This window comes from Delphinus delphis, chromosome 21 (assembly GCF_949987515.2).
Source record: "Delphinus delphis chromosome 21, mDelDel1.2, whole genome shotgun sequence".
Lineage (NCBI taxonomy): Eukaryota > Metazoa > Chordata > Mammalia > Artiodactyla > Delphinidae > Delphinus > Delphinus delphis.
This window is the reverse complement of record NC_082703.1, coordinates 30,175,845-30,247,933: the sequence shown is the minus strand read 5'-3', so window position 1 is coordinate 30,247,933 and position 72,089 is coordinate 30,175,845.

The window sequence follows — 72,089 nt, the reverse complement described above, 5'->3', positions numbered from 1 at the left end:
GTAGCAGTTATGTTCACCTTGAATAGAGAACATAAATCTTCCTTTTTCTTTTACTCTTCGGCTTTCATTTACCAATTCCCTCGACCAAATTCCTTCCTCATTCTCTGCTCCTAGCACTCTTCTATTTCAATCTTATGGAAACCATTGTACTGGAGGAAAGGGACGAAAAATGTAGATTCATTCAAGGAACCGTAACAATTATAACAAGACTGTAGGTATTAATTCACACTCTTTGCTTTGTCTAGGTTTCCACATTAACATTGCTAGATAATATAAAACATTAATAATTTAAGAAAAATAGCCACATATATAACAAAAATAATGAAATTATTCCCAATGTTATGATACAGTAATTAATACATTTAAAATACTGAGACTGAGTTAAATGTTTTAATAGTTTTCTCAGTTACTATGGAAGTTATGAAATGGATTCTCAACAGATCAGGAAAATCTATTCTTATCTTTAATCTATTTTAGTCAGTTTTTTTTTAACATTAGGCTCACTAAGAAATTGACATATTCACTTTAGTTTCATTCAGAATTCTTCACTTTAATTCTGCATAGACTTATTTTTCTTAATTGAAATTTTTATTCAGAGCTTAGCTTTTAGGAAGAATGAATATAAAATGCACTGTGCTCTTCTATCTAAGGTATTCCAGAAATCTCTGCATATCCTTATATTTCATCACCAGAAAATCACGTTAATATTTCCCTTAAATTAGTATTACGCTTGTTTATTTTCTAGGAAATGGTCTCCTGTGAAGATAGTAAAGAAAGACCATATTCCAGAAATAACACAAGTCACCTTTTTTTCATTAAGACTATATTTTTAGAGCATTTTTAGGATCACAGCAAAGCGGACAGGAAGGTACAGAGATTTCCCAAACGCCCTGCCTCCTACATGCCCAGTCTCCCCACAAGATGGTCCATTTGTTACAACTGATAAACCTACTGACACATCATCATCACCCAGGGTCCACAGATTATCGTAGACTCCACTCTCGATATTATACATTCTGTGTTTGGAAATATGCAAAATGACATGTATCCATCATAACAGTATCATACAGAGTATTTTCACTGCCCTAAAAATGCTCTGTGTTTTGCAGACATCCATCTTCCGCCCCCACTTCCTTCCAACCCCTGGCAACCACTGATCTTCTTCTGTCTCCATAGTGTTGCATTTTCCAGATTGTCATAGAGTTGGAATCCTACAGTATGTAGCCTTTCCAGATTGGCTTCCTTCACTTAGTAATAAGCGTTCATGGTTCCTCCATGTCTTTCATTTCATTTATTCAGTCATGCGAAAAATTGTAATATTTTTCTATAATTTCATCTCTTTTGAGGCAATATGTGTCTGATGACAAAAAGAAATAAACATTGGCCAGCGACGGAAGAACCCTCATCCCAGATTTCCATTCAACCAGATAGCCTCTTAGCTGTGACATGATACCTTGGCTTTGGGAGAGAGCACCTATAGCTGGATACTGACGTCTGTTCACACGGAACCCTCTGTGAGTTACTGCGCTTTACAGTCCTCGGATGTAGTCAGCCAGGAACACCAGCACATGCTGAGATGCCTGCCTTCCTGGATTCTCCGTTGGTCTGTGTGACCTACGTCTTCCTTTACTTGACCCTGAGGGACCTCATTTCCAACCACCCCTAGCCTTTTGGGGGACTTGGAGAAACACAGAGATGGTTTTCAAACCTCCAGAGGCAAATGAATCTTATCCAGGCTTTTCTGTCTCAAGAAGTCTTGCTGCCATTTCTACACTTCTGCTACTGTGACAGGTGGGCACACATCAGGAAAACCCCACCCCCTGCTTGCTCACTTTCTCGAGGAAGCTGAAAGCATGCCTCTGTGCCACATTTTCTCAACTCGAGGCTCAACCTCCAAAGGCTACTCTGGAGATGGAGTAGGGGAATACCTGGTCCCTACACAGATACACCCCCTGGGTTCCTCTTCTCTCTCCAGTTTTTCCTCCTTTTCCAGCCCATGGAATCTTAAATATGATCTAGGTGGTTGAGGGGAGAAAACCCAGCTCCTACTGCATATTCTTTGCTTATTGTTTAGATAGGAAACCTCGGCTCTTGCTATTCAAAGGATAGAGATTAAAACTCCAAAAAGGCCTTTTCTCAATGACATGTACTCTGCCTTGAGGTTCCAAAGTCTATTGAAAACAACAACCACCAAAAAAGCTCATCAGATTGCTTGTATCACTACTGCAAGAATCTCTACCTGAGGGCAGTAATATAAATCACCATTTCCCCACTGCTCCCTGAATTTGAGAAGGAGATGGGGAAGGATAGAGATAGCTGGGTGTGCCACAGCTGAAGAACACAGGAAGCCTTTATAATTTCACTCTGCCACCCGTGTAAAGTACTCGGAACAGTGCCAACTATATAAGCGCTGATATATTTCACATCCGTAGGAGACTAGCAGAGCATATATTGCAAGTTTACAAGATAAGGAAATTGAAACACAAAGGTTTACTTAATGCCTAACAGTCTCAGGCAAGTGCGAGAGGCTAAAACAGCTTCCCTGATCCTTTTCTGTTTTCCTTCCAGGATACTGTGTGGCCTCAGGGAGTTACTTAAACGTAAGAGATACTAGATTAATTTGTTCTTCATGTGCGCCAAGGCAGCAGTTCACAAATCTGTCTTCTTTTAAATAAAAATTCAACAGGTCTAAGATCAAAATGCCACTTTTGAGATATTTTGCAAGTTAGAAGCCTTTCCCTAATGCTATGTCAATCTTTTGAAAATGGATTTCTCTGCTAATAGAACGTGTACAAGAAGGTACAAGAGCCTGAAATCTGTCAGTGTCTCAGTAGGCTGCACCAGAGTAACACTTGGGGAATCTTTTGCACGTATTTCATATATATTTCTATATAACTCCATATGTCTAAGAAAACAAGGCTTGAGAGGGGTATAAGTTTGGTTAAGTGTGTGAATGTGAAACAGAAAGAGTGTGCCTTCACCCCCAAATCAACTTTCAGGATGAGAAATAAAGTAACTAAAGCAACAGTGTGATAATATTTTTGCTAGGCAAAATTGTGAGGCCAAATTTTAGACATTTTGTTAGCTCTGTGGACTTCCCTGATATTATTTATAAAGGGCCAAGAAAAAATATAATAAGTGAGGATGACAAGTAGATTTCAAACTCACACTGATTTCTGTAGAGCATAAAGGAATCTTCGATTCAACTGGAGCAGAGTAGATGGGAAAAAACCTCAAGTTCCCAACTTCCCAGAAACCTGGTCAATATATATGATACGCTTCTACAATTCATTTTCATAAAGAGGGCTGAAAAACGTCAGTGGTGAAAAAAATGGAGAACTAATTTAATGATGTACTTTTGTGTAAAAAAATACCACCCAACTCATCTCTTTTTCTCTACATCCCATCTCACTGTTACTGGAATGACTTCTTATTTTGTGAAAAGAGAGAGAGAGGCAGGGGGTAGGGGGCAACTTACTTAAGGAACTAAATATTAAATATTTTCTTCTATAATATATTTAATGTAACTGTCATTACTGATTAATAAGAGATCTCCATAGACACACAAGTGTAAGATAATCATTTTCTCTGTGGTTGCATTAAAACGGCTGAATACTAAGACGTTCTGAGATTGCTACTCTGTCAGCGTCCATGAGAAAATCTTGCATTGAATACTGAGCAAATAGTGTATCATAACCTGTTAGATGTTCCACAACAGCTTGAGAAGCCACAACATAAAATTTTGTACGTGGTGACCTTATAAGGAAAGGCTTCACGTAAACTCTGGAGACATGCTGATGATTCAGGAGGAAATGCATTTCTCATCTAAGCCATTTTGTTCTGTTTCATCTTATGTGGCTTTCACTTAATATGCTTTTTTCCTTCTTTTTTTTTTCTTTGAGAAAAAAATATAATATTTTTGGACTTGATTTATGCGTAATAGTGACTTTAGGCATATGTATATGTGGTGTGACTACTGAAACTGTGTTTGGGAACCAAATCTAAGAATTCTTTGCTTAGTGCTAGATTCCCAAAGACTTTCTCCATTTTTTCTAAAAAGTTGTATAGTTTTATCTTTTACATTAAATCCTTGTTTCATTTTGAGTTAATTTTGTACAGAGTATGAGGTTTGGATAGAGGTTCATTTTTTTCCTATTGCTCCAGCACATCTGTCAAGAAGTCTATCCTTCCTCTACTGAATTGCTTTTGTAACTTTGTCAGAAGTCAGTTGGGCTTATTTGTTTGGATTTATTTCTGGGATTGCTCTTCTGTTCCATTGATCTTTGTATCTGTGATTCCACCAATTCAACACAGTCTTGATTACTATAACTATATAGTGCATCTTGAAATTGGGTAGTGTAATCCCATCCAAGTTATTATTTGTATCTTTTGCTATATATTAAATGTTTTCAACTATGATTTGTTCAAGTACTTTTCAGCCCCATCCTCTTTCTCCTGTCCTTCTAAGACTTCTACGACACAAATATTAGATATTTTGTTATACTCTCAAGGATCCCTTAGCCACCATTCGTCTTTTTCCAAGTCTATTTTCTCTCTGATTTTCAGATTGGCTAATTTCTCTTGTTCTGTTTTCCAGTTCACTGGTTTTTCCTCCTCTCTATTCTGCACTTAATCCTATCTGCTGGACCCTTTATTTCACTTTGAATACATTCAGTTCCAAAATTTCTATTTGGTTTTTCTTCATATCTTCTATTTGTTGATACTTTGTATTTTGTGGTGAGGGTTTTTCATTTATTTCAAACGTGTTCATAGTTATTCACTGAAGCATTTCTATGGTGGCTGCATTAAAATGTTTGTCAGATTATTCTAACATCTCTGCTCTCTTGGTGGTAGAGCCTATTTACTGTTTTTTATTTTAATTCAAATTGTAGTTTTCCTGGATCTTGGTATGATAAGTGATTTTCAGTCAAAACCTGAATGATTTGTGTATTAAGTTATGAGACTCTGGATCTTATTTAAATCTTCTATGTTAGCTGTTTTGGGGAAGTGGGGATTGCTGCCTTGTTACTTGTAGCCAGGTTGGGGTAGAAATCTACTTGGCTTTTGTTGACGACGGGGGCAATAAGGAGAAGGGAGGAGGGAGGTTGCTTTTTACTCTTGGGTTGGTGGAACTTCTATCTTCCCTCTGGGTCTCCACTGACACCACTCTGGATGGGAGGGGTGGGAATTCCTTCGTTACTGCTCCCCGCTTGTCTTCCACTGACACCACGGCATAGGTCTCGTGGCCACCAGGCTGGGGTGAAAATCCACTGACAAAACTTCAGCAGGAAGTGGGAGGGATACGTCATTACTGACTGATGGGATTGGAATCCCTGGATCCTCAAACTTCTTCCCCTACACTGAGTGGGGAAGGGGTGCAACACTACCACCTGGCAGAGATGAAAGTTCCAGCTCCTAACTTGACCTTCTCTGACATCACCTTGGCAGGTGGGCTGGGGTCCCTCTTTACAGTCTGACGGGAGTGGAGGTCTAGGCTACTCACTCACCATTTACTGACATGGGTGGGGTGGGAGTGAGGCCACAATACTTTCTGTGGCTTTTGACTGGAGTAGAGTGGCTATTGTCTAAAACTTTTCTTTCTAAAGTGCCCTCTCCCTGTCTTTTGACTAGAGCGAGGAGGTTTTTGTTGGGGCTTTTTTTGTCTGCACCTGTTGGTGGGTCTGGATCACTTCATCTCCAAGTCTGGGATATATGAGGGCAAAAGAAAAACAGGGGAATGCACCCCTGTTTTAATCCTTGGGTCCCGAGTTTCCCAGCTAGTCCTCTTTCTTCTCTTCACTTTTAGAGTTTGTTATGTATATAACGGTTGTGGTTTTTAGTTGTCCTTAGAGGGAAAAGTATGTCTACTCCTTCTTCCCAGAAGCAAAGTCTTCTGGTGCAATTTTTAAACAGTGCTGTCTCAAAGGCATAAGTGAAAAAATTCACATTATCAGTGATTTTACAAAACGCCATTAGCCTCAAGTTGAAACTACCATTGGAGGACTTTCATGAGGAACTACTATAGGGAACCTACACATAGAAAATACTCTTAAAGAGTATTCTTGTGATTAAAGGCATGTTAACATAAATAGTAATCCCATATGTCAGTGTATTTCCAGTTACCTAAAATTTACTTAAGAACAGAACATTGTTGGCAGACGACTCCAAAATGATAATGCTCTCTCATATTTTTGATGGGAAAGAGGAAACCATATAACATGAGAAATGCCTTTGCATCATCAGCCTGAACCGAATGACTTTTCCCACAGTTTGTTCAGTTTGTGAATATCATTTTCATCTGACTTCACCAACCCAGTTATCAAGGTGAAAACCATCCAGAAAACTGCCTTCAGGGAATACAGATGCTGAGCAGACCACTGAGGCCCGAAAAGAACAACTCGCATCCCAGATGAGGAAATAATTTTCATCCATGTTATTTTCACTTAGGAGGTTATCACCCCATAAAAACAATAGATGCGAAAAACTAAATGAGAACTGGCCACAGAATACAAATGCTCTGAGTGGTGAGAAGAGCAGTTCATTGCAGAGGCTCTGGTATTTAGTATAAGAAGTCCGAAAAGGCGTACTCTGTCTAAAAGTCACTTTTTGTGTAATATTTACTTGAGGCCAAGATTCTGAATGAAAAATAGCTATACAATCAATCAGGTAGGTGTTTCTAACTATCATGATTTTGACTTTATATAAGCATGGTCTTGCGTTCAGCATCAATTTTGGTATGTAATACGCTAGGCATAAACACGCATACTGAAGAGGAGACTAAGGACGGGTGAGGGGAAGGGACAATATTAAAATAGCGCAAATGTTTTCTAAAACTATGACTTAGAATCTAACATTTGGTGAGGATTGTATATGCTTTGGACTATATGGTTTCAACTATGAACAGGGTCATTCTCATGCTTTTTCACCCTCTGTTTGCAGTCATAAATCCAATTGTGAGGAAAATTCTACTCTATGACATCTTTGTGTTAATTGATTTGTGCCCGTTTTTGCAGTAGTTGGACATTTCAGGGTCACTAAAAGGGGTAATTTAATCAAGATGTAGGGTTCTTTCATTCTAGATACAAAGAGATGCAATGATGGTGTTTTGGTGATGTTGACATGCTACAAATCTACCTCAGTTTACATAGTAACTCACTTAGAAACTGTCCCCCTAATGACTTAATTTGCTTAATAAACAGCATTTCCAAGTTTCTTTTAATAAAGGCTCACTGTGGATTCTTCCCCCAAATATGCTGATTGTGTACACAGCCCTTAATATAGCATCAACATTACCTGCTGTCTGAAGCCTTTCTTGATATATTAAAATAAAGTTTACTGATCTGTCCTCTGTGCTCTCAAGCTTTCCTACACATACTGGAGGTGATTTTGTCCCCCAAGGAACATCTGGCAACGTGTGGAGACATTATCAGTTGTCACAAGTGAGGGAGTGCTCCGGGAAGCAAAACGTTTCAATCGTGACAAGATGGAGAAACCATGATCTAGATTAAGTCACCTTGATGGCCACACCTGACCCTGGATTTTCAGTGAACGAGGACGTGGAATTTATGTCCCATTCCACCCTATCTGCCCCACACTGTAACAGCCACTTCACCGCTCGCCTCCTGCCACGCCAGCTGAGTCCAGAGGAACCTCAGGGGTTCTGCTTCCGATCCCAGAAAATTTAATATGTTTTCTTAACTCACGTCTTAGGTGGGGTTCCTTTCTCAGGTTGTGACTACAGCACGTGTCCATTTATAAACAAGAGTGAGCAAGGGAATGACTGTCAAAGATGCCCTAGCAGATGACCTAGGTATCACAGACAGTCTTTTCTGCCCACATGGCATGACAGTAGCCTTAACTCCTCCTGATGGACAGGGTCCATCGCCGGAGCCGGGATGGTGACTCTTCTTCCCGCTCACCTCTGGCATGAGAAACTCAAAAGTCACCAACAAATAGTCATAACACAGTTAAATCCTTGGGCTTGTAATTGTCTGCTTTTTACTGCTCTGTGGATGCAGGAGGTGAAGGTCTCTTTATCTGCAGCCAAAGAGACCCTCTGACTTTCACACTTCCATTCCAATTGGTGATTACTTCCCTTCAGTCTTTTATTTCCTTTCTCTAGTTCATCCATGGTACTCACGAGAAGCCATCCGATTCCACTGTTCTTATATCACCTTCCAGTCTTCCAAACACCTGTGGTATTGCACTGCTATGTGTCCCAGAGCATTCCTTTCCACCCACATCCCATCACAGTTCACCAGGAATGAAAGTCTTAACAACTGAAATGCCGCAACAGGCGATTAGCACTCCACCTACTAACTGGATGGAGTACTCATTGCCTACAACCAGTTGGTAGGAGTAATCGAGTACCAAATCTCATGTTAGAGTCTGCTCCTTCTACTAGAGTGCGGAGCTAGCTACACCACAGCACAAGAAGCGATTGGACACATCTTTTCCCAACTCTGCATTCAGTCAGATCTTCCAAGGTGGGTGTATTTACACCATGGAAATTGGCGAGAACCACAAATCATGGCGTATTTTTTCCCAGAGAGCCAGTGTTTTAACATGTACCTGCACACCACTGGTTTCCTCTCCAGTCCCCTCTGGCACCTACTGTCTTAGGTTGTTTTCCTGGAAAACAGATTTTGAGACGAAGATTTGTCTGCAGGAAGTTTATTGGGCTATTAAGAACAGTACCTGTAAGGAAGTAAAGGAACCAGCATAGGCAATAGGGAGAAGTTAAAGTATAATGCAGTCTTGTAAAAGGTTTCAGACAATCCCAGGAGCTCGAGTTGGGATTCCCCAACAGAGTGGCTCAGAATTGAAACAGGGAGCTGGACCTTTGTGTGCCTAAACTGATGAGTCAGAGGATGCTGGCTGCTCCCAGCAGGGTGTGTGACCTTAGGGAGCCAGTTCCCTTCAGCTGAGGACAGTTCCTGGGGGGGTCACAGCTGTGAGCCATAAGTGGCCAAAAAGCATTCCTGAAACATCTGGGGCAGTGAGTGTTTTGGTCCTCAAAGTGGGATGTTGAACAATTGTGTCCATCCTTCTGTCAATAAATATTCATTTCACTTTATTTCTTAAGTACATCATTTACTTAAGAATCTTATAAGATTCTCTACAGAACTTGCTTGTAGATAAATATTTGTATACATTGATATTTATTTTAATGGAAAAGTCCTAAGAAATATGGTTTTCAAATGGGTTGTGTTAACTTATGGTTCCATCAGCCGAGAGCCCTTTCCTTGCACTTTCCCCAACAGTAGTTATTATTAATATTTGCAAAATATAACAGCCGAAGAGTGCATTTCATATTTGGTTAAACTGGCACTATTTTATTGCTAATGCAACTAGACACATCTCATATACTTAGTGACTATTGTATTTCTAAAATTGTAGACTATCTTCTCATGTTCTACCCCCGTTTTCCACTCTGAATATTTTTCCTTATTGATTTGAAAGGGCTTTTAAAAATATTCTTAGGATTCTAGCTCTTTTTCAGTGTTACACATTGAGAATATTTTCACCAATGGCTTTATTAATTTTTTTTGCTATTGGAAGTTGGTTTTATTGCATCATCAAAACTTTCAATATACTCTCTTGCACATTACTACTGTTATCACTATCAATATGGCTAAATGTATTGAATTCTTACTATAAAGTGGGCACTATTCTAAGTGCTTTGAATTATTAAGTCACAAATCTTTATGAACCTTATGAAGTATGTGTACTACTGTTCACATTTTATCAGATGAAGAAACTGGAGAATGGAAAAGTAATTTGCCAAAGCTCACACAGCTGTGACTGACAAAACCAATAGTTTGACCCAGGGAATCTAAGTCCAAAGCCTGTATCCAGAATAAATTATATATATATAAATTATCCCTAATAATCTCACATCAGATACACTTAGTGAGCTAAGCTTATGCCACTGCTATATTGCAGTGCCTATCGGTAGAATTTAATATAATTGGACTCGGGTTTATGTTTCATGATAAAATTACAGTGTGTTGGTGTTGGGTTGGAATTTAGGACATTTTACTTTCCTACTATAACTTATCTACACTTTCTAGGAATTCTAGAATATCCTTTTCCATTACCAAATCGTTCTAGATGATTTGGTAATGGAAAAGGAATAAAATAACATTTGGTTTGGAGTGAAAAGGGGGAAAATATAGCATTCATCAAGTGACCAATCTTTAACATTTAAATCAGCTCAAATTCTGAAAAGGAAAGGAAGAGGAAGAGGTTTTTTTCTAGCCCTTTTCTTTTGTTGTTCCGCTCCTTACAAAAAAACTTTAAAAACCACAATGATTTATAGCACTTATGAAGATAGTTCACAAATTTGTTTTAATAATAATTCCAATAATGTTACCATTTTAGAGAGACCCACTGAATCCTGAAGATTATTTATACTTAATTGTTTTTGTGTGCTACCTTGATCACTTCTTAATTATATGTTTAAATCGCTGAAATGAGGGTGTTAGGAAAGTTTAGTGAGTTACTAGGACTGACAGTTTGGAGTTCATTAACAAAATGAGCAGTGCATTGTTATTGAAAGAAATATCAATTTAAGTGACTGTCAAATTATAGGGCCTTCTTCCAGACCTGGAAGCAATTGAGTCCTGTACATTCCACACTTCTGAGGAATCTTCTTTTGCATAATCACTTAACAATTTTGAGTGGGCAGCAGTACAGCTTTTAGATCTTTGCTTGTTTCTTTTTCATATGCACTCAAATCTAATTGTAATGCGTATCCTTGAAGACAAGGAGTCATCTTTCAGAAACTCCATCATCTTGGCAAGACATATTTGATTACTAGTTGCCTGCCCCGTGTCAGGCAGGACTCTCTCTGTGCTTTGTGTTGGACATCACATCACCCTCAGGCTCTTCAGAGGAAACCAGGCCTTTCTATTCTTCTGCAGATGACTGCATGCAAGGCACGTATTCCCAAAGAGCATCTCAACAGGTTTGAAGCCTCTTCGACCATTTTCTGCAGTAACTCCATTTGGTGGTTTCTTCAGCTTCAGAACAATTCCAATGCAGACACTCCCAGCCCTGATGCTGTAATTTTAAATGACCTTGCCTGGGTTTTCTGTGTGACAGTGCCACAAGGGAATGACGCAGTGGTCATTCAGTCATTTTGAGAGAGCCTGGGCTATCCCTGGGGAGCTGTTAGAAACAATCAGCCCCTCCTTCAGGAAATGAAAGGAAATGCCAACCCAGTGGAAATTTATTTATTACCTGTTTGAAAGCTGCTGAAATAACAAAACACCCTTAACAGACCAACCAGGGCTACACAAAGAAACTGAGGATATTCTCACCCTGGGGCCGTGAACGTCATTCAGGCAAGTGAGTGGAGTATTCTGATAGCGGCACTCCCAAAGAAGGGAGAAGGCAACGTGGTCATATAAAGTGAATTAAAAATAAATTAAGCATCAGTGAGAAACTTTCCTGGACCTGACTCATGGCAGGAAATCTTCTCAAAGCAAGCCTTGGGGCCAACCAGGTCAACAGCTCCTGTGTCAGAGCAGACGTCCTGTCACACCTCCACTGAGCTGGGAACGCACCACACTCGAGTTCAAGGAGGTAAAAGCAGCCCTGCCCCGGGAGCAGCTACTGTCCAAATCACTTCTCGAGCCCGTGGGAACCCTCGGGACTGAAAGTCATAACTGTCTTCTTTCCCTTCCCAAGGCTCAGCTCTGCATCTTAGAGACTCTGTGCGTGGGCCCTGGGCTGAGGCAGGCCAGCCTTCACCTACACTGTGCTTTCAGAGTGAGGTCAAGAGGGAGCACTTGTCTCTTCCTTTGATCTTTCTGAGTTACACTGCAGGTGATCCCTCTGCGTTGTAAACCTCTGTTGACGCCTGAAAAGGAGGTTTTCTCCCTATTACTCTGCCTATACTCTCTTGTGACAGTGTGTATTCTTGGTCCTCTTGAGAAAGTCTGCCTTGTCTCCAGTATACAGAAGTAAAATGATACAGGAAAACATAGGAAGAAGGAATTCAACCTCAAAGACTGTAACCTAGAAATATGGCCTGAGCTGCCACCCTGCCTGGCCTGCCCTACACATTTCAGACTCAAGATTGCAAAATCACCTCTCATCTAGACGTCCAGCCTGTGCATCTGCGCTACGGATTTCGGACTTGCCAGCCCCTATAATCATCATTGACTCCAAGCCATGGGCTGATGGTCCCCCACGAGGATGTGAGCAACAGGCCTTCGGTTCTGGGGACCCCTCCCAGCAGCTCTGCTGGCCCAGGCACCTTTACCCCTCGGACTCTGAACCCAACGCCCTGCGGTCTGGGTGCTGGAACGCCCTGGGAGAGGTGCATCCTTGCGTTGCTGTGCAAGCTCCTCTCCGCTGGGCGGACCACATCCTCCTTTCCTGGGCCTCCTTTCCTGTCAGCAGTGGGAAGAGCCAGCGCCACCAGGAAACACCCCCAGTGCAGGTTTGCGACTAGAGATGCCAGTAAGCATGTTCCCTCCAGAGGAGAAACCAGGGAGTGAATCCTGCCCAAAGACGCAGAAGCCGTTTTCTGACCCAGAGAACGCAGACAGAGAGAGTCTTGGAAGTAGTCCTGGGGCCAGCCTCTCATGGCAGAGGCCCAGGTGACTGGCAAGGAGGCTCTGAGCCTCAATCTGAGATTTTTTTTTTTTTTTTTTGCGGTATGCGGGCCTCTCACTGTTGTGGCCTCTCCCGTTGCAGAGCACAGGCTCCAAACGCGCAGGCTCAGCGGCCATGGCTCACGGGCCCAGCCGCTCCGCGGCATGTGGGATCTTCCCAGACCGGGGCAGTTCGCCTCCCGAACCCGCGTCCCCTGCATCGGCAGGCGGACTCTCAACCACTGCGCCACCAGGGAAGCCCCTGGAGAGTGAGATTTGAAGAAATGAAAGTTGGCAAATGTAGCCCAAAGAAGGAGTCCCTCTCTCTGCAGAGGCACACTTCTGAGATGACTCGGTGGACTGGAGACAATCCCCAGGGCCACCTTGGGAGGCACGTGCTGAAGATGGCAAAGCCACGTGAAGGAGGGAGCCCGAGTCACTGAGTCACAGCCTGAGCCCCAGAGGAACGTCACCCCTTCTAGGAACACTGGGATTGAACGGGGACACACTAGCTCCACGGAAAACCTGTGAAATGTCAAGACCTTGCCAGTTTCAACTGATTTCACCTGAGTTCTTGCAAGTGCAATCGAAGTCTCTCATTTTGATGACACCCTTGAGTCCCCTGCCCCTGCCTGCCTGAGTGACCAACACAAAGGAGAGCAGGTGCCTGCAGGGGACGGAGATCCCTGTGACCCTTGCAGGGAGAAGCAGCATTCCCTGCTGCAGAAGGAAACTCTAAACCAAGGGACTCAGCCTCACCCAGGGACGTGATGTCAGCAGCCCTCACGGCAGCCCCTCCGTTGTGACGGGGCACCCACGTCGGAGGGCGGGAAGCGGACGGCGCGGCAGGACTTTGATCCTCCATGTTTGCCGTAAGGCCCGAGTTCCAGGCTGGTCTCTGGCTGCAATCGGCTCTTTCCACCGCCTTCAGCGCACCGACTAGCGATGCCATTCTCCCGGGTGTGCAGCCAGCAGCAGAGCGAGAACTTCACCGTTTTCCAGAACGTGGCCACCCTCCCCTCTGCCAGCCCAACCGATGCTCGTCCTGCTGGCCAGGCACTTGTTTTCTCCAGGGACAGAACAGTCCTCAGGGCTCTGCGCAGTCAGTTGTGCCCACGGGATCCCGGCCGTCAGCGGAGAACCCGGGGCCCTCTGGAGCCAGGGAAGGCCTGCTGACCTCGCAGGAATGCCTGCCCTGCCGGCCCCGGGCAGCTATGGGGTCTCTGCTCGCGCCGTCCAGTTGCTTGAGGCCAGGCCCGGGTCTCCCTGGGTGTCCCCGGGCGATCCTGGTCACACAGTCCCGTGGTCGTTTCCACAGTGCACAGCCCACGCGCTTTAAGGAGAGAAAAAGAGTCACAGCCAGAAGATCGTCTGCCGAGTCAGGACCGTCCCACAGCCCACGGCACAAGCCTACGCAATCCTCAAGTCTCCAGGGGTGGAAGCCGGTCCTCCCGGTGACAAACCCCAGCGACTGGCAGCGCGTAATAAAAATGGAACAGGGCTTCACTTGAAGGCACAGTACACGTTCTCAAGACAGAACAGAAAGGGGAGCCCCCAGCTGCCCCCAGCAGGCGCTGTCACCACCTCCACAGGCCACCGCGACCTGGCCTCGCGTCACCCAGAGAGCCTGAGCACCGCAAAGACGCCCCACGTGCCGCCACCCGTGTCCCCCGCAGCTGCAGGGACGAGACGCCGTCCACCCTGCCTGCCACCCTGGCCCGCCGGCCTCAAGCTCGGACCCCAAGCACTGCCCCGAGCAGGCCCGGCTGACCGAGGCCTCGCGCACCCCAACTCCGGCCCCGCCGTCCCCAAAGCCCAGGGACTGGCGGGGGCACCAGGTGAGCTCAGTGAAAAGGGAGGTCGGCGCCCCTTGTCCAGAAAGTCCCTGGCTCCCCAAGGGGCCGCTCTAGGCCCATCCGGGTGGGTGGGCGCTCCGCCCGGCGCCCCGCGCGGCGCCGGGTCTACCTGGCGCGTCTACCTGCCGCGGGCGGATGACGGCGAGTTCGAGCGCTCACGCGCGCTCCGCTCGTCCCTGGCAGGACCAGCTCAGGGTGCCGGGCACGCGGGCCGGGCTGGAGGCTGCCGGCCGGCAAGCGGGGCAGGACCGCGACCGCCAGGGAACCCTGACCCCCGCCTCCACCCAGGGCGACGCGTGCGTGGCAGCAGCGGAGGCGCGGCCGGCACCGGGCGCCGGGCATCGGGTGATGGACAGCGAGAGCGCCGTGTCCGTGCAGGGCGCCCGTGCAGGGTGTGGTTCCACCCGGCCTCTACACCCACCCTCTCGTGCCAGAGTCTGCCACCGTCCTGGGATTCACCTGTGTCAGAAATTAGCCAGCTACTCTGCTTGGCCAGAAAAGTAAATAATTCATCGACTGGTGATGATGACTCCCCTTCGGGAGCAGACACAGCCGCTCCAAGAGGCATCAGCGTCCTTCTAATCTGCTAACGCAAAAAAACAGCTTAGCATCTCAGGAGAACGCAGAACGACTTCAGGAGAAAACAGTGCATGCTTTGAATGAAAATATCCTCAGGAAAGTCTAAAAACTGCTTGCCTAAGAAACTGCAGCATGAAGTACCTGCAAGCCGAAGGAACAGAAAAACGTGCTTGAAAACTCAAACACACAAACGAAACAGGTTGTGAACGATAAAGAGAGCCAGTTAAAATCTCCACCTGAAACTGTACTGAAGGTTGTAAATTTGCCTGATCTCTTTAGAGAAGATTATAGGATGACAGCATCTTGGAATTCGAGAAAAAGTGTGCATTAGAAATGGGAGATCAACTACTCTATCAGTCAGAAGTTGATCTGAAAAAACTCACGGATGTTGTTATATGTAGATGTTTCTTTTAAAAGACTTGAAGGAGAAAAATAAATATTCAAAAAATTATCTGAAGACGACATGCGAATTAAGAATTTACAGGACAAGTAAAAAAAACAAAAACCTTCAAACTGAGTGAACATTTTTGCAGACTGAAAATTCGGAGCTTGAAAGAGATTCAGAAACTTCCGCCGAAACTTCAAACACTGCCTACATTATGTTGAGAACGTATAATGCAACTTCAGGGAACATTGCTAGCGGGAATGTGTTGCTCACAAATAGAGACCAAGCTCCCCAAAGTGTACGGAAACATAAACTACACAAATCAGAACTCAGCCTCTCCAGGGAGGGATGAAGATGTGGACAAAGAATTGGAAAGAATCACTTTCTTCTATCAAAACCAGATTCTCCTCTGTGGGAAAAGAGCTCATGAAAGTTGAATGGCAGCCCTGCCAACCTAGAGAACGCCCAATGAGCTAAGAAAATGACCGCAACAGACAAATAGTGGCTAAAATACAGTTCAAATTCCAGCCTTCCCTGCGGGAGCCCTTCAGTTCCTGCTGTTCCACCTGCAGCCACAAAGGCCTGCAAGTATCAGGGGGTCCCCCTGGATCATAAGATCCCCAAGGAAGGAGGAGGTTTCGGCTGGGAGGGCTCAGAAATTCTGAGTCACGTGCAGGCTTGATTCAACTTTCACAGCAGCAAACCCCTGAACTTCCACAGCCACAGCGCAACAGTTGCCAATGTTTTCTCTCTTTATAAGTAATTTTGATTGAGCTCTTTTTAGTTTAACTGCTGATACTTAATTGATGCTACAATATTTCCTACTGTAGTTTGATAGCATTTTAATTTGAGGACAGTATTTTTCAAATGCGGATTTGTTTAATGTAACTCTCATGAGTATATATTTCCACTTCATTGGACCCTCTAGAATTAGATTGTATACGTATGACATATTGTATTTTGATTTTATATAAAAAGGCCACTATTACTTAAACCACCTTTGAAGCTTAATATGAATAGAGATGTTTCAAACAATAGAGACCATTTCTGTATGCTAAAAAATACAGTCTACATTTTACACAAAATGTGGTTGAAGTTTCAATACATCTGGTCTACTTCTACCTTCAAAAATATTTGAATCTTCTGAGCTTTGGATCACAACACTTAATTAAATTTTATTTTGAGAAAAGGAGAGGTATTACTAGAATTCTTCTCTACTGAGAGAAATATTCAACTGCAGAAGGAATAAGAAGAGGACCACTTTTATTCTCGAAGCAGGTTAAGCACATGGTAATTGCTTTTAACCCGTCCACTTGTTGCACACACACTGATTGAGAACCTATGGCTGTCAGACCCCCGGCTGGGGATGCCGGGCTCACGGCAGCACCGCCCTCAGTCCACGTGCTCTGGACGGTTCGGGGAGCAGAGAGAGGCCGAGAAGGCAGTGCTGGGGAATGTCAGGAAGCAAACGCTTCCTAAAACGGAGAAGTCACTACCTGAGGGAGAGCAGAAACTGGTCAGGGAGACAGAGGGAAGAGCATGCTAACTGGAGGAACGAGGGAGAGCAAACGCCAGAACAAGAGCGATCAGGGCAGTCAGGGTAAGACAGCAACTTACCGTCCATGTGGGCGGGGAGCAGGTGTGAAGCTGGTCCGATTATAAAAGGTCTTACCTATCATCCTAAGGCACTTGGCGTTATCCTACACTTTGATGAAAGGGTCTGAGCAGGGCGTGCTGCAGAGTTTCACATTGGAGAGAAGATGACGGCCGCTCTTTAGAATGCAAGCTAGCATCAGAAACGGGCAGCTAGCAGAGAGGTCGCCTCCTGACCTGGAGGTGGAGAAGGATGAATGACCTCGGCAGACATCTAGAAGGTAGAACGCACAGGACACAGGACAGACAGGAGGGAGAGGGAGATGGAGAGACAGAAAAGTGTAAAGTTGGTTTGTTTTGTTTTGTTAAGACTTTCCAAAGAGGGATGCCTTTAACTCCGATAAGGTGCACAGAAATATGGACAAGTGGGTCAGGAAAAACACATTGCCTTTCTGGCTCTGGTCCCCAACACACCCCAGATAACCAGATACACTTAGAAAGAAACCTTTGCCTAGTGTTGCAAAAAAAGGCTTTTTGATCAACTGTTGTGTGTTCTCTCCCTATGTCTCTTTACTTGAGCGCTTAAATCGGGTTTATCGTATTGATGTATGCAAGGCCCCTTTTCCCTCTCTCCTTCTTTTTTCTTCTTCCCTTCTCCCTAATAATGTAAGCAGCACCTGCAGATCCCTACCATGCACATCGAGCTCAGATAAGGACAGTCATCTGCATCCAACATTGTGGTTCCTCCGTCTCCATCCTGTCACTGCCCCCGGGCAGCCTAACATAATCACCATCCGGAATCCCTTACTTCTGTTTTTATGTGGCTTCATGGTCTATACATCCCTAAAATGGAAATGTAAACGTTTTACCTCTTTTTAACTTTTTACTTTAACATGATATTGCCACTGGTGTCACACGCCGCTCAGTGCCTGTCTGTGCTGTATTATTCTCTTTTATGTGAACATCCTCTCGTTCATTTATCCACTCTCCTGCTGAAGCACATCGGGTGGTTTCTGAGCCTTTTGTACACTTTGGCACGTGTTTCTTTTCCAGCGTCCAGAACGCTGCTAACACGTTGGAGTTCCTCGTGTTTTTCAGAAGAGGAGGAATGCCGTGAACTCTCTTTACACATGTTCTTCCCACACAGGCTTAAAAAACACTTATTTCAATCTAAGTGATCTGTCTTTTCACACTGACTATTGATCCTCAATCCACGAATAGTCTCTTTTTACGTCACACCAAACGGACAAGCCCCGCTGCTGAATTCAGGCTACTGGTTAACGCAGCGGAAAATAAATCCGTCACACGAGTTACTTGAACTAACCAGCCCAACGAGCGCAAACAGGGCACACGGAAGCCCCATAAATCCTCAGCACTGGAGGGTTGCTTGTTTCCTCTAACTGGCAGGTAAAACGTTGGAGTGAAAGGTACTGCTAACCCTTAAGACTCTTGCTCTTAATCGGAGCGGAGACGGGTCCCCAGGCCTATAGGCAGCCAGAGACTGATTCAAAGACACACCAAGGGGCAGAGAGAAATGTTTCAAGCTCTGAGGAGAAGTAGCAGCGCCGCTTCGCTGTCAGGGCTGCTCCTCCCTCGTGCCTCCCCAAGCCCTAAGCAGCGGACCCCACCTGTACCCCGCAGCTCCCCTGGCCTGGACGTGTCAGGAGTAGATATAACTGCGCAGGACAGAAAGGGGGACTTCAGTGCTTCCAACGAGGTCCCACCTTCTAGGCTAACATCCCACCTCTGGTGCAGCATCAAAGGCTCTTTCACTATTAAGACATTTATATTTTGGCCTGACTTTCCCACCTAACATTTCTAGAACTTCTGTCTCAACCAAGTTTGAACCGCATATTCAAAGAGTTTCTTGCTCTCTACTTTTTTTCATTTCCTCTAATTTCTCTGGAAGTTGGGACTTTTTTTCTCCTTCCTAGCAGAGTATATATAGTACTTGCTCATTTCCTTCACTCATTCAACAAATATGTGTTGAGTTAGGACTGTGAGCCATAGACTCTGCTAGAGCCCAGAGATGTAATGCTGAAAACAAGAGAAAAATTACCCCTCGAGAATTTTAGTTAATCACACTGTGACCCACCATGAAAATTACAACAAGGAGGCGGTGATGGTCCCTAATCTATTCCGGCAGCCCTTGAGTGAAAAAGCCTTCTTAAGGGAGTGAAGTTGGGTGAAGGTGGAGACGAGCCAGGATCTGGAAAAAATGCACTTCCTGCCGCTGCTTCTCTCCCTGCCCCTCCGGCCTCCGCTCTCATCCAGGAGGCAGCATCCCCCAGCCGACCACCACACCACCCAGCTAGGATACCGACCTTCCCACTTCCGTCCTGCCCACCCACCCCTCCCAACCTCCCCACTACCTGCTTTCTGACCTCACCTCCTGCTGTTTCCACCGAGTCCACAATGACTCACGAGAACTCTCCCTTTCCACTTCCTCAGAAGGTCGACATCCCCCAGCTGGGTTTTCAAGAGGCTCTCTGTCTGGAATTCCCCTCCTCTTGTCACTTATATGATTAAAACTTTCTCATCTTTCAGATCTCAGCCTAGCTGACATCTCCTCAGAAGAACAGAACCTGTAAAAATCATAAATTTGGTTTGGTTACTTCCACGTCGTTTCTCTCCAGTACCAGTCTACCCTCTCCTCAAGGGTGAGAACCATTTTCCCGCTTATGTACCAGCAACTAGCACAGGGCCTGGTACATAATACACCCTAAAGGCAATTTTGCTGAACAAATGAATGGATGGTGTTAGATACACATTTCTATTTTTTCTGTCAAATAAAATCTTTGTTAGAAAGATTAATTCCACAGGCAAGAAACAAAAATTAATTGGAAAAAAATTAAACATTAAATGAAACTGTTCAATTCTGTATTATGTTACTCAGGGTTCTCCAGAAAAACAGACTCAATAAAGTATACATGTACATAAATAAAATGTACCTATACATATATACATAACTGACTCACGCAGTTATGCAGGCTGACAAGTCCCAGGGTCTTCAAGGTGAGTCAGCAAGCTGGACCCAGGAGAACTGATGGTTTAGTTCAAGTCCAAAGGCCATGACCCAGGAGAGCCAATGGTATAGTTCTAGTCGGAAGGCCCACGGTCTCAAGACCTCAAGACCCAGGAAAAGCCAGTGTTTCAGTTTGAGCCCAAAGGCAAGAAAAAACCCAATGCCCCAGTTTGAAAGCAGTCAGGCAGGAGGAATTTCCTCTTAAGAGTCCTTTCTGTTCTATTCACGCCTTCAACTGATTGAGGAGGTCCACCCACCTTAGGGAGAGCAATCTGCTTTGCTCGGTCTACTGAATCAAATTTTAATCTCACCCAGAAACACCCACAGACACACCCAGAATAATGTTTGACCAAATGTCTGAGCACCTCATGGCCCATTCAACTTGACACATAAAATTAACCACCACAGTCTCCCCGTAACATCACAATTGCGTTTCCTCTGCATATTGTTGACCTTCAGGGTATCCAGTTGAGCTCAAGTTCATGGTGCAGGGGGGCTCCAGAATACACTATGTGTGATTCCAAGATAGAGGACCTAGTGACTCCTGTCTGCTGCTAGACCAGTTGTCCCTCTCAAGCTGGGATGCTACACTACAGGTGAATGCAAGAGAAGGTAACTAGAGTCAAAGCAAGAGCCCCAAACAGCAAAGTTATCATCACCATCAAGTGACAGAAGAGGAGAAATGGAATTTATAATGCTTATTTATAATAATAAATATTTGTCATTATTATTGAATAAGTGTCATTTGCTTACTGCTTGCCAAATACACTTTACATACAATAACTCATTTAATCATCATAACAACCCTAGTTATTACTATTACTCCTCTTATACAGGAGAGCAAACCGTAGCACAGAGAGGTCAAGTCACTCATCTAAGGACAGAGATGATGAGGCAGATCAAGGATCCATACCCAGGCATTTCTGCTCTAGAATCTGCACTCTTAGCAAGTGCACTTGACCGCCCCTCAGAGACCTAATTGTGCACCAGCTGTTTATACACGTTACCTCTTTAATCCTAAGTTAACTCTGCAGGTTAAAACTATTGCGTGAGGAAAATGAGAAAACAAAGACTAATCACAGTAAAGGAACTGAGGCTGCAATACAAGTTAGTGGAAGAAACTATCTTTCAAACTATATCTGTTTGACCCCCAAAACCAAGTCTCTTTCCAATATTCCTCACCTACCTCCTCTCTGTGGATTGAATCCAAGTGGGTTCATTCATCTCCAAAGCCAAGTTTCCAATCACACATGAAACATAATCTCATATTCATAGCATAATCAGGATCACAGAATTTTAGTCAGGTCACTTTTTTTTCTATGCAAATTGTATATATGCAGTGAAACTGAGTTAAGTATCACTTTTATGCAGAAATCATTTTATATTTCTGACTTCCCTTTGCTTTATTTTTTTATCTTTATTTTTTTTATCTTTTTGCGGTATGTGGGCCTCTTACTGTTGTGGCCTCTCCCGTTGCAGAGCACAGGCTCCGGACGCGCAGGCTCAGCGGCCACGGCTCACGGGCCCAGCCGCTCCGCGGCATGTGGGATCTTCCCGAACCGGGGCACGAACCCGTGTCCCCTGCATCGGCAGGCGGACTCTCAACCACTGCGCCACCAGGGAAGCCCCATGCTTTGATTTTTGATGGTAAAAATTCATCAGTTGGAATGAGTAATGCCAGCCTCTTATTTATAGTTCAGAAAACTTACATGGTGATTTGATGAGTATAAAATACGTCTAACCCAATTGTATAGGATACTGAACAGTGAAAGAAAAGGACCTGGCCACAGATTGCTGTGATTCCAGCTTTAACTAGGTAAAGACTGAGGAGTCACTAGGCAGCTTGACAAGGTTTGTCATCAGGTTAAATCCATTCCACTGTTCTCTGAACTTCCCCAAATTTACTTTCGTGAATGGACAGGGAATAACCTCGTGAGTCTGGATAAGCAATCAGGAATTCTGAGTCCACCCATGCATGCCTTTAAGGGCACTTGAACACGAATAACATACCCTCTGGTGCACGTTGCCTCAAGTACTATGAGATCATGGACTTGATCCACCTGGAACAGCAAAACGAAGCAAATGCCAATATTCCTTTCAGCCAAGTCCCATGCTTTGAGCAGGACACTTACAAACAGTGTCCCTACCCACCTGCCCACCATCTTCATTGTGTGCAGTTCCTCCTAGAGTTAACTCGTATTCTGTACGTTGCTCTAATAATAAATTCTAAATACCTCAACCCACTGTTCACATGTTCATGGGTACACATTCACTTCATTGTTTTAAAATAGTTACTTGAGAATGACTGTTTACTTTAAAAATATTTCTTCCAGATGATTGTAGGTAATTATGATGGGCTTCTGTTTAGACGCTGTGCAAATACTATCCAATACGTTAAAAATAACATTACAAAGAGTCCACATTAGCTAAATGAGCAGCTGTGAAGTGTGTTCCTCAGCAGATATTTCTTAATAGCCTAGATTCCCATCTGCCCAGCATGGTTGCCTAGAAGCTGCCCAGATGCCTAGATGTAATACAACCTTTTTGCCTAGGTCTATTTCCTCTGTTTTACACAAACAGTGAACTAGGATAAACTGATGTTCTCGCTTTCGTGAGCAGAGTAAAGCCTGAGGCAGCTATGACAAGGGGAAACAATTCTGATTTTCTAAAGGCGAGTTTTCACTTAAAAACCTCAGACGAGTTGAGATTTGGTTGACAAATGTCTGAGGCTCCGTCCCTGGAGAAGCTGCAATCCTCCACCCGCTGATGTCACACAGACTGAAACCTTGTACAACCAATTCAGAAATAGCTAGCCCACATCCTAGTCCAAGCTATGGAGTCTGACACTGACATAATAAAGATGTGCACTGGAAATATCCTTGAGGGACAGGCACAGGCCACAGTCCATTAGCGGCCCCAAGAAAAGGTCAAGCAGCATTCTTTAATTCCGCAATTGACTGTTGTGTTCACTTGGGGTGCTAATATGAGCTCAAAGAAAATAATTCATTCTAGGATGAGTCCCAACAATCTTCCAATCTCTCACGGTACCGACCGACCAGATAGAAGCCATTCTACTAAGATGTGCTTTCATTTTCAGTCCCATCATCTTTTTTAGAGGCTCTGTAAAAAGATACAGCACAGCGTGCCAAGGACTATAGCTCAGTGATTGTAACTCAACAAGGCATTTGCTCCATTTCCCTGTGGGATGTTCTGCAAATCTTTCTCTCCCTTAAGAAACTGATGGAGTTGTACCTGTCAAGAACAACATGCTGCTAGGCTTGGCATTTCCCCAAGTTGTGCTAGGAAGACCTTGAACTTGACTTCGTTATCTTAGCTTGAAATATTTCAGCCCTACCATGAAATGGGACAAACCAGCCAAAGGAGTGGGGAGAGGAGTGTATATATATATTTTGGAAGCGGAAACAGCATCTTATCTTCTGCAATGTATCATTGGCTAAGATTTTTAACTTAAATGTACAAGTTCAAGTTCACACCAGACTTTACTTCTTAAAAGTATGACTTACTGAGGTATGGGAAATGCAGATAGCTTATAGAAATAAAATTGCTTTTTTTTGGCTCTCTCCTGGGTCTTGTAGTTAGATATATCATGTTTCCAAATTCCCCCGTCACGTGTGTTATTAAACTATGCCCACAACCTTCTCCAGGTCATTAAAAGAAGTATATTATAGAAACAAAAGTCAACTCCCTCATTACATGATAAAGGCATCTTTTCAATGTTTTCTCAATTTAATTCTGTATGCAGGAGTTGTATTTATAATAAAATGCTTATCTCAAATGACTGATGAAGGAGTTGCTTCCCACTGCATGGAAGAGTTCATGATAGTTCCCTGTTCTTGGAGAGGCACTTAGAGGTTTATTCATTGTGAGCAGCAATCCGAGCTGTGTATACTGAGAGCCAACACACTGTAACTGACAGGACCTCAGCTAAGAGCATTCTGGAGCTAAGACACAGCAAACTGAAAAGTAACAAAGTGAAATTCTATTAACACTTGGTAGGTCAGAAAATATTATAATAAACAGTCAGAATGTAGGATTAAAGGAGATAGTTTGGGGAATTTCAGCTCTGAATTAAAATCAAGGAGTGTCGTCAATGACGAGGTTTAGAACATCAGGATAACCCCATGAAAAATATTTCAAATCTAAGTGTCACTTTACATTCAAATTTATTTTAACCTTGGATTTTTCAGACAGCAAATAAATTATCTGCATGCTTTGCAGCAAATTGAACTTTGATACTAATTAGAGCTACAGTTGGGTGGTTTTCAATCGCCATCTGTTCCTCTTTCCTGAAATAGCTTTGGATTCCACACAGCACTAACATCTGAGGTCTGTTCTTTTGTCAAGTAATGTATGGACTTTCTGGACATTCTACAGTGTGCCTGAACTTTATAATTTGGCCATAAAATATGTAGGTGAGTATAGGTATACACACATTTTTCTCTTAAGATATATACTTAAAAATTCAAGCTTTTATGTTATCTTGAAGTATTGCGGTCTCATGAAACTACTGTGCTCATTTAAAAAGCATCACTCACATTTTATACCATTTTCACTCCCAAGTTTCTAGCCCTGGACCTTAGCTTGGAGAAAAGTCTGCCGTCACTGTTTTGGATAAAGAGTTGCTCAGAAGCAGCTTTCCCATCATGCTCCTTCACATCTCACAGAAAACTAAGAACAACGGAAGGGCCCGGGCTGCTAGTCTCATCTTCAGAGCAGCCACACCATGGCCACACACGGTGGCCACACAGAGGAAGGTAGCCCTTGGCTGCTGGGCCCTGGCGTCCTCAAGCTTCGTGGCCACTCGGAGTTCAGCAGCGTCCGGATGATGCTTTTTCTGAGTCCTCATTCTGAGCACCCTCACAAACAAAGGTTGCAGAAGAGGGTAAAGGATTGGGTGCTGCCCTGGGGGGGAGGAGCTTGAGGCTGCCATCAGGACAATGGACGTGACAAGTCATCAAACTCCAACCTCACAAAGATGACAGGGAATAAGGCAACAGTTGGGATCAGTGAGGCCAACAGGGAACGGGAAAACACCTTTGAATTCAGGTAGAGTTGACTTTTAATTCATAAATCAGTACTGCACTATCCCCACCTTTCCATATTCTCACATCGTATTTCTTTCTATCCCTTTCTTCCTCTCCACATAAAATTTCTGTAGGTACCAAATTACTTGAGTTGCCAAAGTGAGACCTGATCACTCTGAATAAACTGGTCATCTCTGGAGCCTACTGGATAATTGAAATGTGTATTGAGCTGATGCTTGTTTAGCATATTATGAGCCACATACTGTGAGCTGTTTTTTACTCAGTCCTCATTACAACCGAGTGAGACATGTCCCATGACCCTATTTTCACAATAACAAAATAAAGGATAAGAAAGATTAAGCAACTGGCCCAAAGACACACAACCATTAATTCCCAAAAGAGTGTGGGAAATCTCATTCTTTCTTCTCCTCTTTCCATTGTGGAACATTCAAGAAGGAATTTCTTTTTGCCTTTAGTGGTTTCAAACTAGTCAGACCTCGAATCAACTGAGATCGCAGAGTGACTGTGTATATGTTATGTCGTATCTACAAATATGGGAAGTAGTTACAAATAACTAAAACTAGGGAAATATTACATCAAAATATCCATTTCTGGCTTCTCTTGAAAAACTCCTATACCCACTCACAGACGGTAAGTTAAGCCCCTAGTGGAAGTCCACTTAGTTGAGGATAAACTCCATGTAATACCAGGCTGTGAATATAGAATCAAAATATTTAGAAATATGTTGCTGCGTGGAAGGAGAAGTTATACTAACTAAACAAATGCTCACAATTTGCCTTGCCCAGTGTCACATTTGTCACCATTCCTGGGAGAAAGTGTTCGCCATAAACAGAGGGAGAGCAGGTGTGATCATTCCTTCAATGTGAGCCGAACTCAAGTGGCTCAGGATCTACTTCATCTTCACTTGACAGATACAAGCCGAAGCGTTAGGTACTGCTCAGCGGATGCTCTTTAGAGGCTCTGTGTAATAGCTTTCATTACTTCTTCTGCCCTGGCAAGAAAATCCACCTGAGTCTCAAAGGTCTTTTCTAGCCAAGATCTATGAGCCCAGATCTCTGCTTCTTACTGAGACAAAATGCCCACTGAGCAATCCTGTACTCGGCAGAAGCTTTGAAATGTAATTCCCTCGTTCCCAAAACGTCCAAATGCTAGAGTTATCTGATGATTAAGAAGCTTGTCTCTGTGTCAAAGGAAGGTTCATTTCCCATAAGTAAACTCTTGGTGGGCAGCAGGGTATCATTTATAATCCTATATTTAAACACACAAAATTGAATAGATGCCGTGGGAGTTTCTGTTTAACTAAAAATAAAGATGTTTCCTTTAATCTGATAAGTGTTAGGAGTTTTCTATAAACCCTACCTCTGGTCCCACCCTCCATCCCTTTTCCCTTGTTTATTTCTGTCTTATATTTTTCACATCCTGAACCTCTGTCTTTCCTCAAGAACCCTGCCCGTTACACTTCACAAAGTTCATGCTTCCTCCAATAGGACGTTATCCTCTGGGGTCCATGAATCCTTTTCTGTTTCTTTATTCTGAAAAAGACACTTGAATTGGCTTTTAGTTGGGGGCATGAGCATGAGGGGGAACCCCAGGCAGTTGATTTCCCCCCAGGGGTGGCCAGGCATCTTAACTTCTCCTCCTCCATTTGGTCATCAGAAGCAGCATGGTGTTTTTTGTAAGAGCGCTGGGTCTGACACAGCAGAGCTGGGATTATTTACTCTTAGCTGGATGAATGTGCATCTATAGCTTCAATATACCCGAGATTCCTGAATCTGTAAAATGGGAACAGCACTTCCCGCAGATGTTCCTTGTGAAAATCAAACGAGATGACACATAAAACCCACTTGCCGCGGTGCCTAGTAACTGGCACTCAGTACATTTTCTCTGTATAACCATCAAGGAGATGTTGACTTTGATTTGAGTTGATGAGGAAAAGAATACAAATTGTGTTTGTTACTTGCCTTACACCAAAATGGTTCGTATCTCCCACCTGTGTACAATAATGCTAAAAATACACCTCGAGAAAAAGTAAACATTTGGGAACATGATATTTAGCCTTGTGTAAAATGTTTCTGCCTTTTTTCCCCAACCCATAAAGTAAGATTAACATTGAGGCTTACCTTGAAGACTCTTTAAGAATCCAAGTTAAATAAAATATTCTGTGAATTAACATATGTAACTCAATGGGATTTTTTTCCCAACATCACAAAAAGCCTTTGGTCGAAGAGTCTATATTTGAGAAAATATCTGAAAAAGAAAAAAGAAGTTAACATTACATGCTCTGATTGAATAACCGAACCAAATGAGAAGGAAATGACTTGCAAACAACCCTTTGAGGCTCATAATTTCCAGAAGCAGAAAGTAAGGGTGAAGGGGTTAAGTGACTTGCCTGAGGCCATGCACTCAGCAGTCTGGCAGAGCAAGGAGTTGAGGCAGATTTAGAATCCAGTTCTGTCCGACCTGTATGTAAGTTAATATGCTTTCTACTGTGTCACATTGTTCAGTAATTTCCCATCAGATTTTCAAGGCCCTCTTCTTCAACATCACAAAACTGAAATTTGAAGCCAATGCACAAAATACAATTATTCTTAATTCCCAATACACTGAAAGTATTTTCAGAAAGCTTTATTTTATAATATCAATAGTCTAGGGCAGTGGTTCCGAACTAAAGACAATTTTGCTCCCTAGGGGATATTTGGCAATCTCTAGAGACACTTCGCTTGTCACAGCTAAGGCGAGTGGGGACGTGACTACTGGCATCTGGTCGGTAGAAATTAATGACATTGCCAAGCAATTTACAAAACACAGGACAGTGCCCTCCAGAAAAGAATCGTCCACCATATAATGTCAGTAGAGCTAAGATTGAAAAGCCTTGATTGGGGTTTTTGCTTTATAGCAAGTGAAACAGTTAGACTCACCTTCCAACTAAGGACAAACTTTACGAATCAATGAAGTGTAAGTTCATATTTTTTAAAACACTGAAAAGAAAGTGAATATATATTGGAACAATATCTGAACAAATGCCACATTCCAGAGAGGTAAGCCTAGCACACAAAACTGGTTTTTCCCTGAGGGCTTCCACTCACTGGAAGAAATGGTTACCAAGCCAAGCTTCAGTTTGGGTGGCTTTTCAGGAAGAGGAGAGCAAATCCCAGGGGCCACTCACCCTGGGAGAATCAGTTTGCATCTTCTTCCAGTTGAATCTGGGAGCCAAGAGTTATACACACCCAGGGTTGCTCTGAACTAGAAATGAGTCAGCCTTTGTGCAGACTTGCAGCCCACATTTGTATCTTCCCAAGCTTTAATTTTTATTTACTACCAGACTGGTAGTGCCCAGAGGCGCACCAGTATCTGGCTCTGCCCTGCTACCAGCCCATGAGAGGGTTCACACTTCCTCACCTTTGGAAATTAGGAGTGGCCACATGACCGTTCTGTCACATCTCTTGATGGTGCAGTTTGGGCTACTGTTGTATCTAAAAATTACAGGCTTAATTCCACTTCATTCCAAAGACTACTGTGGCTGCCTGAAAGAATTCCGCTTTTGCATCAATGTGCAAGACATGGTCACCAGGTCACAAAGCAGAGTGACTCTACACACTCATTCTCAAATTGCCACAATGTTTAATCCCTGGAAGTCACTCTCAGCCTCAAACAAGTCTGTCTTCACGCACGCAGATCGTCTTCCTCACTGGCTCTCCAAACGAGCCTGCTGCGTCTGAATCATCAGCGAGTGTGGAGTCCAGATCCCAAGTAAATGTGCCACTTAGGTATTTATGTTTGTTTTTTATCTTCTTGAACAGCCTGTAATTCCGTGATGGAGGAACGTGCTGCTGGTGCACGCTATTTGCCTTATAATTCTTGGCCTGGCACACAGCACGTCGTAGGTGATAGACATTAGGGGTGGGGACTGGGGATGAGTGAACAAACTCCAGAAGAAGTCGCCACATAATGTTCCCAATACCGATAGTGATTTGCCCTTCGGATAAATATTTATAGGGTGCTCCCTTACGACTGAAAACAAAAATACAATTTTAGGACCTCAAATATGCACATCTGCAGAGATTGAGGGAAGCATACTTGTTACATAACCTCAGGAAATTATGGTCCTCTGTTATTCAGTAGAAGGTCTTTGCCACTAAGGACATCGTTTAAATGGCAACGTTTTCTAAGAAGTAGCTTTAACCCAGGCCTGGCTTACATCTCTATGGAAAAGGGAATTCCAAAGACAGAACTGCAAACGGTGTCCACTTTGTGTGACCAGGTTAGTCCAGTTGCTCTGTGTAGTGGGAAGAAACTACAGCACCATTTAGGGCGAGAAAACAAATGTTGTCTCTTGAAATCTTGTATTTGTGATTGTCCATTTCAGAAACGTTAGTTTGCTGGTGAATCTTTCCTTTTGAAATATAAATTATTTATTAAGAGACTTGTGCATCTGATCTCTTTAATGGGAACTTCCTCTTTCTTATTTAATGGTGATTTATTACGCAATTGAATGCATTAAATGTATTAATTTATGAGGTTTAATTCATCTTGAATCATAGAAGGCCACCATGCTTGAGTAATCAATGCTTCACAGCAAATACTATAGATTTACCTTACAGTGTATGTAATTAATGCCTAGGAACACAGATATTGCTAAGTATACAAAATGTTTGACCCCCTTTTTATTTCTTTTTTTTTTTTGATGATCACAGGTATTTTTTACTCTGTTTTTTTATTTGTTTATTTTTAATTATTTTATTTTATTTGTATTGGCGTATAATTGCTTTACAATGGTGTGCTTGTTTCTGCTTTATAACAAAGTGAATCAGCTATACATATACGTATATCCCCATATCTCTTCCCTCTTCCCTTTTTCCTTTAACAGACAGGAAAATGCCTCACCATTTGTTGGAAGGAGATCTCTCCTTCAGGGCATATGTGGGAATAAGGGTGGATACAAGTCTCGCTTCAGGGAAGGAGAGCTCCTTGCTGGGAGCAGCCTCAAGGGCTACCTGCTTCCGAGCCTGCCAGTGCAGACAGCAGCAGGGCAAGGAGGTATATAGTCATTTTACCTGCTCTCTTATTCCCTCTTTTCCAAAAGGAATATGTATCTGGAACAATGTAAAACTCCGAGCCTCACTTGGATTCCTGGGTTCCTCGAACAATGGAGGTTTGGAAAAGGTCATTAGTGCCTATTTTGTACTTAAATTCACCTAAAACATCCTTGTATTCACTTCCTCTGACTACCGTAACATAGGACCACAAACTGGATGGCTTAAAACAAATACAAATAATACAAATAATACAAAATGATTTCCCCACTGTTCTGGAGACTCAAAGTCCCAAATCGAGGTGCCGGCCAGGCTTTCTCTGATGCCTCCAGGGGAGGAGCATCCTTTGTCTCTTCCTAGCATCTCGTGGCCCCAGGTGCTCCTGGGTTTGTGGCAGCATCATTCCAGTCTGGACCTTGTCTTCATGTGGAATTCTCTCTTTGTCCTGGTCCAAATTTCCTTCTTCATATAAGAACACCAATCATATAGGATCAAGGACCTACACTACTCCAGTCTATCCTCAACCTCACTGAACTAATTACATCTGCAAAGACTCATTCTCAGATAAATTCACGGGCTGGGGCTTCAGCATGTCTTTTGAAGAGGCACAATGCAACCCGTAACAACTCCCAACTCGTCACGGGGCAGACTCAGGCTGAACCACCTGGGTTCTTGCTTCTGTTCTTTGACTTGGCTGAACATCAAGGAGTCTCTCTTTGGTGTCTTCATAGCACCGGCTCATGCCCAGCTGCAACCAGAGAAGGATATACAGTCCAGCAGGGGCACCGATGCAAACAGGAGAGCACTTATGTCGTCTCTCAACTTGAGTGGGAAATTTTTCTGCAGTAACAACTGCCCAAAGCAAAAACAGGAGAGAAACCCCACAGAGGATGGTGGCTCTAGTTCTGAGAGATCACACACAGACGGAGCCCTACCATGCAAGCAAAACCAGTTTCATCTGAGCCCCAGCCATTCTCAAGTGCAAGGTCACACCTCCGTCCTCTTCACGTTGCCCCACATCGTACAGTTCTACATTATCTGGTGTTTCTTCTGGGATTGCACGACTAGAAGCTGCCCAAAGGCTCAGCAGTAATAGGGCTGCCTACACATAACAGGGAGGGAAAGAGGAGGTGTGGTGATGGTGGAAGTGGTGGGGATAATCTTCCACACAAAGCCGCCAAGCACCTGGCAAAGAGGTTAAAAGGCAAATGCTTTCACCAAGGCTCAGTTCACAGGTGACGTTACGTCATTGAGTCCTCACATTAAGGATGTTTGCTTTAGGGTTATACAGTTCTGAGTCATGTAATGGCCTTGGTACACATTGCAACATCAAGAATTATTACCCAGCCGTTTGTGGTCAGTCCCTTCTCCATAGAAGCAAAGTGGACGGTGGGTGGAACGGAAGGCATACTGCACTCAATAAATCCGCTTGATTAAAGAGGACAAAGGAAACTGGTTTCAGAGACTTCCCGAAGCCGATATAAAAATCCTTTGCTGCTTGGGCCAATCACTGTGGAAGACGTGTGGCTGCTTTCTATCAGTGTCCACACCAGTCATTCGCATCCTTCTATGGCTCTTTTCTCAAATGCTCCTTCTGCAGTTCTTTTAAACTTCATTTGCATATCTTTCTCTCTCTTTTGATTTTGAAAATGCTGTCGCTTTTTCTATACTGGAGAATCATTTCAAATCCACTTCTCCTCTATCTATGTTTGGGACAATTTACGTGGAATTTTCCTCCTTGGAGCCATGTACAAAGTATGTTTGTGCTATTCAAGTTCTGAAGAGAAAATGTATCTACTGTCTTTTTCTAGAACAAAAAAAATAGGAAAAAATGAGCAAGTGTGGTACAGTGTATTTGAACTTATCATGACTGAGAAATGTTGCAAATACCTTTAAGTTAAAGAGCACGGAATGAATATGTTACTTGCCAGGTCACATTTAAACAGTTAGTTCATACCTGGGGGATTATCCAAGTTCTCCCTGACCTTGGCAATGAAACAAGAGCAAGATTTTTTAAAGGATAAAAATGTTCTCGAAAAACATCCCAGAGGAATCTGATGTGGCCTCATTTTGCTTTCATCACTGTCCATGTTTCTTTGCCTATTTCTCTTCCTCAGCCAGGAAATAGGGAGTCTTTTTAAATAAAGGTAGGAAAAACGTCATCTCTAACTCTAATTCCATGTCTTGGATTACTGCTGGTACCTAATAGAGTCATCATGGAAAGAATCTTCTGAGACCGTGCACCGACTTTCCTTCTCTTGAGGTGAATGACAGCGAAAGACCATAAATTGAGAACAGAGCAAGCCGAGCTGAATCCACCGGGAGCAATTTGCCTTGTTTATTTGTGTTTGTATATTTTAATGCCAGTGATCCCGCTGGCCAGTCCTTCTTGCCCACAAAAAAAGATTGCATGGAATGAAATGAAAGAATGAAGGGTTGAATCAATTAATCAATGAATGAATAAGTAAATTAGAATATATAAAAAGCAAAAATGTTTGTAATGCTATAATTTTTCCCTTCTTTGTAGATCATGTCTAAATTTTAGGGGCTCAAATGTAGTATTTTAAATGAATTCATGGCAAGCTTGGATTGTAGTAGCATTCTACAATATTATTTGCTAGAATAGGATCGAATTTCAGATAAAGTAGGAATCAACTCAAAATGAAATTTAGAAAATCACACGACTCTCACCCGTGAGTTGATTTCTCTGGATCCTTGCAAGTAGCCACTTTGATTTTAAAAACATTTTTTTAACACTTTACTCATGCTTGAGCGGGAGATTTCATGCTAATAACAAAGATTGGCGCCCACCAAATTGGTAGTTACAGTAAGAGCCACTCAGTTTTTCAAAATGCATAATTTCAAAAAGGTGCTTACTTGATGAAATGAAACCAATGGACTGAAAGGAAAAGACAAAAATAATGAGGTGGGGTTATCCGGATTGTTGAGATACCCATAGGATCACAATAAAGTGAGAGAATTTACCTCATTATTGCCATCTAGGAAGGGTAAATAAAAATTAGACAGTTTATGAAAGTGAATTTTGAGATTTTTTTCAGTAAAGGACAAATTTGTTAGATTAAACGTGTCTTCCGAGTGTCTCACAGGACAAATTTGTTCCAAAAATGTATTGAGTTCCTATCATGTGTCAGGCATAGTGATACAACGAAGCAAGAATCAGGAGTGAACAGAGAGTGATTCTACGGGGCTTACATTCTAGGGAGCGAAAAAAGCCTAGCGTCTCTCTGTGAAATTGGAGCATGCCAAGGATAAAGCAAAGATCCCTGAAGATTCCAAAGAGGAAATAATTTTTACAAAAGAGCAATACTGTCACTGGCTTCCAAACTCTTATCAACAACCCAGAGTACCTGAAGATATTGAAGAACGGCTTCAACATTCTGAAGGAAAAATAGTTGGAGAATTCTGTGCCTCACTAAAAGAGCGACCCAACAATGATTAAGCTTTGCATTCGGGACTGCAGAGGACAAAACATTCATTCTTCCTTCCTTCTGCCTTTCCCATTCAGCCTGAAGGCTTTCCTGTGCTTGTCCCTACAAAAGATCTGAAAGAGATGCCTTAGCGATTTCCTTTCACATAGTAAAGAACAGGCTCCTTTTTAGGTATTAAAATTTTCTCACAGTCTTGTGTCAAACCTAGAAACTTCTCTCTCCCCCATCCTACTCCCCCCAGGTCCCCCTGCTGACAACACACACACACACAATTCAAGTCTGACTCAGTGCGGAGTTGGGAACCAGTGGAGAACAATGTCCCTTTTTTCCTGTCTCTTCATTCCTCCTCCTGCCCCAAACTCTTCTGCTCTTTCTGAAAACTCTGAATTGGGCAAAAGCGGCTTAAAGTGGGGTGACAGTGCCTGGTAACAACAGAGGCTGCTCCCTGAATCCCCATAGATTGTTTCTCTTTTCATGTTAATTAAGGTAACCACATTCATATGTGCTGTTATGAAGAGAACCAGAAAATTAATTTTGTTTGGTGAACTTAACTCATTTACCCCCCAAACATACCTGGACACCACCACATTCTGGTGTAGCGCTTTGCCATTTAAAAGGGCTGTCACATTCCAACTCTCATTGGAGCCTTCCATCCCTGTGAATATTAAAAACAGACACCTGAGTTTCCAGCTGGTTCTGTGACCAGCCCAAGGCCATAGGCAGAGAGTAGACCAGAAATTTACCCCTGCATTTTTGGACTGCAAATTCTTCTTTCTATTTCACAAACTCCTTTGTCTTTTCATCTCAGAGTCTCAGTATCAGATCAGTCTTTTTCTTCACTCTAGGGTATTACTGAATCTCTAAATGGGTTTACCAGTTACATTCAAATCCAAGAGAAGAGAAAACATTAATCACTGCTCTCTTCTTTCTTTCCTGGTTTGAAGAAATGCCTGAAAACTCCTTACAGATGCACTGGAACATGGCATGTTCATCCAAGTACAAGATCTGCTCTTCGTGGCATGTACAACAATCCCCAGAATGTAATAGGTCTTTCACCCAAATGTTAGCTGAAAGGAACTACATGTCTTTGCTTTCTTATTCAGTGTATGTTGGGATAATAATGTTTATTATGTGCACAGAGCAGAGGGTTCTTTATTTGAGTGACTCAATCTTCACAACAACCCTATGAGGTACTATTATCACTCTCATCTTACAGATACAGGAATGGAGGCACAGAGAACTGTAATCTTCCCCAGGCCACGCAGTTAGTATATGACAAAGCCAGGGCCTAGCCTGACCGCAGTCAGCCTGGTCCCAGAGTCTGCGGTCCACTCCACTGAGTCACTGCTCAGCTCATGCCTTGCTAAGACTATGTCTATATACTAAATTAGACACTCCTATCTCACTAGTTCATCAGGCTTGCTGATGGATAATTAAGGGACCTTGTGAAACCACCCAATGAAGTGGGTCATTTGAATTTCCTTAGATCTCCAGCCTCCTCACATCACTGCCACATCTTCCTGTGTGGAACGAATGCCAGAAATGCACTGAAACAGTCTATGAGTCAAAAAGAACAGAGACGTTATTCAGCCCAACATCATTCCACTATAGGAATCTTTATTACAACTTTCCTATAACATCTGACAGTGGCTGTAGGGCTCTGGAAGCAAGAGAACCCTCGCAGTAGAGGTGGACCACACCATGGCTAGGCTACGCTAATTACTCAAAAAGTGTCCTTATAATGAGTTGCAATTTTCTTCCCTGTAACTTCTACTTATCTTCCTAGTTCTAGTCTCTGAAAAGATGAAAAGAAATGTGATCTTTTTTTCAACACAACAATTCTGCAAATGGAAGCCTAGGGTGGCCTGACTTTCAAACCTGGTCAATTTCCTTTTAATTTCCCCAGTGATCAACAGGCACAAGGAGGAATAAAAGATGGAAGAAGAAGGGGCTTCCCTGGTGGCGCACTGGTTGGGAGTCCGCCTGCCGAGGCAGGGGACGTGGGTTCATGAAGATCCCACATGCCACGGAGCGGCTGGGCCCATGAGCCATGGCCGCTGAGCCTGTGCGTCCGGAGCCTGTTCTCTGCAGCGGGAGAGGCCACGACAGTGAGAGGCCTGTGTACCAAAAAAAAAAAAAAAAAGAAAAGATGGAAGAAGATGAAAGAAAAGATGACAGAGTACAAGAAAGAAAGACAGAAGTACAAGTTCTAGCACACTTCTTGTCTATCAAGAAATAGACAAGAAAGTAAATAGAAATAAAAAATACTTGAAGACGACATGATCACTCATTTCTCACAATGAAAGAAAAGAATGCAGGACCTCAGAATGGAATGGCTCATTGAATGTTGAAACAAGAGCAGACCCGGTCACATTTTGGAAACTTTTTGTGTTTGGATCAGTCTTTGACATCAGTCTTCTCAACTGCACAAGAGGAGGCAATAAAGCAATCTTTTCAAAGTGACGAAAAAATAATAATTTTGAACATGGAATTTTAGATACAGCAAAAAGATACAGAAAAAAATATTTTCAGGCATGAATGACTACAAAATTTCAGCAAAACTGACTTTACCATGAGACTTCAATGACAGTACACCAATAATGAGAGGTATGTTTCTGGAAAGGAGCAACAAGGTATAAAGAAGTAGGTGAGTAAAGAAGTAAAATGTATTGTCTTCTGTGTAACAATAAAACCTCATCTACAGAGCAAATCCATGAAAAGCCAGAACTAAAATGCGACAAGGTGATGGAGAGAACAGATTAAGAGGAAAACACACTGAATTACTCACTTTGCGTGGAGAGAAGACACGGGTATCGCGAGCCCTAAAATACATACAAGGATAAATCTTAGTAAGAGTAACCACTGGAAGAATAAAGATAGAAATCATAACTTTCAAAGCAACAACAACAGAACAAATTTGACCTAGATAAGAGAAGGTAGGGAAGGAGAGGAAAAAATCATGATTAATAGAAAACACAAAAAACAAAATGGCAAAACAAAGTCTGAATAAAATGATAGTTGTGAGAGATGTACAAAATTATTGATCAAAAGACAAAACTCTCAGCTTGAATTTTTTAACTACTTTTGAGCCATCTGTGGCTTTTAAAAGACATATTTAAAATGAAAGTATACATAAAGTAAAAAAATAAAGGGGTGAAAAACATATGTCAGGTGAATTCAAACAATGCCACTTAAAAAAGTAGATAGGAATTTTAATACTAAATACCGACAAATTAAAACACATGAAAAGAATTAAAGAGGAAAATTAAATGCTGGTGAAAAAGAACTAAAGAACTATACACCAACCAGATGCAGCTAAGATAAGTACATATATATATGTCAGTTTTAAATCAAATTATGTAAAGAAGTAATGACAAAACTTCAAGAAGAGTAAGTGAAAACTGAAATTAGAGATTTTTAAATATTCTTGCAAAACCTATAGATTAAAATACTAAAATGGGCAAAGCTATGAAATATCTGAACAACACAATAAATAAGCTTAAGCTAATATTCCTATATGCAGCTTTATATTTCAGAAGGGTACGATATACATTCTTTGGAGGTATAAAAAACAAATTTTTGCTACGTCACAGAGGAAGCCTCTAAAAATTCCAAAGAATCTACATCGTACAACCTATGATGCTAAGCACAAGGCTACAAACTTAGAAATCAATAAGAAAAGGATCGTGAAAATAGTCCCATGTGTTTGCAAGTAAAAAGCAAACTAGTAAATGACCCTTGATTAAAAAGGTGCTTGCAATGTAAATTTTAAGAAACACAAATTTGAATGACAATGAGACCACCACATATTTAAATTAATTTTAAAAAACTAAAGAAACACAGGGAAATTTAAAGCTTTAAATACGTGTGTATATCTGTGTATGTATTTACGTATCAGAAAGAAAAATATATTGAAAACAAATAAGCTAAGGTTCAACTCAAAAAGACTCTAAGCACAGAATAAACAAAAAGAAAAAAGGCAACAATAAAGAGAAAGACAGAAAGCAATGAAATTAAATACGAAAAATTATAAAACTGAATCTTGGTTTTCTGAAAAAAGCATAAATAGACTAAAACCAAATAAGACAGATTAAGAAGTAATTGCAAAATTTTAAAAATATGTAGAATAAAAACAAGGATATAACTAGAGATAAAACAACTATTAAACTAATACTATGCACAATTATACTCCAATAAATAGAATATATAAGATAAATTTTTACAATTGACAAAATGAATTGGCAAAACTAGCTAATAAAAAAACAGAAAATTTTGGTAGACAATAACTTCTACAGAATCAAAAATGGTAATTAATATTTCCTTTAAAACAGTCACAAAGGCAGATGACTTAATATATATCTTCTAACAAACTTCAAAGAAACAAATAATCCTTATTTTAAACAACTTTTTTTTTCTCCAGAAAAAAAAAATTAAAGATAGAAAACCTGTAGAGTACTTATTTATTTGTCTTTTAATTCAATACCCGGTAAGAGTAGTACAAAATAAGAAATTACATGCCTCCAAATTAAAATGTTATTATTTTTTATGATTAAAAATTATATATTATTTAACATTATATGAATCTCTTAATTAAAAAGCTAAATTAATTCAACTGTGTATTAGAAATATAATCCATCATGATCAAATAGGATTTATTTTAGAGTTAAAAACGATTCAATATAAGAAAATAAATCGTCATAGGGCTTAAAGAAAAATCATTGATCATTTCAATAGATGCAGAAAATGCCTTTGAAGTAAAATCTTTTGTAAAGCTAGAAAAAACAAGCATGTCTTTACACAGACTATGTAATAAAACACTCACCACCGTTATACTCAGTGACAAACATGAGATATATTCCTTTTTAGTTCTGGGCCAGAGTAACTGGCCTAGAATGTTTTGATCCATAGTCAGGTGCATTATTCATTGCACCACTGTCCTCTCAAGAGAAATATGCCCAATAGCGAGTGTATAAAATATAAAATGTGCCTAGGGAGCAAATCTATTACGAGCAGAGTACTGGAGATTCTGGCTAATGTAATAAGACAAGAGAAAGAAATAAGAAGCACGTGTATCAACAAAAAGAAAAAAACAGTCATTATCTGTTAAGTAATCATTCTGTGAGAATAAGCAGAGAAGCTATAGAACTGATGAGTGTTTAGAAATTTGAAAAACACATGATCAAAATAGAAGTCCCTCCTTCTGAGTCTTTTGATTATTCCTCCTTTCCTCCCAGATTTGGTAATGTTGGAGCGTGTCCAAATTAATTCTTGTTTCTTTCTTCTTTAAACATTCTGGAAATCTCATACAGCCTCTTGGTTCAAGATACTATCTTTGTGTTGATGGTTTCCAAATTGAATCTCCATCCCCATAATTATCTCCCAAAGAGCAGATTTGTATTTCCAACTACCAACTCTACATTTCCACTTGATGTTTGGGAGTTATCCCAAACTCAGGATGTCCAAAACTTAACTCTGAGATTTCTGCCCTAAACCTGCTGTGCAAGCAACTCTTCCCATCTTGGTTAACGGTGATTGCATCTTCGAAGTTGCTCAGGTAAAAATCTTTGGAACTCTCATAGTCTCCTTTTCCTCTCACAGTCCATATCCAATCCATCTATATAACCTATTATCTCATCTTTCAAGGTCTCTTTAAAATATATTCAGAATCTGATCACTTTGAGCCACCTCCACTGCTCTGGCCCTGACCCAGGTAACACCACATGTCCCTGGAATTAATAACATAGCCTCCAAACAGGTTTTCCTTTTATCCATTCACAGTGCCTTCTTCTCATTGCAGCAGTGATCACTTATCCTTACAAATTAACTCCCCCTTTACCAGCATGGCTCCCAAGGCCTTGATGAAGGGAAAATCCATGCCCTCTTAAAGGGACATATTTCAAGATCAGATAGTTGTTCATACATACTAAACTCACTTTAACATTCATATAACCCAAAGTTTAGAAAAGCGTTTAGAAATTTGTTTAGAGTCCCAAAGTATTAGGACTCTTTCCTTACACTGACTAGGTAACTCCGGTATCTCTACTTTACTTACAGTGGGCTGACATTGAATTGAGACTTCCGTCAGCCAGCTGAGTAAACAGTTGGAAAGAGATACAGCTGCCCAGCACACAGAATCCAGAATCTCCAAAGACTTCACCCATATTAATAAATTTCCTGATTCTCCTTCCTTGGATAAATATCCTACGAATCCATAAGCACATAAAGGCTCCAGATTTTTGTTGATATAAATGAACAAAGTCCTGCAATTATTATTTTCATACAGCTTAACTTCCTAGGGTGTGTTGAGATCTGGCTTCAGTCATAAGTCTGGAAACAATGAAGGCCTTGTAGAGGTGGGGCACACGAGGAGAACTGGCTTGATATCACAAGGTACTTGAAAAGGGTATGATGTCTGCAGGAGAGGGAGGGAATAGACTCATCAAAAGAGAAATAAGAGGTCCTCCAGGTGACAATGGAAATTCAGGTGGGACTGAGGGGTTGGGATGCTCTGATTATTCCAAATCTTACCTTAAGTCCCAAAACAATCCTTTGGCTCCTACTGTTTCCCCCCAGAATGCCCTGGCATTCACTGTAAGAGATCTGCCATGGCTGTGAGTCCAACTGACACTGTAATTTGATGACCAGCAAGATGAAAATGTGCATTGTTATTTGGAATTTTATCAGCCTTTCAGTAGCGTTTGTAAGGAAATTTATTGGCTTGGTCTTAGACATTCCCTGGGGATTGGTCTGCTTCTTGAGTTGAGAATTTGGGGATTTGCGCTGTCTACTCTTGCTCTTTGATCTGGCCTGTGCTATCGGAAGCAGTTACTCTACCTCAAGTTGAAATGCTTTACGTCTTTCATATTCTTCTATGATGGTAGCAGTAGCTTCCTTGGAACGCTTACTTGAAACAAGCACCTCACTCCGGGTGATAATGTAATTGGTGGTTTTATCTCAGCATGCCATGTGCTACAACATTCCCTTCTGTGACTAACAACGAGATTTTTGTGGTCCTTCAACCTCAACTGAGTTTCTCCATCTCCCCAAAACACCCTAATCCCCCCATCTCCTCCACTCTTCCTCTGTGGGATGTTTCTTTAGCCCCGCTTCTGGTACTAGTTTATATATTAGGCAGAGTTCTTGTTACAAGCAAGAGAAAAAGAATCTGGCTCATTTACATGAAATATTCATTACTGGTGTCATATCAGATACCTGTGGAAACTGAAAAATCAACCTTAGAAAATTGACATGAACTAAGGAAGGACTCAAAGCCAAGATCACACCACATGAATAGTTTGGCGAGAATGGTAATCTTGGGCACTAGATGGAATATCTCTAGATTTGCTCTTATTGTTCATTTAATGTCATTATCCCCTCGTTTTGGTCACCAAAAAAGAAGGGAAAAGTTGCTCTCTCTGCTCAGTTTCTGAAGAGTATTGATGGACCCTGCTTCCAGCATGATTCATACATCCTCCAAATACCTACTGGGGGAGTGAGTGACAGTTATGACCATTATGTGGTCATTCAGTACTATACTGTGCCCATGTGTCTCTGGAATAAAACTTATTCACAGGTAAGTACTCTCAGTTTATCTACCTCCTCTTTGAGACAGTTTTGCTTTTACCTCCTAGTTTCCTGGAGATTTGCTGTGATAGGCTAACAGCTGAAGCAGAGAATTGAAGGGAGCCAAGAGAGTAAATTGGTTTATTAAAGATTTAAAGAACTGATACGGGACAGGGAGAGAGGAAGAAGCGAGGAGAGTCAGAACGGGCTGCTGACATTGTTTTCTTTGGGAAGAGAGAGACAGAGACAGAGACAGAGAAAGAGTTTGGATAATTGGATATTGGATATTGGGGGAAAGAAAAAGAGGGAGACAGAGTTACCATAACAAGAAAACTTTTGATGAAAGGAATCTTAGGTTGTTTAGGATGTAATTCCTCCTGTTCAAGAGACTGAGTAAAGGCAAAGTTATTTTTTCTGTTTTCTGTTTTTCTATTTTTAGAGTTGTAGCTATGTAGCTTTTTGATGAGATACCAATAGGCACAGTTTTATTAAGATAAATATTTAAATAATCCTCTTTGTCCTATTTTATGCATTTTGAGTTGATTCCTACTTGATCTGAAATTCGATTCTTTTTATAGAAGGCATGTGTTCTTGTAGTCTATTGACAGTTCCGTGTACTTTTCTCATGGATGTCTCTTTTTCAGAGGGCTGCCATTACCCTGGACTTTCAGGGCGCTGTTCAATTTCTACTGCAATATACTACTTCTTAATGCCGTGCTGTTTTGTTTCACTTTGCTCAATCTCAAATGGACAGAAGTCTATCCACCCTCTAAACAAAGACGAAACATACTACAACTGCTGTCTGATTTGATGACATTATAAACTAAGAGAGGTCTTGAAAAATTACAATCTTGCTCTGCAATGTTTCCACCAACCCCATCCAGAGAGTGTTCCTTACATGGACTATAGCCCTTGCATGCAGTAAACTACAGTCAATTACTATTTTATTCCTCTGTGTTTTGACCATTGCTTTTGCCAAATGTTTCTGGGAAGAGAAGCATGGAGGCAGAAGAGGTATCATCTGAATAATGGAAAGTATTTGAAGTTTTTTAGTTGGTATAGACCTCAAAGTGCAGGCAGTGGTAGATCCATGAACGGTCTTTCTATGGTTTTTTTCCCAATCCAAAGAGTTCACTGTATTTCAAGTGAAAAGCACTGTGGGCTTCCAATCTTACTGATCAATCCAGTTCTAGTGAGTTTATGGTTAATTGAAAAATGGTCATGATTCTAACAGTAGTTCGATTGTGGTTCTTCATTTTTGATGTTCTGAATTCTCTGTGTCATCATATGCAATTTAGTGGGTCTTTACAAGAGACAGCACTGGATCCTCTGGGACAGATATGCTTTAAAATGGACTCCTTGATGATTTATTTACACATCTCCCTTTCCCCAGAAGAGAAAATGCCCCTGGCAGGGACCTTGTCCAATTTTCCCCTGTGTTTCCAGCACCTGTAATGGTACATGGCACACAGAACATGGCTGATAAATGTTTTAGTGTACGCCTAAAGTATCCACCAGCAAATTTCTGAACAGACTTTTTCTTCTCCTTTTCCTCCTTTCCCAGTGACTCGCCCCACTGCTGCCTCACTTTGGTTCTTATCTCTCAAAGGGCACAGCTCTGATAGGGTACCAAACGCCTTCCTCATTGCCAGATCCAGGACTCTCTTCTCAGTCCTCACACACACGAGGTTGTTGTGATGACCGAATTTGATGATGACCATTTTCTCCTCCTTCCAATGACCTTCCTTTGGTTTCCGACACCGCTTTCCCCTGGTTGACGCTTTACCTTCTCCTTCTTCCCCAAAGCTATCCCCTCTGCTTAATCGCTTAAACTTAGGGTTTCTCAGGATTTCATGCTTGGTCCTCTGACCCTTCTGCTTGCCTTCTTTCTGTCCAATACTCTTTCCCCAAGTGTTTTCATCACTTCAGCTCTTCTCTAAGAGGGATCCCAGTGGACCCTAATGATCCTTCAAATCCTGATGGGGAGCTCTGCATCTGTCCCTCACCCCATACCTGTATTTCTCACTTTTTTAAAACCCTGGATGCTTCATTGGAACTGCACCCTCAATATGTCCCAAACAAAATGTATAACTCTTCCTGCCATCCCCTCAATTTTCCAGAGCTCCCTTTCCTTAGATGTTTAATGACCAGTTAGTTAATGGCATTTCTAAATCCCCATAGGTTTCTGAACTAAAAATTGAGATTATCCTTAGTCCTCCTTTCCCCTTCTACTCCCATTCCCACATTCACTTTCTTACTGAACCTGGTCAAATATACCAAAATTTTCTCAGATGTGCTCCCTGCTTTCCATCCCAACAACTGCAGTTTGCATTCAAACGCACATCTTTTCTATTTCTGTATAATCCATCGCTCTCTCAATCATGTCCACTTTCTATGCCTTCCAAACCATCATTCTGATCACAATGTACGTTTTCCTACAGCAAATAGTCCCAAACCTCTAGCATGGCATCTAGAGCTCTTTATAATGCCTTCTAGTGTATCTTTCCAACCAACTGGCTCCTTCTACCCTGTTGGTTTCCAGCCTCACGCTTGTCTGATCATTCGGTGGTCTTCACATCCCTGGGGCTTGGGCAATCCTGTTTTCTCCACCTAAAATGCCTTGTCCTTCCTCCTCTCTCCCCTCTACCCACTGGCATACCCAATTTGAAATTATTCTATAACCTCGGCCCTGCACTATACTCATAATTCATGACTCACCACATCTCACTATCTTTTTTTAAAAGTTGTTGACTAAGATTTCAACATGAGTCTGCATTTCCAGCACTGTATTGCAACATGTGTCATCCTGTGGCTCTCCCTGAAATTCTGTGGGTACATGAGAAAGTGAAGGAAACATTCTCAAGATTCCAACACAGTTGAATTTTTAGAACAATATTTGCCACAGCTCTCTACACCTTAATTTGCTGGCTGGACGTCCTTTCAAGAAATGGGTAGAGAAGAAAACACTGTTTTTTTTTTAAAGAGCATCTTCTTAGCAGGGGCTTTACATCCGCACAGGTTGTCAGAGACATCTTTGGTCCAGGACAAGCCACAAACCACAGATCCAAAGGATAAAATCATTTCCTGGTCCAAGCCTCACCCTGAGAAGAAACAAAAAAATTTCTTTTTAACTTCCCTCTCTTCCCAGTGGGTGGAGTGTGCTGGGAGGGTTCCTGGAGTAAAGCACCCCCTACCAGATCCTAAACCTTCTCCTTCACTCTCTTCTGACCCCTCTCCCGCTTCACAGCGTCCACAGCAGTTTGACAAGGTCACATATTCGTCCGTTTTAAAGAGCACAGATTATTCTGCCACAGATTGAGGGAACTACAGGATATCAATCAAGTCCAAAATCAGTAAATAACTATAACCCCTTTTGTGTCAGTGAACGGTTATTTTGTTGTTTGTTTTCTGGGGTTTTTTTGAATTTTATTTTATTTTTTTATACAGCAGGTTATTATTAGTTGTCCATTTTATACATATTAGTGTCTACCTGTCAAAGCAAATCTCCCAATTCATCACACCACCACCCCCGCCGCTTTCCCCCCTTGGTGTCCATACGTTTGTTCTCTACATCTGTGTCTCTATTTCTGCCCTGCAAACCGGTTCATCTTTCCAATTTCTTTCCTTTTATTTATTTTTCTTCTCTGATTGCCATGGCTAGGACTTCCAAAACTACGTTGAATAACAGTGGCAAGAGTGGACAACCTTGTCTTGTTCCTGATCTTAGAGGAAATGGTTTCAGTTTTTCACCATTGAGAACAATGTTGTCTGTGGGTTTGTCATATATGGCCTTTATTATGTTGAGATAAGTTCCCTTTATGCCTACTTTCTGGAGAGTTTTTATCATAAATGGGTGTTGAATTTTGTCAAAAGCTTTTTCTGCATCTATTGAGATGGTCATATGGTTTTCCTCCTTCAATTTTTTAATATGGTGTATCACATTGATTGATTTGCATATATTGAAGAATCCTTGCATTCCTGGGATAAACCCCACTTGATCATGGTGTATGATCCTTTTAATGTGTTGTTGTATTCTGTTTGCTAGTATTTTGTCGAGGATTTTTGCATCTATATTCACCAGTGATATTGGTCTGTAATTTTCTTTTTTTGTAGTATCTGTGTCTGGTTTTGGTATCAGGGTGATGGTGGCCTCATAGAATGAGTTTGTGAGTGTTCCTTTCTCTGCAATTTTTTTTTTTTTTTTTTTTTGCGGTACACGGGCCTCTCACTGTTGTGGCCTCTCCCGCTGCGGAGCACAGGCTCCGGACGCACAGGCTCAGCGGCCATGGCCCACGGGCCCAGCTGCTCCACAGCATGTGGGATCCTCCCAGACTGGGGCACGAACCCATGTCCCCTGCATAGGCAGGCAGACTCTCAACCACTGCGCCACCAGGGAAGCCCTCTCTGCAATTTTTTGGAAGAGTTTGAGAAGGATGGGTGTTAGCTCTTCTCTAAATGTGTGATAGAATTCACCTGTGAAGCCATCTGGTCCTGGACTTTTGTTTGTTGGAAGATTTTTAACCACAGTTTCAATTTCATTACTTGTGATTGGTCTGTTCATATTCTCTATTTCTTCCTGGTTCAGTCTTGGAAGATTATACCTTTCAAAGAATTTGTCCATTTCTTCCAGGTTGTCCATTTTATTGGCATAGAGTTGCTTGTAGTAGCCTCTTAGGATGCTTTATATTTCTGCAGTGTCTGTTGTAATCTCTCCTTTTTCATTTCTAATTTTATTGATTTGAGTCCTATCCCTCTTTTTCTTGATGAGTCTGGTTAATCAATTTTGTTTATCTTCTCAAAAAAAAAACAGCTTTTAGTTTTATTGATCTTTGCTATTGTTTTCTTTGTTTATATTTCATTTATTTCTGCTCTGATCTTTATGATTTCTTTCCTTCTACTAACTTTGGGTTTTGTTTGTTCTTCTTTCTCTAGCTCCTTTAGGTGTAAGGTTAGATTCTTTATTTGAGATTTTTCTTGTTTCTTGAGGTAGGCTTGTATAGCTATAAACTTCCCTCTTAGAACTGCTTCTGCTGCATCCCATAGGTTTTGGATCGTTGTGTTTTCATTGTCATTTGTCTCTAGGTATTTTTTGATTTCCTCTTTGATTTCTTCAGTGATCTCTTGGTTATTTAGTACCGTATTGTTTAGCCTCCATGTGTTTGTGTTTTTTACATTTTTTTTCCCTGTAATTGATTTCTAATCTCATAGCGTTGTGGTCAGAAAAGATGTTTCATATGATTTCAGTTTTCTTGAATTTACTGATGCTTGATTTGTGACCCAAGATGTGATCTATCCTGGAGAATGTTCCATGCACTTGAGAAGAAAGTGTAATCTGCTGTTTTGGGATGGAATGTCCTATAAATATTGTTTAAATCTATCTGGTCTATTGTGTCATTTAAAGCTTGTGTTTCCTTATTAATTTTCTGTGTGGATGATCTGTTCATTGGTGTAAGTGAGGTGTTAACGTCCCCCACTATTACTGTGTTACTGTCGATTTCCTCTTTTATAGCTGTTAGCAGTTGCCTTATGTATTGAGGTGCTCCTATGTTGGGTGCATATGTATTTATAATTGTTATATTTTCTTCTTGGATTGATCTCTTGATCATTATGTCATGTCCTTCCTTGTCTCTTGTAAAATTGTTTATTTTAAAGTCTATTTTATCTGATATGAGCATTGTTACTCCATATTTCTTTTGATTTCCATTTGCGTGGAATATCTCTATCCATCCCCTCACTTTCAGTCTGTATGTGTGCCTAGGTCTGAAGTGGGTCTCTTGTAGACAGCATATATATGGATCTTGTTTTTGTATCCATTCAGTGAGCCTGTGTCTTTTGGTTGGAGCGTTTAATCTCACATTTAAGGTAATTATCGATATATATGTTCCTATTACCATTTTCTTAATTGTTATGGGTTTGTTTTTGTAGGTCCTTGTCTTCTCTTGTGTTTCCCACTTAGAGAAGTTCCTTTAGCATTTACTGTAGAGCTGGTTTGGTGGTGCTGAATTCTCTTAGCTGTTCCTTGTCTGTAAAGCTTTTGATTTCTCCATCGAATCTGAATGAGATCCTTGCCAGGTAGAGTAATCTTGGTTGTAGGTTCTTCCTTTTCATCACTTTAAATATATCGTGTCACTCACTTCTGGCTTTCAGAGTTTCTGCTGAAAAATCAGCTGTTAACCTTATGGGAGTTCCCTTGTATGTTATTTGTTGTTTTTCCCTTGTTGCTTTCAATAATTTTTCTTTGTCTTTAATTTTTGTCAATTTGATTACTATGTGTCTCAGTGTGTTTTACCTTGGGTTTATCCTGCCTGGGACTCTCTGCACTTCCTGGACTTGGGTGGCTATTTCCTTTCCCATGTTAGGGAAGTTTTCGACTATAATCTCTTCAAATATTTTCTCGGGTCCTTTCTCTCTCTCTTCTCCTTCTGGGACCCCTATAATGTGAATGTTGTTGCATTTAATGTTGTCCCAGAGGTCTCTTAGGCTGTCTTCATTTCTTTTTATTCTTTTTTCTTTATTCTGTTCCACGGCAGTGAATTCCACCATTGTGTCTTCCTGGTCACTTATCCATTCTTCTGCCTCAGTTATTCTGCTATCCATTCCTTCTAGTGTATTTTTCATTTCAGTTATTGTATTGTTCATCTCTGTTTGTTTGTTCTTTAATTCTTCTAGGTGTTTGTTCTTTAATTCGTCTAGGTGTTTGTTAAACATTTTTTGCATCTTCTCAATCTTTGCTTCCATTCTTTTTCCGAGGTCCTGGATCATCTTCACTATCATTATTCTGAATTCTTTTTCTGGAAGTTTGCCTATCTCCACTTCATTTAGTTGTTTTTCTGGGGTTTTATCTTGTTCCTTCAACTGGTACATAGCCCTCTGCGTTTTCATCTTGTCCATCTTTCTGTGAATGTGGTTTTGTTCCACAGGTTTCAGGTTTGTAGTTTTTCTTGCTTCTGCTGTCTGCCCTCTGGTGGATCGAAAAACCTTTTTAATGGAGATCACACACTGTCCTTTCCTTAGAATTTTTAGCTTAATAACTCTTACGCAAAGTGAGGGATAAACTGCATTACGAACACTGGAATCTAGGTCTAGATTTGTCTTGATGTGGGATTCAAGGTTTTCATCTGAAGAAAGTGTGTTAATAATATTCCCTGCTTGCCTCTGCATAAAATTGCTTTGAGGAAATATTTAGCTTATATATGAAATATTTTTAAATGTATGTATGGTACTATAATGCACTAATTCAAATATAAGATGAATTATATTTAATATGAAATTAATATATATATATTTGGTATATATATCCGATACACCAAAATCAGATACACACTCATGAGGTTTTCAAAAAACTATTCAAAATTCTGCTAATCAATCATAATCCTAAAATCAATCATCGATCCTAAAATTAATCCATAAGGATACATGTGTCATATGAGTATTGAAGATTTTTGAGAAGTAATATATACTTTCAATTTGTAATTTCAAAAAACATTTAAATGTGACTAACCCAGACACAATAGTTTATTAACTTCATGTTGACATATTTGGCTGGTCTTGGATTCTTCCAGAGGACATGTATTAATACAGAAAGACAGAGGTGGGAGAGGTTGGGCTCTTTGATATGGGTAGAGAATATTACATGGAAGGGAAACTAGGAGAGTATATTTTTATCCAAAGAACATCTACTGTAGACCTAGCCAGTGGTTTTATCCACAGCGGCATAACTTCTAGGTGATCTGAAAGAAAAGGTTCTGGTGCATCCAGACTTTGGCCACATCACTACTATATGATAAGCTGAGACCTTGTCAGAAGTATTGCCTTCCTCCATCAGAGACTGATTGTGTTCACAACTTTTCATATATGCCTAATATCACTCTGGAACTCTGCAATTAGCAGCATCCACACAGCACCAGCATCACTAAACTGAATTCCAAGTGGGTAAGAGCTAATTTAAACAAGTATCTTCCAAGAAATGAAAAGAATCCAACCTTTCAAGTGCTTCATCATATTACATAATATTCACCATAAGTTACATCCTGATTCACTTAATGACTCAGCTACTCTCAGCTTAAGCAATACATTGGGGGTTTTTTGTTTGTTTTTTTGTTTTTGCTCAAAGTTCCAATTGTGGAACTCTTAACCAGTAGGTTTCCCAAAGTGTCTTCTTTGCCCAAAAAAGGGTGCATCTAACATCAAAATGTAGTGTGTATATGATAACTCAGAGTCCACTAGAAAACTCTAACTTCTATCGCTTTAGTATTTAATTTGAGCCCTAAGGCTCCTACAGAGAGTTAAATTAAGGGTCTCATGGTTGAAAATGGGTCACTCCTCTCCTGCAGTTAGTTGATCAACACTTATTTTGGAAGCACTAAGGCAATTTGCAAATCAGAGGGCATCAAATTATTAAGTTGGCTAAAGTTTCAAACCAGCCAATGTTTTCCATACATCTGTTGTTGGAGTCAATGTTCAAAAATCTTTTTTGTGTGTTTCTGCATTGTAGTTATTTACCCACATTACCTTATGTTGAATAAGGAGAGCAAAGAAGACCTGAACTTGATAAAATGTCCCCTGAATGATCAAACCACACTTAATTTAAATATTAATAGTAAGAATTCCTATCCTATAAGGGTAAAGTCTATGCAGGTAATCCTTCTACTACTACCAGATGTATCTGTACATTCATTGGCTGGGAATGAAACCCTAAACAACATCTTTGTTTAGGATTTAATGGAGTTTAAACCACTCCTTCATCTCTCTCTTTGATTTATCAACACAGTTGACTTGTAACTGGAGTTTCATATATTCAAGGACATCTATGGTGCTTTGTTAATCAAAAGCAAACATTTAAATGATCAAGTAACTGCTCTGTCTTTTGGGGATGGTTCTAAAAATTGTGTGGCTCACTTATTTTCCTAAACTTTAAAAATAATTCCAAAGAACTACTGTCCAATATCTTTCTACTTAATATTAACATATTCTAAATTGAGAAGTTCAAAGTGATCTTATAACTTTGAAGTAAGAACTACAAGAGCTCAACAAATCAACAGAACGTTCTTTTTTCTTTCTTTATACTAGCACAAAAGAAAAAGCTTTTCAAGAACTGAAACCAATGCATAATTTTTGTAGAGAAACACTTTTACACAAACCATTGAAAATTAGTGGTTCATGGGTTCATAGTTAATGTTAAGCATCTATCTATCCTTCTTTGGGTACATCTCCAAATTCCAATTCCAGGGCCACACAATCTCAGCCCAATATTTCCACCATAACCCAAAGGATTCACAATCCTTTGCCTTCAGTTGTAACATAATATGAAGAATAAGGCACTTTCATGACTACTGAGTAGTCATTTTCTCCAAACACTTTCTCTTCCCATCAGTCATCTGTTGAACTCCCTCATCTGGCTACCTGAGTGACGAATGACTAACCACGCAAGAAGACTGACTCATCACAGACCTAGTCAACGGCTGATAATAGAATTAGTCGATAAGAAGCTAGAAGGGCAATAGTGTAATCCAAACTCAACAGAGAAACAAGACTCTGGGGTTCCAGTGGGCTTCCTGGATGACCACTGATAAACCACTTAAATTCAAGGGGCCTCATCATAAAATGAGGAGTTAAGCCTAATAAGTAACTCTATTATCACATGTATTACTCGTGGACATCTTAAATATATCCATATCCAAAAATAAACAAACACATCAATGGAATAAATAGAGGTACATGAACAAACCCAAATAACTGCATGCATTTGTTTTTATAGAACAAGTAGCATCACATAACAATGCTAAAAATGTTGCATTTAATAAATTATGTTTGGGTGATTGATACCCTCTTAAAAACAACTTAATTGCATCCCTAGCTTACTTATTAGGCTAAAATAAATTTCTAGGTGGCCCACAAATGTAAATGTAAAAAACCAAAACTATAAAATTTTAGAAGAAAACATAGAGAATAGATTCATCATATCTGTATGGGGAAACCTTTTCTAAATATGTCACAAAACTTCTATGGAAGGACATACTGATTACTTGACACATTCTAATTTAGAAATTCCAGAATAAAACCAAAGATAAAGTCAGAAGACAAACAGAAAACTGAGATAAATATTTATACTACTTACCACATGGGTTTGATTTCTTTAATATATAAAGATATCTGACAAATCAATACGTAAAAGGTAAGCATATCATTACTAAGTAGTTATATATGAAAATGTAGTACACAAAATGGAGTATTAAAAGGGCTTTTAACATATGAACTATACACAGTCTCGTGCAAATGTTCAGATATCACTTCTGGAGTTAAGAGTTGAAGCAATGTCATTTGATTTTTTTTTTAACAATTTTTCATTGATTGACTCTAGCGTGGAAACCACTGAATTAGACATTGCCTAAGATCCACTAACCTCTGAAGTTATGTCTTTGTCTGTGATCCAACCTACTTTACTATGCCATCTTCCCGACCTGACCCACAAACATCCAACGCCATAGCAATCCTACAAGAGGCCCTCTTCATTTCTTTAACGGAGGAGCTAGATGTGTTTGGGGGAAAATCAGTCACGTACTGAAACTGGGACTCGTTCAAATTCATGGTTGAGGCCTCAATTACAAGTCCTCAATACTTTAAAAATTTGGGGCATTTCATTGTCACATTCACTTCAGCTTCATCATCCTGAGTAATTTCCACTTCCTCACGCCTCCTACTCAGCTTGTTGCTTGTTCATTTTTACCGGATGACCTCATCTCCTTAACTCACAGAAGAAACAGAAGTCAGCCCTTGATTTCCTGACCACCCACCATCCCATCCCCAAATGCAAACTTCCTAGCATCCCTATCCTTTTTTTCTTCCTCATTTTGGTGTCAAAGGAAGATATGTCTCTTCTGTACAAAGGAAGCACCTTTATCTAAGTTCTGAATCCCAGAGGCTCCTTCTACCTCAGTGCATTCTGCATTATTTTTTCTCTTCTCTCTCTTACATGAGCAACCTTTTCCACTGCCTTCTCTTCTAGCCCCTTGGTTCTCATCCGGGAATAATTTGCCTCCCTCCCCAGGGTATTTGGCAATGTGTGGAGACATTTTTTTTTTTTTTTTTGCGTTCACGGGACTCCCACTGTTGTGGCCTCTCCCGCTGCGGAGCACAGGCTCCGGACGCGCAGGCTCAGCGGCCATGGCTCACGGGCCCAGCCGCTCCACGGCATGTGGGATCTTCCCGGACCGGGGCACGAACCCGTGTCCCCTGCATTGGCAGGCGGACTCTCAACCACTGCGCCACCAGGAAAGCCCTGGAGACATTTTTGATTGTCACAGGGGGGTGCTACTGTACTGGCATCCGGTCGGGATGCTACTGATATCCAGCACACAGGGGCCGTGGATGCTGCTAAACATCCTACAAAGCACAAGACACTCCACCACCGGCAACATGCCCATACAGACTGTATTACCTGGCCCCAAATGTGCCAAGGCTTACAGATCCTGTAGCCTATCAACATGTTTGGTCCTTCCTTCCTTCCTCCCTCCCTCCCTCCCTCTCTTCCTTCCTTCTTCTTTCTCTTTCTCTGACACACACAAACACACACACAACTACATTTTAAACACATTTTTTTCCTAGACCCTTCGTCCCTCTCTAGCTATTCTTATATTTCTCTTCCTTTTTTCTTAGCCAAACTTTTTGGGGAAAAAAGGACTAAAACCCATTGTTCTTGCTTGTATCTAACCATTTAAGGCAATCTGGCTTCACTGAAATCATTCGAGCAAAGCTCACTAATGACTTGATATTGCCAAATCCTAAAACAAGTCTCAGTCTTAGCATAGAAAACTTCTCTGAGGCATTTGGTCTTTGCCTTTTTTCTTTTTTGACAAGTCCCTCTTTAAAATTCTCTTATTCTATGTCTTTGCACCTTACGTTCCTACATCTTGGAATAAAACCTTTTTCATTCTCCTTTCCATGATTCTACACCTTTGTTTGTGGCACAATGATATTCCTTATTCTTTCGTCTCTTCTAGTCTTCTAAGGCTATATTTTCAATTTCAAGCTTATTATATCTACCACCTAAAGGCTGATGGAATATAAATATATAATTTTAAACAAAACAGTTCTGTGGAACTCAAGGCAAATATAACCAACCATCTGTGAGGGTCTCATCCTGTATATCCCCAAAGCACTTCAAATTTTGTATGTGAAAAATGAACTTACATTTTTACACTTGACAATAATGTACATTTTTCTGTATTTTCTATCTCATTACACACATCATTATCCAATCTCCCAAGCAAAAATCCATGCATGAACCTGGAAGCCTTTCCATTCCCTATCATTCCATACAACCTAATCATTAACAAGGATTAGGAAATCTACACCATCAGTACCTCAAATATGTCCCGTCCAAATGTGTTGCTGCTAGTGCCTTGGTTTAGGTACCCATCACCCCTCATTTGGTTAACTGTAATACCTACTAGTTGATTCCCCCACCTCTAGCCTCTTTACACTGCTTCAAAGGTCAGGTTTTAAAGCTTTGCTCCAACATGATCTCCCCTCCCTAAAAACCTCTCTTAGTTCTTCATCGCATGGATCAGACTCTGAGAAGTTTTACCAAGCACACAAAGCTTTAGTACTCTGACCTTTGCCAAGTTCTTAAGCCTTGTATCTTCTACTTTGGTCCTTCCCCTTTGTGTTGCAGTCATACCAACTGCCTTATACCTTCCCAATCTCATCAAATTGTTTCCCATCTCCTTGTCTTTGATTTTTTTTTTTTGAATTTTTAAAAAAATATTTTATTTATTTATTTATTTTTGGCTGCACTGGGTCTTCGTTGCTGCGCGCGGGCTTCCTCTAGTTGCAGCAAGCGGGGGCTACTCTTTGTTGCGGTGCGCGGGCTTCTCATTGCAGTGGCTTCTCTTGTTGTGGAGCACGGGCTCATGGCACGTGGGCTCAGTAGTTGTGGCTCGGGGGCTCTAGAGCGCAGGCTTAGTAGTTGTGGCGCACAGGCTTAGTTGCTCCGCGGCATGTGGGATCTTCCTGAACCAGGGCTCGAACCTGTATCCCCTGCATTGGCAGGCAGATTCTTTACCCCTGCGCCACCAGGGAAGCCCACCTTTGACATTTTTATCTTGGTACTAGACTTGTATTCTGCTTTCAAGACTTAGGCAGGCATCTCTCTAGAAAACACTCCGCATTCTTTGAGAATTGCTCTCTCTCCTCATTACCTTTCTACTTTGGACTCGCTTTAAATGTTACATCTGTCACCCCTTATTCCAATTTAAAAATACATTCTCGGGGGCTTCCCTGGTGGCGCAGTGGTTGAGAGTCCGCCTGCCGATGCAGGGGACACGGGTTCATGCCCCGATCTGGGACGATCCCACATGCCGCGGAGCGGCTGGGCCCGTGAGCCATGGCCGCTGAGCCTGCGCGTCCGGAGCCTGTGCTCCGCAACGGGAGAGGCCACAACAGTGAGAGGCCCGCGTACCGCAAAAAAAAAAAAAAAAAAAAAAAATACATTCTTGCTTCTCCTGCTGAAGTATGGCTTGTTGAGGAAGGGTCTGTGCCTTGGGTGGTGGGGGCGGGGGGGCAATGACATAGTACTAGAGCCTGGACAAACACTCAGGACGAGGTGCTCAATGAATGTTTGCTAAAGGAAGAAAAGAGGTAGAGAACAAGGCAAACATAAAGTTTTTACTAATAAGCCAAGAAATACAGTCTAGCAATTTTTAAACTTCAGTATCCATAGCATTTACGAAATGTCTACATACCCTGGCGGTATACTGAGCTCTGTGCAAGGCAAACTAGTTTAACTGGTGAGGTGCGTTTTAGGTAAATATAAAACTAATAACTAATCCTTAATATTACTCAATTTGATGAAATCCTATCATCTCAGTAGCCACATTAGTGAATTACCATAGCCACAAAGTATCCCTTTCTTTAGCATCTCAGTGGCCACATTAGTGAATTACCATAGCCACAAAGTATCCCTTTCTTTAGCATCTCACTGGATATTGACTTGCCCCAGTTAATTTTGGTTCCTTAGAAACAAGAGCCAAGTTTCTTCAAGTGTGTTCTGAGGAACCTAGTTCTATGAAACTTCCTCAAATAAAAGGGTCTCCTGCTCAATCATGTTTGCGCAACGTACATGTCATATCTCTCTTTTGGAGGCGGAGAATGTCCATTAGCAGCTAAAAAGCTCCGAGAAAGTTATAAAGTAAGGAAATCTTGTTTACACTTGTTGAGTGTAATGTTTCCATGAACTCATTTGATCATGGAACTTCTTTCATGCCTTATCTGTAAAATCTCATGAAACTAGTGTTCTGTGAAACAAGCTTTGGAACACTGGTCAGAAGGCTGGTTTGAAAACATCACAACTTCACCTCCTTCCTGCCATCAATTCTGTCCCGCTCCACTGACCCAAGTGAGGCACGGGGCTGGGAGTACTGTCTGGAGGGATGTATATTCATTCCACAATCCCTCTGCTTAAATTTGTTTAATTGAAGTGGAAACAATCTTGCACTTTAAACAAATCTGACTTTTCATAATATATCGTAGAACCAATATGATATGATTATTTTGCTATAAGAATCAGCAGGCAAGGGGACATGCCTTAAAGTTACTTTAAAAGGTCTTCCATCAAGACAATTATCTGAAAGTAAAGTGAATAAAAAGCTGAAGGATCCTATTTCATAAATAGGTAGCACGACATCAAGCTTTTCCATTTCAACAGGAGTCTGTACTGTAGCTACAAAGAATTATGGAGCTGAAAGGAATTTAGAGACCACTTAACTCAGCCAATTCATTTACCAGTGAGGATTTAAGGCCCAGAGAAGATAAGAGACTTAACAAATATTATTCATATACTTAGAGGAGTTGACAACACAGAGCCTGTGATTTTCACTTTAGTGCTTTTTCTACATTCCACTTCCTGCTAATGAATTTAATCAAGGAGTACAGTTCAGGGTTGGAATCAAATAAAACATACATTGATATTAACCTGATACATATTCAGTTTCCTGTCACTTATAAAATGCTGTCATGGGCATCATTCATTATTCCCATCTGCCCTGCAAGGTGACTCAGGCCATCCTTGCTTCCTTCTTACCAAGATGTACAACCTAGCCCTAAGTGAGAAGTTCCCCAAGCCTGTGAGATGATGCCTCATTAAAATGTACCGAAATTTAGTTGTGCTTTCCAGGGACGCACCCAGGAATAATTTATATAAACCAAAGATGGGGTGCATACACTTCAGTGGAAACTGTGGTTCTGAGAAATTCATGGAAAACCAGAGGTCCTATTAGGCTGTTTTCTGCTGCTGCACGGTGCAGGCAAAATGCCCAACTCTTAATGGCTAAAAATACACATTTTCAGAAATCCAAAGTGTTTAATTTAAATCAAATCTAACAGAAAAGACAAGCAGTCTGGTACATGGGGAGCTCTTCTAAAACCACTCTCTTGAAGACAAAAGAAAATAAGACTGGTATTGAAGTGGGGCCATTCTCCAAACAGCTCCCATCTGCTGGAACGGAGGCCTCACTAAACGCAGATGATTAGAGCTTCATGGAAGATTAGAAAACATTCTATTACCAACAGCTCTCCCAGATGCACAGAAACAGGTCAGGGCTATGTAAACACCTTACACCGCTTCATAAACAGATAAAAATATCCAATCAGTTTGGTGTAAACAGATCAACAGCAGGAGAAGCCAGCATCCTTCTCAGATGGGGCTCTGTGGACAAGCAAAGGCTCAACGTTTGCTGATTTGGAAGTGCATTTGACTGTTCTCATTTAAGTGGTTACTTTTCTGAAATCAGGCCATTTGTTGAGAAGCCAGTGGCAGGATCACAAGGAATTCAGGGTGGTGCATAGCAAGTTCCAGATACTACTTGGTAAATTCTAGCTCTGCCCCATCCTACTTCTGAGACAAACAACTATTTTCAGGCTATAATTTAAAATAGGAGCTGAAGAGGGTGGACGTGAAATAACAAATGGCTGAGAGCTCTTGGGCAGACTGTGGGGATCATGAGACAGGAAATCTGGGGTGAAGACAAAGCCTGAGCACGAGTTCATACCACCCATGATTTATGAAGTATCCAGCATATTCGGCAGAGTATTTAATTCTCTCTCACTCTACCACAATATCCTACTCAGCCAACCTCTCCTGTCTGCCTTCACACTTATCAGAAGGAAAAGGGAAGTAGATCATGAACAGAGGGGTTCACCCCCTCAAACCTGTATGGTATTGCAAGGAACAATTGGATTGGACCCCCCTTACTTTTTTGTTTGTTTGACTTAATTTTTTTAATTAAGTTATTTATTTATTTATTTTTGGCTGCGTTGGGTCTTCGTTGCCATGCACGGGCTTTCTCTAGTTGCTGCGAGCAGGGGCTACTCTCCATTGTGGTGCGCGGGCTTCTCATTACGGTGGCTTCTTGTTGCAGAGCACAGGCTCTAGGTGCATGGGCTTCAGTAGTTGTGGCACGCAGGCTCAGTAGTTGTGGCTCGGGGGCTCTAGAGCACAGGCTCAGTAGTTGTGGCACACGGGCTTAGTTGTTCCGTGGCATGTGGGATCTTCCCTGACCAGGGCTCGAACCCGTGTCCCCTGCATCGGCAGGTGGACTCTTAATCCCTGAGCCGCCAGGGAAGCCCCTGACTTAATTTTTTAAATTGAAGTAGAGTCGATGTATAATATTATATAAATTACAGGTGTGCAATATAGTGTTTCCTAATTTTTAAAGGTTATACTCCATTTATAATATTATAAAATATTTACGATACTCTCTGTGTTGTACAATATATCCCTATAGCTTATTTTAAACCTTATAGCGTGTACCTCTTAATCCCCTACCCCTTTATTGCCCCTCCCCCCTTCCCTCTCCCAACTGGTAACCACTAGTTTGTTCTCTACGCTAATTTAAAAAGATACATGCACCCCATTGTTCATAGAAGCGTTATTTACAATAGCTAAGATATGGAAGCAACCTAAGTGTCCATCAACAAATGAGTGGGTAAAGAAGATGTTGTATATATGCAATGGAATATTACTCAGCCATAAAAGAATGAAATTTTGCCATTTGCAGGAATATGGATGGGCTTGGAGGGCATTATGCTAAGTAAATTAAGTCAGACAGAGAAAGACAAATACTGTATGATATCACTTATATGTGGAATCTAAAACATACAACAAACTAGTGAATATAATGAAATAGAAGTGGATTCACCTTACTTTGAAGTGTCTTTGAAGCTCTTTCCATTGACACCCAGTCTTTACTGAGTTCCTTTGAGTGCCTGTCCTTTTACTAAGCAGGTGAATCATAAAATAGAGAAAATATGGTTCCTGCTGTCAAGTAGTGCACTTTATATATTTAAATATATTTTAAAACTGTGTAATATTTTAAAATATCTGCCCATTTAGAATCCCTGCATCCTCTAATGGCAGGTGGTAGCATAAAGGCAGATCACATATATATTAAATATAATACAACACTCACTTTCACCCACAAATATGTGACTCCAGTGGTCACTTTTGACAGTTTTCAAGAACCATGGATCTGATACCTCCAAGCGCTCTCGCCTCACATTCGGCTACAGCTGCGGTGACGAGGTGCATGTGAGCCACCGTCATCTTTGCACAGGTGTGGCCGGGACACGCTGCACCTCAGGCGCGGGCCCCTCCTCTCCAGCCTCCTTCCCAGTATCTTCTCCTACCAGGAGGCATGGGAAGCCTGCATAGACTATTGGCTCAAAAGCCAAAACGCAGAAGAACTGACAACCTGTGAGACAATCCTTGAAAACGGAGAAGAGAAACTCACAGAAAAGTGCTTTTTTTCCCTTTCCTCCATCAGACTGGCAGTTCTGAGATGCATTCCATAAAGGTTCTCAGATCGCCATGGTGAAATCGCGCATCTGTCACATGCAGCGATCACCAACTGGACGACACATCTTGTATTAATATTCCCTGCTTCCTGGCTGCGCTCTACTGGGCTCTCACGTCTGCTTCCTGGGAGCATATTCCACATAGACCCCTGCCAGCAAACTTTATCTCAGGTCAGCTTTGGGGGAGACCCGGGTTAAAACAATTCAAATGGTCCCTTGTTGCTTGAGTTGTTTACTGAAGTTCAGCGAAACTGAAATTTTTTACATTTTCTTCATTGGTCCTTCCCTTAGTCACAGAATTGTAGGAATCTGGCAAAGACCTCACCCAGAGATTAATCACTATCTTTTACAAAAGTTTCTCCTTTACTTGACTCCTCCATGGAGCTAGATCTAAGAAGGAAGGAAGGAAGGGAGGGAGGGAGGGAGGGAGGGAGGGAGGGAGGAATCAAAACATATTTGTGAACTCCTTGACTGAATCTGAGAATCCATGGCATTTTCGAGAGACCATTTCCCTTGATTAAGTTTTCATGACAATGAAGAATTCCATGCTTTGTTTTCATTTATTCTTTGTTTTCTCTTTTTTAAGCCTCTAACTCTTCTTTCTGGTCAGTTGTGTGGTGGGACGTACAGCAGAGAATTGGGGATGGTACAGAGGGAAGAGTTTGGACACAGAGTCCATTCGAGCGATGACCCAGGCTACCCTGGGAGACGTGGGGACAGAGCCTCTATTAGAGGCACCACTAGAGCTTAAGTAAAGCGTCGTTTTGTGCGTCTTTAGAAAACTCACAAACGGAACATACTGCATACCCTGCAAATTCAATTTTTCACTTGCTATTCATGAAAACTTTACATATCTACTTGTCCTCTTAAAAAGCAGCATAAATATTACATAGTGTAATGATGCTACATTTTGCTTAGTCACTTTTCCTGCTGAAGGATATTTCAGCCTCTTCAGATACACATCAAACTGACAGTTATTACCGGGAAAGGAACTAGGATTGGCTTGGTAATCAAAGGAGGATTACCCTGCATCTATGAATGTTAATGTCCTCACGTGAAAAGACGCTCAACGTTATCATAAGGGAAATGCAAATCAAAGCCACGATGAGATAGCACCTCACACCTACCAGAATAGCTATCACCCAAAATAAAACAAATAACAAGTGCTGGTGAAGATGTGGAGAAGAGGGAGTCCTCATGCACTGTTGGTGGGAATGTAAATTGGTGCAGCTACTATGGAAAACACTACAGAGGTTCCTGACAAGGTTAAAAATAGAACTATCATAAGACCCAGGAATTCCACTCTGGGTATTTACTGAAGAAAATAAAAACACTAATTCAAAAATATATATACACCCCTATGTTCACTGCAACATTAGTTACAAAAGCCAAGATATGGAAACAAACTAAATGCCCATCAATGGTTGAATGGGTAAAGAAGATGTGTGTGTGTGTGTGTGTGTGTGTGTGTGTGTGTGTGTGTGTGTATTACTAGGAGAGACTGTTCATAACAGAACAGATGTCTCCTGACAAGTAAGTTATTGGTACAAGCGAACTACATTACTGCAATAATGCTAAGATTCAGACTTAAGCTAAAGATAGTAAGAGAGAGTGGGGGAGGGCGGCAGGGAGAGAGAGAGCAAATTGAGTAAGAGAGTGAGATACAGTTTGGTCTGAGTTCACATCCGACCCTACCACACTGACTTACTCTGGGATATATCAAGGCAGCACAGCCCTCAGAAAGCTAAGATACGCCAGCTTGAAAAGGCCAATTTCTGGCATATTCATTTGTCAACATCTTAACAGCAAGCACCTCTATTTTTCCAAAGTCTTGTGCATATCAAAATGTTTTCTATGCAAATTAAAGGTGGTATTTCCTTCATTCCATCAAGGCAGAGTCATAGAATCATGTAATGTACAAGATTTTGAACCACTTAGAATTTTATCCTGGCATTAACTATGATGCTCTTTTTCATTATTATCGAATTGTGCAGAAAGTAAGTCTAGTAGAATTAAGAGGTCAGGTTTTAGAATTAACAGGCTTTCTAGAGAAAGGGAAAGAAGGAGTTTACAGCTAAATATCCCCATAGGAAATGGAAGCCTTACACATGAAAAAAAAAACAAGAGCTTAGAGTTTAGGATGTAAGCGAAAGTAACAGATGCAAATGAAATTTACTGCAAAAATTTGATAAACAGTTTCATAAAAATACGCTTTCCTTAAACTCGCCAAATACAATTATTAAGATCCTTAATATATAGCAATAAATCCTATTTAATTATGTCACTATATATGTGTACGGTTGCAGTAGAAAAGATACGCGGTGTTTTCCATTATATACAAAGTAATACATTCCTTGGGCTGTAAACTGCTCTCAGAATATTTTTCAACTATCTAACGTTGTTTGCATCGTTATCTTAGATTCAGGTTGATGGTTACACACTGCTGTTCTTTCTTAGGAATTCACCCCCATTCAATATTGTTGAGGTTGTATTTTAGGGAAACTCGGAGGCATTTCTTCTGCATACCCTCCTTGCAATCATCCCATTTCTTAACACACGGCAGTGTTTCAGAATAACCTACTGTTCATCGTCTTCTGTAGGTGTCCTGCCACCAAGGATGGCTTCAGTGGTGCTTGCATTGTTCTGTCTTGCAATGCAATACTAGGTGATAATCATTTATGCCAAACCAAATAAAACCACTCCAATAATGTTTTAATTAGGATTTTTGTCAATCAAAACTATGCAGCCACTTAATAGTTTAAACACGTTCACTATTAATAGACCTCCAGTTGTCTGGTAAATGGTTGCCAATAACTCAAGCACTCAGTAAGGCATTTGAAATCCATGATGTGTCTTTCTACTTCCTAATTTATTAAAACTAGATTTTAACAGACTTTGATGATGAATTTGGATCTGCTTCTCTTGTGACAAACCAGTCTTGTGACTGCTTTCTCTAGCTAATAAGTTAGTTTTTAAAATTTTGTCATCTTTTTGGACATAGAATATAAAAGAGTTTATGAAAACCTCTCAAGGAATTTTGATGAAAGTCATAGTGTATAGAATCTTAAGCATTTTTTTTTCAGAAGAAGGTAAACATGCTGTATACTGAATTATGGATAGACTGAAGAATAGACAGTGCTGTTTCTTGTAGCTGTCCTCCTGTATATAAGAGGTTGGAAGTTACTTGTGAAAGTGAAAAAATAAAAAAACAACAAAGACCCTGTACATTTGAAACTTGGAAGCATCAACAGAGTGTGCTGAACTAATCAGGTCCCAAAGCCAAACACTGTTCTTGTCATTATTCATATGATAACAAGGTTTAGCTTAGGCTATAAAGGTAACCCTCACCGTAATGAGCAAAAATTTCAGAAAAAAAAAGTGTAAAAGTACAAACACGTATTTCCCTGAACCACTGCTACCAGGAGGGATGTTAAACTGTGTGAAATGGAAAGCAGCTAAATATGGTTGGATTCATTATTTACAAATTGCGCTTCAAGCAAAGAGGGAACTCTTCTCATGAGAAAATGTGGGCTATAACCTCCCTCTTTGCTGCAGTGAAGCACACAGTTCAGAGGGAGCTGAGAACGAAACTCACAGAGGCAGAGGCCTTGGAACCCGGCCATTCCCATGATAACAGACCAACTTGGCAACCAGCACTCTCCAGGGCACTTTAAGTGTGGATAAACAGTGAGTAATAAATGTTTAATATTTGAGGCAAACTTTGAGCAATTGCATCGTCAGAGACATGGATGGACCTAGAGTCTATTATACAGAGTGAAGTAAGTCAGAAAGAGAAAAACAAGTATCGTATATTAATGCATATATGTGGAATCTAGAAAAATGGTACAGATGAACCTATTTGCAGGGCAGGAATAGAGACACAGATGTAGAGAACGGATGTGTGGACAGAGCAGGGGAAAGGGAGGGTGGGATGAATTGGGAGATTGGGATTGACACATACACACTACCATGTGTAAAATAGATGGCTAGTGGGAACCTGCTGTAGAGCGCAGGGAGCTCAGCTCAGAGCTCTGTGATGGGAGGGGGTGGGAGGGAGGTCCAAGAGGGAGGGGATATATGAATACATACAGCTGATTCACTTCGTTGTACAGCAGAAGCTGACAAAACATCTTAAAGCAATTATACTCCAATAAAAAACAAAGATGGAGAATCTGAAAGTAGTTTTAAGGGCGCTGGATGCTTGGAGTTTGCTACATCGCTTGTGGAGTAGACAAGAATCCGAATGGAAGCAGCAACAGGCCTGGAAGGGGTCATTCTCTCAATGACAACGACAAAGGGTTAGCAGGATTCCCCGTGAAGAGGAAATGGAAATGGAATCTCCTAACAGACATATTTAATGTAGCCATTTGGTTCTCTTTCTAGGGTGCAGAGACACTCTCAGTAAATCTCTTTAAAATATTTTTCTACAGTTCTTTGTGTCAGGAAACCTAGAAATACCTGCCCAGATGGGTCCTAATTCCCAGAGCCTCACATTAAAAAAAAAAGATTAGGGCTTCCCTGGTGGCGCAGTGGTTGAGAGTCCGCCTGCCGATGCAGGGGACACGGGTTCGTGCCCCGGCCCGGGAGGATCCCACGTGCCGCGGAACGGCTGGGCCCGTGAGCCATGGCTGCTGAGCCTGCGCGTCCCGAGCCTGTGCTCCGCAACGGGAGAGGCCACAACAGTGAGAGGCCCACGTACCGCAAAAAAAAAAAAAAAAAAAAAGAGTAATATAAAAATTCATCATCAGAACAGGAGCTCTCACAGAGAGGAAACTATGAGCTGGTTACAGAAAACAGGGTAAAAAGTGGACTTCGGACTTCTCCTGGGGAGAACACAGACTGCTGTTACTAAAATGAAGACACAAGGTCTTACCAGGCTGATGCGGGACTGAATCAGAAGTCGAGACCTTTGTGAATCTATGAAGCCTATGAAGATGGAGGGGGGCCTGCAATTCCGGCTCTGGTACTTGGAAGACACATCAGGGAGGTCAAGGGGCAGCTTACTGACAGCTAAGAATCTGAATGTCCTTACTGATTAGGCCAGAAACACAAATACAGTCAAAGGGGTCATTTAATTCACAGTCTCAGAAAAGACAGCAAATTATGAGTGGAAGATCAGACACTCTAATCACACAGGCTCTGGCTTTCTTATTTCACAGTTTAGAAACATTGGAAAGAAAATGAACAAATGTCTAAAAGGCTGACTGCATATGCTTACAGATAACAAAATAATTGTAGAAATTCTAATATTGAGTAGAATTCATGTTGTAGCCTATATTTTCCTGATATGTTATATTCTTCACATCTGCAAAAAGAACATTATAGCTGAGAACAAATTAATGTATGGAAAGGCGAATTAGGGCAGCGTCAGCAAGGTGGAACCAGCCCTGAACTTGAAGTCAGGAGGCCTGAACTTTGGTGTGATTATCTAAAAACTGACTGTCTGACTCTGAGGAAAAGAAGAAAACTAGTATAAATGCCACACTTTGCCAGCCCTGAGCATGTTGCTGTGTACACTCTCAGAAAGAGTAATTTCTCAGATGAGATAATTCATTTCTAAGGGCCTTTTATGGGTCATAGTTTGTACATGGGTCATGGGTGGCACACTCAAAACAGGGGATTGCAGAGAGTTTAATAAAGAAACAGGGAAGCATCCAAAGCTCTCACCCCGTGGGCTTGAAGGGGCAAAGGAAGGGAGCTGTCAACAGATGCTTGTCAAGGGCTGTGGCTTTAAGGGAAGACATGCAGCTTGGCCAACCGATGGCTTGACTCAGAGGGAGAATCAATGCCGCTACTTTTCTTTTCTTTTATCTTCATATCTCTTGCTGTGCTTCCATTGGCCATGCCAGCTGGAAGACAGAGGGAAAGAATGGTCGATGAGTCCAGAGCAGAGTGGTGAAGGGTGGAAAGCAAACAGGAAACAGGTATCCAAAACAGATGCTTTTCTCATAGAAATTCATGTCATCGTTCTTTTAATCCTTCATTGCATGCACATTTGTGAGCACCAGTTACGTTCAAGATGTAGTACTTCATGGAAAGGTTGATATAGGAAGAGGAAGGAGAAAAACTCATTAAAAATTGTCCATGTTCTCAAGGAGTTTACAGGATATAGTAAGTATACAAATTACACAAGGCAGCGTATGATATGCATAAGAGAAGTACAAGGAGGGGTCATGGAAATTCAAAGTAAAGAAAGAATGATTGAAGCAATCAGGAATGGCTTCGTGGAGGCACTGCATTTGAACTTGGTCTTGTAGAATACGCAAGACATTGTCAGAAACAGGTGATGGAGCTATCCCACAAGGAGGGAAAAACGTGCGGGACAAGGGGATGGGAAGATGTAAGCCATGTCCAGGGAAATCTGACTGGAACACTGTGTGCCTTTGACACGTGGGAGATAAAATTTGATAAAACCAGTACAGCTGCCCCATCCCAAACGTACACGTATGTTCATGCACATGCACACACATCTGTTTATTAAAACAAGGCTGTGCTGGGGCTTCCCTGGTGGCGCAGCGGTTGAGAGTCCGCCTGCCGATGCAGGGGACACGGGTTCGTGCCCCGGTCCGGGAAGATCCCGCATGCCGCGGAGCGGCTGGGCCCGTGGGCCATGGCCGCTGAGCCTGTGCGTCCGGAGCCTGTGCTCCGCAACGGGAGAGGCCACAACAGTGAGAGGCCCACATACTGCAAAAAAAAAAAAAAAAAAAAAAAAAAAAAAAAAAAAAAAAAAACAAGGCTGTGCTAGTGCAAAACCTCAGCAAGTCATTTCTGAGTAAAACACAAATGCTGTGAAAGTGAATTATATCATCTGATATTAGTGTATCCTCTGGTGGAAGGCAAAAATCCAATATGCACCCTGGACATTATTTCTTTTATTCTAGCTTTATTCTAACTAGCACTGTTTCCTGTGCATGACTGCTGTTAGGATAAGAGCACCATCTAGTGTGTTCTGGTCTTATGTTAAGTCCAGGACTTCTTATCTGCTTCTAATGTTATTCGAATAATCTCAAAGATACCAAAACAAACAAACAAGCAAACAAATAAAACCTCCCACCCATTTTGGGGAGGCTTTACAACTTCCAACTTAGTAGATGGAAATTTGTTGGCATTTGTAGCATTTCTAAAGAATCCCCCTGAAAGAAAATTGCCCTGTCTCATTGGTAACTGAGATGAGAAAAGTTTAAATAGTATTTCTCATCATTTTCCAGTTCGCCCAATTTGGCAACTAAAATATATATATTTGTAAATATATATAAAAAATATATAATATATATATAATATATATATAATATATATATTATATATTATATATTATATATATATATATATATATATATATATATATATATACACCAAAGTCAACTCATTTTCAGTGGAGAACAAAGGACAATTTTTTCTAAGTACAATCTTAACATGTAATTAACTCATTACACATTAAACCAATGATCACCATTAAATTATATTTAATTATATAATTAAATTATATAATGTAAAACAACATTAAAGCTATAAGGACTATTTTAGCCACTGAATATGAAGATAAACTTTGAGCCACACATCTTAAATTAACTCTGAAAAATAATCAGATCATGAAACAGGCAAGCTGACACTCAGGAGACTCTCAGTCCTGTTTGCCCTGCTTGTCGCCTGTATTAACAGAAGACAGGAGAATGAGGAGAGGCGCAAACAAGCCACAGACAGCGGAGAAAGCAAAGAAGCGAAAGCAGAGAAAGATGGAAGGCACTTGGGGAGGCAGGAGCGCAAGTCACACATTCTATCTCCCCAGGTCCCATCCTTCAGATGTTTAAGTTTCAACATCAGAGTTAAAATCCCTCAATGATTTTTAACTAAGCCAATAATTTCACTATTAATCAACATTAAAAATATAACAACATAACCAAAAAGAATATGCCTAAGCAGATAGTATTCAGCAGAGACAATGCCCACCCCCAGCTAGGTATTCCGCAATGTACCCAGAACATCGAAAGAGAGAACGCAGCTTGTTCTTTGGTGCCACAGCGATTAAGTCACTCTTCTAACTGTTTAAATTTTTGTCTGTTGATACATCTGGAAAGAGCTGATAAAAGCTCAAATGAAGGCCAAACCAGCCTTTCCTGATGGAATATTTCACATGGAGAATACGCAGATTGAATGTCAACAAAGAGCAAGTACGTTGAGGTTGCATCTCCCATTGCTTTCTAGGTCTATGCTTCCAGGACCACTGCTTTGGATGGGAACTTGGCCTTCAACTAGAGTAGGACGCTACCCACGTGGGCAATGGCTTGGCTTGGTTATGGCCTCACATGGCCATATCCTGTTATCAGCTGAATTAAGTGGGAGAAAATTCCCACTTTCTCAATCAAATATATTTGAAGAATACCAATATGCCCCAAAGTTCACAAAACTAGTATTGAACATATTTTCACTATGGGAGTCCAGCTATCACCCTTCTGTGGACACACCGTCACCTGGGGAGTTATTCAGACCCACCGAATCAGGATCTCCTCAGCAGAGTCAGGGATTTGGTATTTTCAGCAAGTACGCCGGTGATTTTGAGGCGGACTATTGAAAGTATGCTTTTATGAAAGCAATGTGAATCCCATGGGTTCTTTTTTTTCTTCTTGACCAGTAGAAGATTTTTCTCTTTACTTCACAAAATCACTGTGGTTTGCTCTTTGAACAAAAGACCACTTATATTGATAGATTAATATTGCATAATTTTTAGCAACTGTGATTCTTATAGTTTCTGATACATTTACTCTAAGAGTTCAAAGTTTCAAGATCTAGAATCTTCCATTTAAAACTCTGAAAGTATATTCTTTTAACTAAAAATGAAATAAGATTTTAATAAAGATACAAAATATTTTATCCAGGGTCCACTACGGACTCCTCCAAGACAATGCTCTTTCATTTTCCTCCTTACTAGAAACCTTGCTATACTCCAGTCACCAAGAACAACAGGCAGTCACCTGTTCTCAACATCTTATTTTATTCCTTTGTATCTCTGTTTCTGTTTCTACCTCTGACAGAAGTTTCCTTTCTCCTCAAACCCATCTGCCTAGCAAACGTCAACACATCTTTTGAGACACAGATCAAACGTCACCTCTCCTGTGAATCCTTTAATGAGCTCCCACCCCCATCCCTCCACTGCACTCTGTACACATCACAGAACTGCATCTATCTGTTTACATGTCTCCCTCTACCAACCAAGCAGTAAGCCCTTTGAGAGAGGATGATTTCTTATTCATTTTATAGTCCAATGTCCAGCCCAGAGTAGAGAGTGAAAAAGTGTTTCTAGATTAAACCTGTAAGTGATTCTAATCACCTGGTCATTTTGAAGTCCGGAGCAAAGCAAATGTGGTTTTAAGGTAATAGTTTGAGGTGCTATGGTAAAATACTAAATATTTCAGTTGTGAAAACATCAAGGTCCTCTTTTGGCCTCAACATCTTTTTTGTAAACTGATCCTTGTTTCCTCAACGACTCCTAATCAAAAAGATATGTATTTGAGGGAAGTAAAAATATGTGTGTGCAATGGTAGAGGTGTAGAAGCAGCATCTATAAATCTCCTTCCTAATTTTACTAATCTGAGATTCTTTGAGATGCTTTATTTCGTTTTCTTTCACGTATAAATAACAACGTTGTACGGACCTGTTGCTATTTGGGGATGAGAAAATCTGTCACATAAAATTCATCATCTCCCAGTCAGTTACAGGAGCCTTCAGAATTCTTCAGGGTTTCTTAGAACCAGAAATGTGTCAGAAATGAGAAGAGAGGTCTCTCAGGGCAGGTGTAGACCCCTAAGTGACCAGTCCAGCAGAGCACATTCTATATCATATATTCTCAAGATATTTGCCGAAATAAACCTACAAGACTTAACAAAGTGAAGAGGTATTTGTTATAGATTAGTATAAAGGAAAAATATTCTGCAGAATTTTACATTGCAAAGAACCATATCAGTAGAAAATGTAAGAGCTGTTTGTTGTAAGCCATTATTTTTGGTTTGTTTTATTTTAAATATGGAGGAGGAGGGAAAGTGGCAGGAGAGTTAGAGACAGTAATTCAGGATGGAAAAATCAGTGATGTATCTTACTGAGCTCCGAGTTCTCATGTGATGAGTGAAGGACCTTAATCAGGTCATGATTTACTGCTTCACTACTGTTATTTTATTCTGTAGCTAAGATCTTATGGAAAAGCCCTCATGAACTTTTTGGCCAACCCAATATATATGAATTCTTAATCTGTTAGCAATATAGTATAGGTTTCACTACCTGGTAAGTAATTTGACCTCTATGGAGAATTATTTACCTAGGGTAATGTTACAATGATTAATAAAATACTTAGAAGTATTTTTTCCAAGCTTGTTAAATAATCTGTACTGTGAAATAGATACCCTCATCACTAAATGTCTTCCCCAGGTTAGTTCCATTATTCCTTAATTTTTAAAGTAAAAATATAAATATCTGTCAGCAAGTACGAAAAGCAGCAAATCAATCAAATTAGATTAAAGCAAAATAGCCCCAAAGAACTTTATAATCAAAACTGAAAGGGATCCCATTTTTTATCCCAGATAAATTATATGCAGGGACATGAGCTCCAAGAATGCGTTCCTAAGAAAAGACAGAAGAGCTAAACTTTGAAACAGAGCATATAGTACAAAATAACACAAAATTATCAGTGATCTTGTGATATCCAGAGTTGAAAAGAATGCATATCTTTTAATGAACCTGGCCTTCCTATTTATCTGACAGCAAATAGCTCAGATTCAAAATCAGCCTGCAGCTCCTCATTCCAAGGAGTGTCTGACAACTCAAAAGGCTGACGGTTTCCAAGTGCACTGCATTATAATGGTTCTTTTCAGCCTGATTTAGGGCAAATTTTCCCATGTAAATTTAAATTTCTGCTCTTCATCCTGATCTCATTTTCAGAGAGCAATTGTCTTTGAGCAGGAATTAATATATCCATTTTTTAAAAGACATTCACTGTATTATATGCTTGAAAGTTGCTGAGAGTATATCTTAAACGTTCTTACCACAAAAAAAAAAAAACTGTAATTATCTGAGCTGATGGATGTTTTAACTAATCTTATTGTGGTAACCATGCAGCAATAGATAAGTGTATCAAATCATCACACTGTACACCTGAAACTTAGACAATATTATACGTCAATTATCTCTCACTAAAGCTGAGGGGGGAAAGACATTCACACATGGTATAATGTAACCTTCCATAGAAATTAATCATTAGGTTTGCCATATCTCTCTGACAGCGATCTCATGTGGTACAATTTTGAACCAATTTCCAAGAGAACTTGGATTAAAGGAGAATGTGGATCAGAGCCAATGTGCTGAGGTGCTGGAAACACCAGACCATGTAAGTTACTGCAAAGCCCTTGATAAAAACAAAGATTCATCACTTACTAAAATAAAGACCTTTCATTTAGGAAGCTATGCCTTTAATTTAGAGATGAATAGGACATGTTCAGATATGAAGGACATTTCAAGGTAACTGATTTTCTGAAAATAAGCATGAATTTTTAAAAAAATGTATTGAGCAATAACTTTCAATGGGCAATGTACTAGGATTAGGGGTATACCAAAATTAGTAAAACAAAGGTTCTCTCAAATTTTCTTCATCTCAAGCATTTCAAAATACAGCACATTTTATAAATTCAACACATATCTATGACATGTCACTTTAGTGTTTAAAAATGTTTAAATACACTTTACTGAGGTATAAATTATATACAACAAAATTCACATATTATAACTGTGCAGGCTGATGACTTTTAACAAGTAACCATATAATTACTACTCCGTTCAAGATACAGAAGATTTCCGTCATCAGCAGGGGTTCCCTCATGCCCCTTTGCAATCAGTTTACTCAACCTCCCGTCCCAGGCAACCACTACCCTGATTTGTCTGTATAGATTAGTTTTGCCTATTCTAGAATATTATATAAATGGAATCATAGATTATGTATCCTTTTTTTCTGCCCCTTTTGTTCATCATAATATTTTTGAGAGGCAAGAATGAATATATTTCAGAAGTTTTAAAACATCCAGTATCTACAATGTATTAACCAAAAAGTCCAGTACTTTCTCTAAAAAATCAGAAGATATTCAAAGAAACAAGAAATTTTGATCCATAGTAACTGATAACTGATAGAACCAGGTAACTGATAGAACCAAATTTGAGATGGCTCAGTTGTTGCATTTAAGCAGAAAAAGAGCTTAAGGCAACTTTATATAATTCTCTTAAAAAGGTAAATTTAGTCTTAAGGAGTGAAAGGGTAGGGAATCTCAGCAGAAAAAAATGGAAACTATAAAAAAAGAATCGTTTGGAAATGCTGGGATAGAAAAGGACAAAAACGGAAATTTAAAAATTTACTCATGGGCTTAAAAAACAGTCAGTAAATTTGATAACTTAGAAAATATTTGATTTCAGCAACAGAAAAATAAAACAGTGAAGAAAAATAAACAAAATCCTCAGGTATGTATGGAAAAATATATACTAGTCTAATTTATGTTTAATTGGCGCCCTAGAAGTTGAAGAGAATGAAATTGGGAAGGAAAACTATATTTGAAAAAATAATATACAAGAACTTTTCAAATTTGAGAAAAAAACACCAACTTAAAAATACAAGAGACTCAGTAAATTACAAATAGTATAAATATCAGAGAACCCTACCTAGGCACTTCATAGTCATGTTGCCGAAAGTAAGGAAAAAGAGAAATCTTGAGGGCAGTCACAGAAAAGAGAAACTGTGTACAAGAGAACAGGGATAATAAAGATTGCTGATTTTGCATCAGAAACAATGTGAGCTAGAAGATAATGAAATAGCACACTTAAAGTAGCAAAGACAAAATAAGACTGTCAGTCAAAATTTCATATCTAATGAAAATATTCTTCAAAGTAAGGATGAGATCAAACCACTTTCAGGTAGACAAAAAAAAAAAAAAAAAAGAAGAGATAAAAATAAAATTAAAACAACAAAAACAGAAAACTTTAAGGTTTCCTGCAGAGTTCTTACAACACCTTTTCAATCACTAATATTAACAGAGTACCTAAATAAGAATATGATACTT